The 67,026-nt window shown below is 45.0% G+C and overlaps 1 protein-coding gene across 1 annotated transcript; it reads right to left on the bottom strand.

Annotated features, from left to right (window-relative positions):
• Positions 1–6,946: 6,946 nt before the first annotated feature.
• FBXO32 (F-box protein 32) lies at positions 6,947–40,702 on the bottom strand. The gene is made up of 9 exons (XM_007943413.1): positions 40,587–40,702; positions 33,656–33,768; positions 32,753–32,802; positions 31,358–31,450; positions 16,131–16,224; positions 15,211–15,395; positions 9,691–9,873; positions 8,330–8,473; positions 6,947–7,036 (listed from the first exon to the last, which is right to left on the bottom strand). Exons 1-9 carry the CDS (start codon positions 40,700–40,702, stop codon positions 6,947–6,949), a joined length of 1,068 nt encoding a protein of 355 aa, XP_007941604.1.
• Between the last annotated feature and the right edge of the window lie 26,324 nt (positions 40,703–67,026).

The raw sequence follows: 67,026 nt of genomic DNA, 5'->3' as shown, positions 1-67,026 counted from the left end.
CTTAGCCACTATGCCACCAGAGCTCCTTGTATATGAGATAGATACTCCTTATGCCCACTTTAGGATCCAGGAGATTGAGACAGAGGAGATTAAGTAAGGTGACAGGTAAGTGGCCTGACAACGATTTGAACCCTGCACAGTCCGTTTCCCCTTCCTGGAATGCTCGCTCCCTCCCCCTTCAAAGGCTGTTTCCTCTCACCTTTCAGGTTTCAGCTTAAAGGTCACTTTCTCAGAGAGGCCCCACTCCCAGACTATCGTAAGCACGTCCCCTTGTTATTCTGCACCTCAGCTCTTTTAATCCTTTTATAGCACTTATTACAAATTAAATTTTTTTTCCTAGTTAGGTTTTGGTCCTCCACAGTAGGAGGTAAATTCCGTTAAGGCAGGGACCATGTCTGTTTTGTTCACCACTCTATTTCCAGTGTCCTGCCAAATCAAACCAGTCGCCATCCAATTGATTCCGTCTCATGGCGACCCGTGTGTGCAGAGTAGAACTGCTCCACAGGGTTTTCAAGGTTGTGATCTCTCTGAAGCAGATTGCCAGGCCTTTCTTCTGAGGTGCCTCTGAGTGGGTTTGAACTGTGAATCTTTCCTAGTAGTTAAGCAGTTAACTGTTCATGCCACGCAGGGACTGCTGCACCTTGCATAGGGCCTGGCACATAGTAGCTGCTCAATTAGTGTATGTTGAATGAATAAATGGATAAACTAAACCAAACACACTGCCATGGAGTCCACTGCGACTCCTAGCGACCCCTCCTTAGGTTTCTGAGGCGGTATCTCTATGGAAGTAGATTGCTTAATCTTCCTTCTGAAGAGTGGCTGGTGGGTTTGCTGGTTAGCAATCAAATGCCTTAGGCAATGGATATTGACTTCAAAATTCATTATGATTTTTCCTAATCATTTTATCATACTAACAGTATATGGAGTGACTGTTACTGTGTTATTGGCTCAGGCGGGTACCCAGAAAGAATCTTATTTTGCTATGTATTCCTAGAAAATTTTAAACAATGATAATAGGTTTCTGGGAGAGGAAATATATATTCCAATATGCAAAAAGTAAACATATTCAGTATGATAAAAAGCCAACTTAAATTGGCACACACAAAAAATGCACCTGCATATATGTTGTTGGAAACACATTTATTGCAAGATTTCAGTGTCAAAAATTTTTTACAAAAATATGCCACCATCTGGTACAAACAACTATAAAAAGATCAGTTCATCATGCAAGAAAAGTGTGCAAATAATTTATACACAAGGACTCAGCTCACACAATATTAAATAAACATCTTTACATGTAATTGGTCTAGCTTTATACCTTCGGTTACAATGTTCAACCCCCTATCATATTTTTCATTATAAACATTACATTAAAGCTTCTAAGCTTAGGACATGGACTATAAAAGGTACCCCGTTTAGCCAGGGTGACAGGCACTTGGTAGAATAAAGATGGTGCCCAGGGTTCTCATGTGTACAGCACTTAGAGCCTTCTGCTTAACAGACTGGCGCATCATTAATTAAACAAACACTTCAACATTCAGAGACGGAAAAAGCCATATTCCAACCCCAGAAGTAATGCTGTAGCAGATGGAGTTTTGAGGGAGGTCATGGTTTTTGAGCAACCATCCATTTTTGGGAAAATGGAGCGAGGCAGAAGTTTTGAGAGATTTTTCGAGAAGCTTTGTTTGGTGAGTGAGCTCAAGGACACTGAAAAATGCCCAGCAGACAGTCATGAATACCGTAGCCTTCCGCTCCTTGCTGCCTCCCGGAGGATTCCTCTCTGTTTAGTGAAGGGGAGTGAAGTTCCACTGAAATGGAAGCACACGGGACCTCACAGCTGTTATGAGAGGGTGACGAGGTGGAGAGAGTGGATTCCATGTACCTCTTAGCCTGAAGGGAGGGGACATTCCTGGCTGGCTACCCTCAGAACTGCAGTTTCTACCAAGTAAGCTAGCTGCTCAGGCCTTATCTTTATTAGAATCATGTTTGTAGTGAAAAAGTAAGTACCCCGGGGAAAAATGAATCTGTCAATGGACACTGCTAACTTTATGGCAACAGGTTGTGCTCGATAAAATGTGTGCTCACAACAGCGTCAGATGAGTGTAAAAAAGTTAAGTATCTCCTTAGCTTTCCCAGTAAGAATGAGGGACTTCCAAGGTTTGGAGAAGTTAGCGGCCAGGCCCCCAAAGAGCAGTCACAAGTACCCTCAACAATGCAGGTCTCGAGAAGAGAGAACCCCACATCCAGGTCCTCCCCCTAAAAGCCTCATTATGTCAGTAATAAACCCTTGGTGTGGGGCTGGGGGGAGAAAAGAATTACATCCGGGCTTCACATGTCTCCAACCATGCCAAAGGGTGTGGGAGTGGGGGGCGTCAGGAGGCCCCAGGTTTACCTCTAGCCTCTGCATAAGGCGGCTAAGGCAAGTCCGCTAAACATTCTAGATGTTTTCTCAACTTGAGAGGCAGTGGGGGGCTCAGACTCTACCATCTGTAATATCCTTTTCTCAGGTGTGAAGTGTTCCCTTGGAAAACCACCCTGTTCTTACTCTCCTTAACAGAGAAGAAAGGATCCACAGAAAATGTAAGTTTCAGGGGACTGTGATCTTGCTAGTTAAAGACATCAGCAGCACATGATATATCAAAGAGCCACGTCTCTACATTTGCCTGGAGGTTCAGAGTGTTTCCGAGGTCTGTTTAAACACTAATAGAATTTTAGGCCAGCATCCAGTCAGGAGGGATGGTTCACAGACTCAGATACTTGGAAACAGATAAAAAACAACAGATGTCAACATATAAAACAATGATATAGTTTAGTTTAGAAAAAAAAAAAGTCACGCATAAAATTACAATTAGAAAAATTCACACATAAAAGATAGTATTTGCGTAGCTAGACATTATTGCCCTACAGCCTGGCAGAAAAATATAAACTCAGGTGCATATTTTATAATAAACATGGTATTGAACACTTAAGAATTTTATACTGCAGAACATCTCGTGGAGGGATTTATCTCCTTGTAAATCACACCACTTGCTTAGACAAATGAAATGAAATTCCAAACTCTTTCTTTCCTCCCATATAAAAACCCCAGAACAAGGAGCCTCTTCTCCTCAGGAGAAATGGTTTGGAGATCCACAAAGATGAGAGCGATGGCAGTAACACAATCCACACCCAAACCCTGACTTCACAACCACAGACGAAGCCCGCTCTTGGGTTCAGCTTTGCAGTGTAACCCCAATGCATCTAAGTATCTCCTCTGGTCACCAAGCCACGTCAGTATAAAATTGATCATCACGAAACAAATGTCATCTCAGAACTGACAGACTCGAGACTTTTTTTTTTTTTTTAAAAAAACCTTGTACTTCAGGTACCCTCTGCTACCCTCCTAGTCACAAGTAACGAGGTTGAATAATAATGCGATCTTTTAAAAATATCATTGGACTTTTTTTCTAGATGTTGCTATAAAGTGAGCACTCCTAAACCTCACATATTCTCCTTTCCCCAAAGGCTGGGCCTTCCTCTCAAGAGACTAGGCTCATTGCTCAGGACTGGGAGTTGGACCAAACCGTAAGGTCCCTGTAGATCCGCCCACCCTGCCCTGGACAGAACTCTTCCTTCTCTGGAAGTCTGAATTACTTCACATTTGACATCCATTTCAAATTCTGATTTCTCAGGTTTGGGATGGGGTTAGGTGGGGACAGTAAGGAGATCAGAACATTCTCTCTCTCCCAGCGATGTCCATCGTCATGATCCTTCTGGCTTTTAGTCCAGCAGTTTTCAGACAGGGAGTTTTGTTTTTGTGTTTTAGGTCAGATCACCCTAGGAAAGTTTGCCAGGAGAATTCTAGAGACTCTTAGTGCCCAGGGAGCAAGAGTTTTGCCTTTTTAATTCACTTACAGGCGAGGCTCTGGCCACACTTACAGGCACCACATGGTGCTGACACAGATACTGATACTCTGTGCTATTGTGACCTTCCCCATTGTCTCCACACAAACCACATCAGAGATATGTCATTTCTACTCCTTCCCCTCTCCCTCTCCACCTGCCATTTCCTTCTTTATTCTCCCCTTCAATGAAAAGGACCACAAAGGTTGGTTTCTTCTTATTTTTCCTTAAAATGTTTCTTTGTCTCTGTGCTATGCCACCTCTAGTGACCCTACAGCAGCTGGGGAGACCCCAAAGGCACCATCTTGGTAAATGTTTTGGGAACCGCCATCCCATCACTTGGGGGTGGGAGTCTCTGGGGGTGCAGTTAAGCATTCAGCTACTGACTGACTCCAAGGTTGGTGGTTTGAGTCCACTCAGAGGCACCTTGGGAAAAAGGCTAGTGTTGTACTCCTAAAGGGTTGCAGCTACGAAAACCTTATGGAGGGCAGTTCTACTCTGAAACACTTGGGGTCGCCAGGGTCGGAATCAGCTCTACCACAACTGCTATCCTTGGGCGTAGGGATCGGCTGCACAAACTTGCACTGTTGCCTGTACTGTGAGATCACCTGCATTGCTGACCACGCAAATGAGGCAGCTCCACTAGTTTAGTGGTGACTGTCCAAAGCAGGCAACGCTTGGGGGACTGCAGACCTGAAAGTGCCATGAATTCACATACCTGATCAGCAAGAAGGGGCAGAGGTCACAGATGGTGGAAAACGTGGAAGGAAGGCCAATGAACTCCTAAAACTAAAAGTGTCACTCAGAGTTGAATGTCCCCGAGCTCTGACACCAATGACAGAACTAGCTCTACCCCACACCCTTAAGGACGCTGAGACGTTTGAGAGAACATGGCTGAATTATGAAAGAGCTAGGTTTTTATTCAATATTCTAGGCCATGCATTCTTAATGTGAAATTGGTTCTTGAGGGGACAAAAACATCTTAGATATTATGATGGTCTGTGGCCCTCCAAAAGTCAGCCCTACTTGACAAAATCTTTTAATACTTAATGTATCCCATTGGAATTTAATTTCAGTTTACTTTTTCTTCTTTTGGCGCTAATAATGAAAAAAAGATTGAGAACACTGGTCTAGGTATAAAAGTTGCAAAGTGAGGAGACCTGAATTGGGATTCACTTCCTTTCTGAATGCTGGTACTTGGGTTATGTGTAATTGAGGGGGAAGGTATGAAAAGAGTACTGCACCCCCAGCTTGTCCCTGGCCTTGTTTCTGTACCTCCTTAATCATCTTCCCCCTCTTCCTGATCGCTCCAATTCAAGGTTCAACTCCTAAAGACACACTGTTCTGCAGCATGAATGTGAATCATGTTCCTACTTCTCCTTCATGTAGTTGCCAAGGGAATGTAGGGTGGCAACATTTTTTTTGTCCCCCTTCTCCCTGGCCTCCCAAATAAAAAAGAAAAAAAAAAAAAAAACAACAGCATAAAATATGTACATTGTTGTAAAAAAGCTATGTTCTATAAAAAGTAAAAAACAAAAACGTTTCCCACTCTCTCAGAAATACATGATAATTAACTCATCAAGTCCTGAGATGTTCATCCTTTACCTCCCAAGATCCCCTGGGGCAGATCTTAAGTACCCAACTCTCAAGCAAGTTGAGGATAAACTCATGTACCTTCTCTCCCTATTTGGCTGGACCTCCAGGCTTTATTTTATCCCTCCTATAAGAAGCCCTAGCTAAATTCTGATGTTGGACATAAACAAAAGAAAGCTGCTGAGCTCATCATCTCACCAAGGGCAACAGCAGCTGGTGAAAGGCTTAATTGGCTGATAGTAAAACCTGTCTCATCAGCCTTTATCAGCACCTGGGCTCCAACCAGTCGACTGAGACACGCTGACCCGTGAAGATGCCAAGGAAGCCCAGACAAACCAGGAAGTTAAACAGGGATAAGGACATCTTCACAGCTTCAGGGGTGACAAATTCTTTTCTGCAGCAAGATGTCCTTTGGGACTGTCTTTAATTGTCCTTAAGTTTCCCCAAATGAGCTATAAGAAATACGAAAGAGAAAAAGGCCTGGGCTTTGGGGTTTGCTCTAGGAAAGATGCAACTCCAAAGAGGGCCCTCTTCCCCTCAAAAAGTCTGAAACAAGATGAGGACTGCTTCCAACATCTCTTTCCACTTGCAATCACTTTTTAGAGTGGTGAAAAACTCACAAGCCAAACGGACACTTCCTACTAGACAAGGTACCTTGTCTGAAAAAGCACTGTATGTTTTCCGAGGTAGAGTATTGTGTGGGATCTTTGTAAGATAAGGCCCTATGTGCCAGGCAGGTTTACAATGGGTGGCACTTCCTCTGTCTTTTCAGAACAAACACAAAATCAAACCCAAAAGCCCAGGAACGTCTCGTGTGCTGTCATGGTTCGCCTTCTTTTATGTAAGTATTCACATCGTGAACAGTGTTCTACCTCGTGTTTGGGTCTTGCTTTTTCCTTCCACATCTTTAGGGAACTATAAAGGAGTTTCAGTGAACATACAGAGAATCTCAGTTTCACTGCTGAGATCAAATGCTTGCCCTTATCGTCTTGCTGGCAAATCATTAGGAAAGAAGTTTATTTACAGTATTTCTGCTTTTCCATACCAGTTCTACTGAGAAGTCCACATTCTTAAACTCCAATCAGCAACTGCATCTCTGTCCACCATCGTCCTCCTATTGACTTATCTCAGGAGTTTTGAGCCAATGTATAAATGTACAGAGAAGCCCTGGTGGTGCAATGGTTAAACACTTGGCAGCTGACCGAAAGGTCAGTGGTTTGAACCCACCAGCTGCTCCGTGGGAGAACAATGCAGCAGTCTGCTTGCATAAAGATTTACAGCCTTGGAAACCCTATGGGACAGTTCTACCCTGTCCTATAGGGTCGTTATGAGCTGGAATTCGACTCGACAGCAGTTTTTTTGATTTTGTTTTTGTATAAATGTACACTATTTACAAATGAAGCGTCCAAACTCTGTATTCCCAACTATCCAATCAGCAGGGATATTCTGAATGGCTGTCATGTGCTGGGAGTCAGAACTTGAACAAGTTGATAAAGTCCTGGGGTGAAAGTGAGATGGAGCAGCTCTCGGGGTTATTGGCCGTGCACGGGTGGTCAGTGCCCTGGAAAGGAACATTGTGGTTAGGTTTGCATTCTCAGGGGCACTTTGCTGGCTTTTAGCACCATAAGGCATTGCCCAGCCTCAAAACAACATGCCTTGGTCAAGAATGTCGCAGGGCATACAGTGGGAGGAAAAATGTGGAACAAAATTCAAAAACACAATAATGACAAGAATTACTGGTAGGATAGAGTCTGGTGGGACCCCCTAAGACTATGGCCCTGGGATTCCCTTCGGGCCTGAGATAAGGCTCACTCCCAAGGATTGGCTCTCAGCCCAACAGTAGAAAGACTTAATGCAGAGCACCCCAACCCAGGGCAATGCACCCACCTACTCTATGGAGATACACCCCTTGGAGCAATCGGCCATGGGGCACCAGAGGGGCAGAATTCACATGGAGGGAAAGCTGGACAGACAGGAGTGCATAACTAAGAAGGGCACGGGGGGGGGGTGGTTTACAAGGAATGGAGGGGAGGAGAGCAGGTTAGGATTGGGGATGGTAATGGGGGTGTGAAATCAAATGTACATGAACTGTTGAATGTAAAACAAATTTTGCTCTGTAAATTTGTATCTGAAGCATAATTTCAAAAAAATGAGAGAGAGAAAGAGAGAGAGAGAAAAAAAAGAATATACACAGACTCTTAAAAAAAACCAATAATGTTGCAGGGTTGGAAAAACTGAAGAGCTGTGTGCGTGTGAGTGTGTGTGTGCACACATCTGCCTGTCAGCACAGAAATAGGAGCACTGGGGAGTGGGTGTGGCATTGGTGGCTCAGGAGTAGAATTTTTGCCTTCCACGAGGGAGACCTGGGTTTGATTCCCAGCCAAGGCACCCCAAGTACGGCTCCCACCCGTCCGTCAGCGGAGGCTTGTGTGATGCTATGGTTCTGAGCAGGTTTCATCAGAGCTTCCAGACTAGGATGGACCAGCAAGAAAGGCCTGGTGACGTACTGCCACATATCAGCCAATGAAAACCCAGTAGCTCACGGTGGTCTGATCTGCAGCCTATCACAGGGCTGGGACAGGACCAGCAGGGTTTCTTTACACTTTGCATGGGGTCTCCAGGAGTTGGGCACCAACTCAAAGACAGCTAACAACAACAACAACGAGTTGTAGGAAGAAATAAACGTACAGGAATGAAATCCATTAAGGGGTTTGAGAGTCTCTCAGCAGAGTCTGAATCAGTTGGAGGCTATAATCAGGATTAATGGGAAAGGAGTTGGCAATGCAACCAGTGGCCCTGGCGGCTCTCAGGGTCTGAGCTAAGGGTCTGTGGCAGCCACCTCTGAGACACATACCTTCCAGGAAAGAATGTGGCAGTGTCTGCAAAGTTGAAGGGTGTCTCCATACTGCTCTTTCCTTGGGTAACATCGGACAAGTTTAAAATACATCTTCTTCCAATCCAGCTGCCCTTTGTCTGACAAAATTAATCGCTTGCGGATCTAAAAATCAAACAAATTAAAGTAGCTGCAGTAGAGTTCACCAACAAGATGGTTTGTGGTTTTCTGGTTCTGAAAATTTCGGCCCCTGACCTCTATTTTCTCCTCTATCTTGCAATAAGCCTGCTGCTGTCGAGTTAATGCTGACTCATAGTGACACTAGAGGACAGAGTAGAACTGTCCCATAGGGTTTCCAAGGCTGTCAATCTTTAAGGAGGCAAACTGCTTCATCTTTCTCCCACAGCACAGCTGGTGGGTTTGAACTCCCAACCTTTTGATTAGAAGCTGAATGCTTTAACCACTGCTCTACTAAAGGAAAAAACAGCCAAGCTATAAAGAAGTACCTTTATTTTCTTGGCTCTCCCCAGTTAATGAGTAGTTTCTAACCAGTCTTTAAAAGAAAGAGGTGCTGGTGACATCTTGTTAGTGTCCTCTACTAAATTGTATTTGGATGGGCCTTTAAAAAGTTTAGATGATCTCAGAAAACAACTTAAATTCTTCCTTTGCTATAGACGCGAGTGATTGTTTCCGGGGAGCTGTGGTAACTGCTTGGCACCGCGGCTCCATTTTATATCTAAATATTAGCAGCTCCACGAACAGAACTTGTTGAACTAACACGTCTATATAAAGAAGCTGGGGGAGAAAAAAAATCCCAAACCAAAACAACCTTTGAGGCAGCATGACAAATGGAAACAAGCCTAGAGTTGGTGTCACAAGGCCCAAGTTCAAATTCAAGGCCAGTTTCCTCACCCAGAGATTTACTCAACAATTTGGATATGTCACTTAGCGATTTGTGACCTTAGTCTCTTCGTCTGTTTAAAGTGGGCATGACAGCACCTACTTTTTAATTAAGTCCCCTCTCTGAGTTGTCAGAATAAAATGAAATAATGTCTGTAAAAGCCCTTTCACTGCAAAGTACCATACAAGTGTAAGTGATTTTGTTATAGGAAAAAAAGGACTGGTGCCAATTCATGAATTTTGTTTTGAGCAAGTTATGAAATGTGAATGTGCCTTTTCTTTATCAAGACCATCCAAACACACTACTCACACTCACACACACACACACACATTAGTTAGTATCTCCTTGGAATGTCATTTTCTCGTGAAACCTGGAGCCCAGCAGGGCAGGCACCCACACCTCATGTTCCAGAAGGGTACACGGGGAGCTTGGGGACAGGGGCCGACAGGGAGAGCAGGAGGAAGGGCCGCGGGCCGCTGACCTGCCGCTCGGAGAAGTGGTACTGGCAGAGCCTCTTCCACAGCAGCCGGTCCTCGCTGAGCGTGTGCAGGTCGGGCGCCGCCTGGCCCAGGCTGACCAGGTCGCGGCCGTCACTCAGCCTCTGCATGATGTTCAGTTGTAAACACAAGGGCAGGTCTGTGAAGGTGAGGCCTTTGAAGGCAGGCTGTGAGGAGAAGGAGGACTTTCAGCTGAGGGGGCGAGAGCAGTACCTCTCCGGGTGACACCCCCCCCACAGCTACCGCTGGAGAGAGCTTTGGGTGGGCGAGCAGCACGGGTATATTCCAGGCCCTCTGGGGAAGACCGGAGTCAGTTTCCCCACGTGCAAAACGAACAGTTTCAGAAGACTCTTAAGATCCCTTTCTGCTCTAACAGTCAGACTTGGAGCAGCTTCTGTGTGTTTCATCAGAAGTGTCCGACTTGACAATTTCTACTGCTCCTTCTACCTGCAGGGGCCCACGTGGTGCAACAGTTAAGCCCTCAGCTGCTAACCCACCCGCAGCTCCACGGAAGGCTCACAGGGCTTCCTGGTGATCCGCTGCAGTAAAGATGACAGCCAGGGAAGCCCTACGGAGCAGTTCCGCTGTCACACGGGGTCGCTGTGAGTGGGAATCCACTCTACAGCACTAACAGAAATGACGGCTCCGCCTCACACTGCTGGGCTGAACTCTGAATTGGAGATTTTCAGTTCAGGATTTTGCCAGACCGCCAAGGCCCTGAGACTTCTCTGTCATATATCATCTGCTGCTGATCATCTGAGCTAATAAAACTGCCATGAGGTTTTCTTTTTGTTTCCAGTACTTCAAAGCATCTACTTTTTTGGTTAAAAGTCCCAGGCCGATTATTCCATTAACTCCTATTAAAGGCAAGCCCACTTGGCGGAGTGCACGCTGTCAAATTTGCAAACCTGAACTTTTCCAAAATCCTTGCCCAGACCCCATGCTGAGCCCTGACTCCTGATAAATGGTTAACTGCCTGCATGCTTTCTCCTTTTTGAATATAAAATAAACATGTAAAAGACAAAGAAGTCACTCTTACTCCTCCAAGTAAGCATTTGGCTGACCTCCATTTATGTCCACTGCACACCCCTCAACGTGCTTCAAAACACTGCCTTCCACCTGGTGCCCAGGAAGTATATTGGATTTTCTTTTCCGCAAACCAATTCTCTTAATTTTTCCCTTCATCCTTTACTATGTTAACTATTTTTGCCAATAAAAATCGGTTCTATAGAATTAGATGTGAATATTTTGAAGGAAAACATGATTCTGTGTTGAAAGATACTGCTAGAACCTGGGCAAACAGAAAGCAATTACTATAAATGTCATTTTCACATTTTCATGCACTAACATAACTTTTTTAGTTTTGGTCCAAACTGCTACAAAGTAAGTTTTAAAATACGATCCACACTGAAGTAATTAAGTCCCCTCTCTGGTTCTTTCTTATCTCAGGAAGGTTGGCCTTTGTGCAAAAAGTTCTTCAAGGCTCTGAGGGTTCCTAGCACTGCTCTCAGAATAAGGGAGCTCAGAGCCAAGGAGGGTCATGAAGGAGAAGGATGGGAGGCAGCAGGGTGTCAGGGTCAAAGGCACAGTCCTGGAGACAGGCCTGGGTTCCAGCTCCAAGCTACACCTTGCAGTCTGTGAAGCTCAGGCCAAATTTTCTTGACTACTCAGTTTAATTTCTCTCATCCAGAAAATGGGGCCCCTCTGGGGAAGTGCTCCTCTGTCCTAAAGAGTTGCTATGAGTTGGAGTCAACTTGATGGCAGTGGGTTATAAAATGGGGAAAAACGTATCCTATAGTGTTGCTGGGCACAGTGGGTAAGATCGTGTATATAAGTCCTTGGCACCCACACTTGTTGCTGTTGAGTCGATTCCAAGTCATGGCAACCCTATTGGACAGAGAAGAAGTGCCTCATATGGGTTTCCTTGGCTGTAATTTTTGCAGAAGCAGATTGCCACATCTTTCTCCCATGGAGTGGCTGGTGGGTTCGAACCGCCAGCCTTTGGGTTAGCAGACAAGTGCTTCAACCACAGCGCTCCTAGGACTCTTTGGTACTTAGCACAGGTGCCTCCGAAATATAAGCTGTTGTCATGACTACCACTAACAATTATTCGCTCAAAAACCAAACCAAACTCGCTGCCGTTGAGTCAATCCCGATGCATTGCCACCCTCATCGGGTTTCCAAGGCTGTCAATCTTTACAGAAGCAGATGCCTCATCTTTCTTACGCAGAGTGGCTAGTGGGTTCAGACCACTGAACTTCTGCTTAGGAGCCAAATGCCTGTAACCACTACACCACCAGAGCTCCTTAACAATTTATTCATGAGGTGAGTTAATTAATACATGTAAAGCACTTAGAAGAATGTGTGCTACAGAGCAAGCCCTTAATAATAACAGCTGACATATTTAAAATACTTACTCAATGTCAGACATTGTTCTAAGTATTTTCTGTATATGTTGTTAGGTGCTGTGGAGTTGGTTCCAACTTATAGAGTCCCTATGCATAACAGAACGCAACACTGCCTAGTCCTTCACGATCTCATAACGCTGCCATGCCCAAGTCCACCATTGTAGTCACTGTGTTGATCCATCTCGTTAAGGGTCATATATATATGGTCATACATATATTTTTTTCTTTTCTATATATCCCTGTGCATGTACTAAGTCTCACACCAAGCCTATGAGGTAGGTGTTATTGTCTCATTTTCCAAATGAGGAAAGTGAGGCACAGAGAGGTTGAATAACTTGCCCCAAGTCCTATAGCTGGTAAATTACCATCATCATCCATAACAATCTGTTGCCATCAGGTTGGTTTCTGATTCATGGTGACTCCATGGTGTTAAAGAGTAGAACAGCTCTTGGCTGAAATCTTTGTGGAAGCAGATTACCAGGTCTGTTTTCTGTGAAGCTACTGGGTGGGTTCAAACCGTCAACCTTTCAGTTAGCAGCCAAGCCCTTAACCATTTGCACCACCAGAGCTCCTTAGCACTCACAATACAGGGTGATATTTACCAATTTTATTTCTTTGAACTTGAAACAAGTACTTCCAGGTGGGCAGTGAGAGGAGACTCCCCTTCAAACATTTATTCATTCAACTAAAATGTATTGATGCCTCATGCTGTGCAACAGGTACCAGGGACAGACCAGGGAATGAGATGGGTAGCATCCTTGTCCTCATGGAGTTTATAAGCAATCGATGGTAACAGAAAAGTGAATACGCCTATGAGGTAACTTCAGATCGCAGTAACTGCTCTGAAGGTGACTTGATAGTGGCTTCGTTAGACTGTATGGTTAGGGAAGGCTGCTGTGAGGGGTCATTTGAGCTGAGTCCCAGAAGTCAAGAAGAAGTCAACTGTGCAAAGCTAAGCGGAAAGAATATTCCAGGCAGAGCAGAGGGATCAGCGAGCGTAACAGCCCCCCGAGGCAGGAACAAGCTTGGAGTGTGCACAGAAAAGGGTGGCCTGGCTGGGTACAGGGAGAGAGGGGGAGTGCAATGGACTTCAGTGTTTGATCCATTCCACATGGGATTTTATTGGATTAAAAAGGTTTGGAAAAAGCTGGATCATTGGATAAAAAGTTGGAAGAAAGCTGGATTGCAAAAAAGTTTGGAAACCACTGCTGTTAAGAAAGCCTCACCATTTTAGGAATAAGGAGTCCGGGTTCTGGCCTTAGTTCCGGCCTCATTCCTGGGGGAGTCATTGGGCTTTTCTGACCCTTGCTCTCATCCCAATCCCACCCATTAAGGAGTAATAGCAACTATAATGCCCACTTCTGAAACATGTTTGTGGATCAGCTAATGCGGGTTCTATGGAAGTTCAAGGTATGGGGGCAGATGTGGCCAAGGGGGCCCCTGTCGGGGGAAACCCAGCCATCTAAGCAGATGGACCGAGAGCTGGAGGGAGGACGGCCTTGGGATAAATGGGACTTGCCCACTTCTATCACTGGCTGGATAATTTTCTCTTACGCTTAGAGACGGCAGTAACACGAAGCCCGGGCTACAGAGGGAATGCCAGAACTCTGGTGGAAGGTGTCAGGGGATTTTCCGTGAGAGATAAGCTGGGAATTTGGGTCTCAAATTCACATTGTCAAACTCTGCCCCCACTTGAGAGATAGGAATGGGGTCCAGTAAACATTCACCCTAAGTACTCGCATTCTCTTATAATAAATCAAATCATCAAGACGCTTTATGAAAGATCACCTGAACTTGTGTCCTGCTGTGTATGTGTGTGTGTGAGTGAGTAAGTAAATGTGAGAGAGAGACAGAGACAGAGAGAGAGAAAGAGGGAGAGAGAGAGAGAGGGAGAGAGAGAGCTGCAGCCTCTGCTACTCTAAGGAAATCACCTAACTCTGAGGCTTCTCTTTGTTCTTCTGTCTCAGGGTTTAAGAAACCAAGGCTCAGAGCAGTTATTAATATGAAACTCAAGGACACTGCATTAAAAACTTTATATAATCAAATAATGATTTAAAAGAGGTCAAAGGGGCTTCTTCATGCTATTCTTTCTCAAGATGGGGCAGCTCCAGCTTTTATCAGCTTCGGTCCCGGAAACCACTTAGGGCAGCAGCCGTGGTCCCTGATTAGATAGGTGAGCCGTTGAAGAGCGTTAGTCCATTAGTGAGCCTTCTGCGATTACGCCAGTGTTCCTTCTCACATTTTTGTGGGCCCGAGTCCCTCTGCTTACTAAGATGATGGCAAACACGAGGGCTTAGCTATGCTTTGAAAACCAAAAGAAACTACTGGTAGTGAGGCTCACTTACTGGGAATATAGGGTCTTTTTTAAAACTCTTGCTGTGAGTGAGATTTGCTCATCTCTTTTCCTACATACGTGTTCCGGTCTTTAATCAAAGGCTTCCTTCGTCACCACTACCGATATGTAAAACTAGAATCCGGAAAGGTTGATACCAGGTTCCCGAGTCACTGACATCACAGCTCTATTGTATTTGAGGCAGCCTACTAAAGCTATCAAGGGTCCCTGGTAGTGCAATGGGTAAGCACTCGGCCGCCAACCAACGGTCAGTGGTTCAGACTTACTAGCTGCTTTGTAGGGGGAAAAAAGACCAGGCAATCTGTGCCCACACAGTCTAGAAAACCCTGCGGGGCGTTCTATTCTGTCCTATAGGGTTGCTATGAGTCAGAATTGACTAGTTGGCACAAACAACAACACTGGAGGTATGAACAACAAGTTCTTCAAGAGGAAATGGGCAAAGAGGAGAGGTCTCCAAACCCCACTCAAGAATTCAGCATTTCCCAAAATGCCAAGTTTCCAATTTCCCCACGATGTTCCAATCCTTCACATACTTTGATGCTAATCTGCCAAGTTCTTCCCACCCTCCGTTTACCTGGAAGCCTCCCAGCCCACCCTTAGCACCCAGTAGAGAGCATCGAACCGGAACAGGCCAGGCTTTTCATCACCACAGGGATTGAAGGTCGCAGGGAAGCCGCCCAGCACCTTGCTGGGGCACCGCCAGGACCCTCTCTGCTAGGAGGAAGCTGCGTGCTCGCGCTTACCCGCGTGATCTGGATGTTGTTCAGCTGCTGCTGCCAGTGGAGAATCGTCTCCATCCGATACACCCACATGTTAATGTTCCCGACCAGCACAGACTTGCCGACTCTTTGGACCAGCGTGCACAAGGATGTGTAGAGAGTCTGCAGGAGTTCTCTTATGAGCCTGATGTTTTGCTGGTCCTCAAGGACTAGAGTGGGAAAGGAAAACAAACAGTCATAATACTGGAACGTGCTGTATTTGATAAGTGGACTTCTCTCCATCCTGCTGTTACCCTCTGGAGAAAGTGAATGGCTGGAGGGTCCATGATCTAGGGCCGTCTTTGTTCTCCTCCTTAGCTTTCTACAAAGCCTCGTTCGCATCTCATTGTTCCATCAGCACCCAAGGGTCACCTGATCTGAAAGCGTTTTTTTTTTTTTGCCCAGCTGTGGATATGGAAGGAGGGAGGAAGACCTCCTGGAGCCAGGAGCCTGGGCTCTCCTCCTGTCTGCCTAACTCTCTGCTCCTCTCGTGCCCACTTCCTCTCACGAGCCTCAGTTTCCCCATGTGTACAATGACTTGGTTGAACCAGAGACCTAAGGTTCCTTCTAGATCAAATAGTTCATGAATTGATGCTGCCTTCTGCACAGCTTGATTTCTATGAATTTGGAATCCTGAGGCTCAGAAGCCCAGGACATGTGCCTACAGTGAGAAGTGTGCAAGGGTCCCAGATGGATGATCATCCCAATGTAAGGACAGGAGGGTGACGGTCCCCCCGTGTTACGGGCATGAGTTGCACCCTTTCTGAATTAGAATCTGGCACCCCTGAAATGCCTTTCCATTCACTCACATTTCTTTAAATCGAATGCCATGTCCACTCTATCGGAAGGTCCGCGCCCCACCCCCATGTCTTTAAGAAGGGGTGAGAGAGTGTGAGAGAGTTCACCTTTCAGTACCACTTTTTCCAAAATGTTCATGAAGTTCTTCTGGGCAATGCCACTCAGGGATGTGAGCTGTGACTTCGCTATCAGTTCTAACAGCTGTGGATAAAAATAGAAGTTGCTAGACTTAGAATACAGAGATATTTTTCTCTTCTAATCTTTACTTTTGAGTCACATGACAGACTGGGGGGAGGCGGGGGAGAAAAAAAGCCCCAGTGCAATAAAAAGGAGACGCTGAGAGTGAAAGACAAATGGGTGTCATTCAAAACCTAGGAATCAGGCTGAACATTTAAGGCCTTTTTCTTTTTAAATATAGAGAGCTTTGGCTTTAGCCAAACATTCTATTTGTCCTACTTCAGCAACTGGAATGACAATACTCTGAAGGGAACCAAACCTCCCATGACCTGCGAGATGTTTGACTTTTGCATAAGCACCCCCAGTGGGAAGTCTTCTGCCCTCACATGAACTTCTCTCCCACTGGCACTACTGCCTGCAGAGCACCTAACAGCACAAGCTCAGCAGTGATGTGTATTGCCTGAAGAAGTGGCCATTCTTATCCAGGTAACACCCACTGATGCAGCATTCAGTAAAAATGTCTATTAATTAGAACCTCTCTTTGCACTTAACTTTCTGGAGAAAGAGGCCAATTACAAGAAGAGAGAGAACATTCAAGGAAGTATGGCGTATATGGAGTCCCTGGGTGTTGCAAATGTTTAAGCCCTTGGTTGCTAATGGAAAGGATGGAGGTTCAAGATGCCTTGGAAGACAGTCCTGGTGATTGACTTCCTGAAAATTCTATGGAGCACAGCTCCACTCTGACGCACGTGAGGTCACAAAGAGCTGTAGGTGGGCAACTTGACGGCAACTGGTTTGCTTTGTTTCATAGCATAAATATATGTTTCTACTTAGAGGTAGTGATACTATATTGGCTAAGAGCTTGGGTTCTTGGAGCTCTTAGCCTTAAGTTCAAATCTTGATTTGACCACTCAGCAGCTCTGTGGCTATGGGCAAGTTACTATATTTCTTGGTGCTCCGGTTTCTTCACCTGCACTAACAATACTTAGAGTCCTCAAGGTTGTCGTGAGCTTTAAATGAGGGAATGCACATCAGTCCTTGCCCTAGTGCCTGGACTGATTAGGTACTAAATGAAAGTTGGCTTGTTTGTTGAGAGAGTACATCCCATTCTTACCACTCTTCGCCATGCCCAAATGAAAAGAAATAAAGATAGTAAGTTAGTGCCTTCTTAGGCCAAGCTTTCTTCCCTTCTACAGCAAAATTCTTTACAGATGGGGCAAGATTTTCATAAAAATCAAAGATTCTGTGGTTGAAAAATAAAATGTCAGATGGGAAGGGGTTTTAGAGATCATCTAGTTCAGTTCACTCAACAGATGAGAAAATGAGGCTCCAAAGATGAAAATGTTACCAACCACCCCACACCAGCAAGACGACTCAACAGAGTCCTCAACCCAGGAAAATGAAGGACACATCTCATGCTTTCAAAGGGCTATCAAACAAAAGAGGTTTCTATAAAATGAATGCCATTAATTTCATCAGAAACTGCCAGCCCCCGACCATAGTTATAAAGTTACCTTGATGCAGAAAACGAAGGTTCCCTCTTTGACATTAAAATTTGAATCTCTGCTGCTCAAAACTTTGCAGGGGGGTTTACTCTCCTTGTCAGACCCCAGCCCAACTTCCACTTCAAGGAAAATAAACACTGAATATTAAATTATTCTGGGTGCTGGACCCAAGAGCAAGAGAGAACCAGCAAAGTGAAATGGTTAAACATTGGGCTACAGAAGAGACCAGAAAGTTTTGGATCAAAGCCCCAGTAATTTAGGGCACTTCTGCTTACAAGGAATGTGTCTAAAAAATTTGCCCCCATGGAGTCCTGTAGGAGGCTGGCAAGCCATGTATAGATTGTTAATTTTGGGGACATCATTTTTTTTTATTGTTGCTGAAAATAGGTGCAGCAAAATATAACCAATTGAACAATTTCTACATGTTCAATTCAGTGACTTTGGTTATATTCTTTAAGTTGTGCATCCATTTTCACCCTCCTTTTCCAAATTGTTCCTCCCCCATTAACATAAACTCACTGTCCCCTCAAGCTTCCTATCTAGCCCTTCAAGTGGCTGTTGTCAATTTGGTCCCATATAGACAGTTCTTGAAAAAAGCAGTGTTAAAGGCTGATATTCTTTACTACTTAAGCCATCTATTGCTTGGTAAATAAGATTTTTGGTTTAAGGGTTAAAGATTATCTCAGGGCAATAGTTTCAGAGGTTCCTCCAGCCTCAATGGCTCCAGAAAATTGGACATAAGTTTACTTTACATTAGAAAAAGAAAACAAAACCAAAACCAGGCTTATGTATCGTCCTCACATTCAAGGAGAGATGTGGTTGCCTGATCTGGAGAAGGTGAGAAAAGGCTGAGGCTCACTTGTTAAGATTAGTACTGGGGACCCAAAGTTGGGAGTCAGGGGCTGACTACAGGCCTGCTAAGACAGGCAAGAAGTCAAAACATCAGCAGAGGTCACATTCATGGGTAGTGACTACACAGAATGCCCTCTGCCTGTCTGGATCAACTCTGCCACCAACCAGCACATGACAGTCAGAAGAGGAAGGAGAAATGGCATAAAGGGATGGGCCAAACCTTCTCTCTATCTCTCTGACCAACAGTGAGATTCAGGAGGTGAGCCGAGGGTCTATTAATACCCTGAGCCTCCCATGACCAGTATAAAGCAAGAGGAAAGAAAACAAAGCCCAGAGTGGTTCCCTGCCCTGCACAGGGACTTATCATTGGGTGTGGGGGAGTCAGGGGATGGGAAGAGGGAGGGGTGAGGTTCAGACCAAAATCCAACCCAATCCCAGATTCCGTGTGACTACCATCACATGAGGGTGTCTGTTTCAATCTTGTCCAAAAATGCATCAATCACAAGGTCAAGAAAACTCTCAAGGGTGTCACCTTGCATTTGAGGGGACAAAAAAGTCCTTTGGTCTGAACTGAGGTGACAGTTTATGACTAAGAAGGAGGAAGAGGAAGAGGAAAATACAGCAAAAATGTGTCAATCCATAGTAGATCAACTACCCTGTGTTTAATTCTATCACACAGGTATCCCTCTATTCACTGCCAGGCAACTGTGGCATCAGGAGAAAGAACCCCAGAATCAGAGGAGACTTGAGTTCCCACCAGGGTGACCTTTACAACTCTTGTTCATTGAGTTCACTGAGTGCCCACTCTGACCCAGCTGGTCGTAGGTGATGGGGATGTGGTGAAAAGGACACCCAGTCCTTAGACTCATTCAGTTGACTGTCTAGTTTATGGTATGTGTTTAATTTCTTATGTGTTTAATCCCAGTTTCTTCATCTCTAAAACGGAAATAAAATAGGCCTTACATAATTCTCAGGGTTGTGATGAGAGTTAAATGACATGACTATGTAAAAACCTACTGTAAATGCTGAAAACCCCATTGAGCATGTATGTCTACTGTCTGCTGACATACATGGGGCTGGCATGAGTTGGAATCAACTTGATGGCAACTGGTGGTGTTACTATAACCATTATTTCTTCCTCTCCCAATGTCCAATATCTCTGTTGAGTTTAAAGTTGCTAACAGAGGTTGGCAAACTTTTTCTGTAAAAAGCCAGATAGTAAATATTTTAGGCTTTGTGGGCCATGTGATCTCTGTCACAACTATTCAATTTTGCCTTTGTAGTATAAAAGCAACCATAGACAACATGTAAACAAATGGGCATAGCTGTGTTATAATAAAACTTTATTTACAAAAACAAGTGGAGGGCCAGATTCGGCCTTTGGGCCATACTTCTCCAACCTCTGGCCTATATCACAGAGTTTAAGGGTGAGAGGCCCTCAGTTTTTCCATGTGTAAAATATGCATGATAGTACTTACTTTAGAATAGCTATGAACACTGTCTAGGAGCTCTGGTAGCATAGTGCCTAAGGCACTTGACTGCTAACCAGAAGGCTGGCGGTTCAAACTCACTAGCCACTCCTCGGAAGGAAGGTTGGGCAATCTACTTCCGTAGTAATATTGCCTCGGCAACCTAAGGAGGGGTCGCTATGAGTAGGGTCTGACTCGATGGCACATAACAACAACAACAACATGAACAGTGTCTGGTACAAAGAATATACTCAGTAAGTTATTATTATTAGTTTTTTTTTTTATAATAGAGCACTCTTAGGTAAACTGATTGCCATGCAGAGAATGGTGAATTAACACCTGGTTTAAAGATCTTTCCAAACCCCCCCAAAACCAGACCCATTGCCGTTGAGTTGATTACAACTCATAGTGACCCTGTAGAACACAGCAGAAGTGCCCCACAGGGTTTCTAAGGCTGTAATCTTACAGAAGCAGACTGCAACATCTTTCTCATATAGAGTGGCTGGTGGGTTCAAACTGCCAACCTTTTGGTCAGCAGCTGAGCACTTAACCATTGCACTGCCAGGGCTCCTTTTTAGAATCATTATATTTCAATTTTATGTACCCTTAACCAAATGCTTAAGTGACTTCAAATTTTAATATTCCTTTTCATCATTTTTATTATGTTTGTGATACAGCCAATAGCTCTCTATCTCTTGATAAAAGTTAATGTTGATATATTTTATCAGTGCCTAAGGCATTTGCTAACCAGAAGGTTGGCAGTTCAGACCCACCAGCCACTCCGTGGAAGGAAGATAGGGCAATCTACTTCTGTAAAGATTTACAGCCTTGGAAACCCAATGGGGGTCACTATGAGTTGGAATCGACTCGATGGCAGTTAAGTTTGGTTTTGGTTTGGTATAGCTGCATCGACCATGAGGTCTAACTTTGCTTTAAACAAATATAGCAAGACCATGTATTGTTAAGCTCTGGGGGAACAGAGTCTGGAAATTTTTATATGAACATTACATTGTGACTGGTAATCAGTTTTTAACATTATGGGACAAATGACACCCAGAAAGGGTTAGTAGCATGTTTGTGGTTGTGTGCCATGGAGTCAATTCTGACTCATAGCAACACTGTAGGACAAGGTACAACTCCCGCTTAGGGTTTCCCAGGCTGTAGTCTTTATGGGAGCAGATCGCTAGGTCTTTTCTTCCATGGAGCCACTAGCTGGATTCAAACTGCTGACCTTTTGGTTAGCAGCCAAGTGCTTAACCAGTGAACCACCTGGGCTCAATAGCATGTTAGGTATGAGGCAGTTGTTTTGGGTAAACCATTTAGGTCTACTTTCCACAGCACTGTAACCCTACAGGACCAGAACCAGGAGGTAGCACTGTTGGAACCAGTAGAAAAGACAAAAAAACCAAGCTCACTGCCATTGAGTGGATTCTGACTCATAGCGACCCTATAGGACAGAGTAGAACTGCCACGTAGGGTTCCTAAGGCTGCAAATCTTTACAGAAGAAGATTGCCTCATCTTTCTCCTGCAGAGTGGCTGGTAGGTTTGAACCACCAACCTTCTGGTTAGTAGGCAAATGCTTTAATTACTATGCCATCAGAGCTCCTTAGTAGAGAAGGCAGAATTTTTAAATTTTATTTCTGTGTTAAGAGAGCTGTGTGCCTGCAAGAGTAAGTTTGTATCTAGTAATTTGATTACCAAGATGACTTTGCCAATTGGATCCTTTGCCCCAACCACATGAGAAAAGGAGAACGGAGAAAAATGGCTTCTTTGGAAGTGGCTGTTTTCTGCTGGGCAAATTTTAGCTCAGGTGCCAGTAATTTGTGGTGGTGTTTAAGGAGAGGCAGGAGGTCACGGGGGAGAAGGAGGAGGGCGCGCAGCTCCTCCTGGATTCCATGGTACGGTTAGTGCGGGGGCAGCCTGGCTATCTGGCACAATCCCTGTGCCTACACTGTGCACTCACAGGGATGGTTCTGAGCGACTGGAGGAAGGAATGGTGGTCACTGCGGGCTGAAACCACATCCTGCCCTTCAGCTCCGCCTCGTGCTTTTTATGAGATTTTGAGGAGGAGAAAAATCTTGTTGCGAGCAATATAGAGCAAGTCTTGGAGAGACTATCAGCCAGAATTTGAGTACCTCCAGAAAAAGTGGGGTTCTTCTCTTCCCTCAGTTCATCCCAGCAGTCACATTTTCAAAGATGCATCCGTTCACATCACTTCTCCGCTTGTGGTTGTTGTTAGTTGCCATTGAGTGGATTCCGACTCATGGCGACCCCATGCGGGCAGGGAAGAAATGCCCCACAGGGTTTCCAAGGCTGTTACCTTACGGAGGTGGATTGCCAGGCCAGCGGCGCTGGGTAAGTTCGAACTGCCAACATTTCAGCTAGCAGTCAAGAGCTTGACCCTTTGTGTCCCCCAACGCCTCCTACTTCTCTGCTTAAACTGTTACAAGGCTTTTGTTTACACTTAGAAAAAACCAAACCCCAGCTCCTTGCCACGACTGACAACAATCTCCCTTATCTGGTTCTTGCTGCTTTCCCACACTGGGAAGCCACGCTTCTCAAACGCATTCCCCTCCCAGCCACACAGGCTGGATTTGTTCTTTAAACAGGCCAAGCTCATCCTACCTCCTGGCTTGTGCCCTTGGCCTTGCCCTTGCTGAGCTCCACATCTTCACCCACTCAGCTCCATCTCATCCCTTCAATCTCAGTTCAAATGTCACCTTCTCAGAATGGCCTTCCCCGACCACCCTATATGAATACCACCCAGTTGCCACCTTTATCTTATTATGGTTTCTTTGTTTTCATGGCACTTATGCATGTCTGCAAAGGTCTTGGTTATTTATTCACTTATTGACTAATTAGGATTTCAACTCCCAGGTGGCAAGAGCTTGTTTTGTTCCTACTCTGTCTCATGCTGGCATATAGTAGGCACTTGACAAATATTACTTTTTAAATATATTGGCTTTTGAGAATCACAGAGTGTTGTATCCTGCTAGGGATGAGGAAGGGGGCGGTGGTGGTTCAGTCATAGAACTCTTGCCTCATGTGAGGGAGACTTGAGTTCTATTCCTAGAGTTCTGTTCCCAGCCAATGCACCCCAAGAGCAGCCACCATCCATCAACAGAGGCTTCTGTGTTGCTACGATACTGAATAGATTTATAGAGTTTCCAGACTAAGAAGGACTAGAAACAAAGGTCCAGCAATATACTTCCAAAAATCCATCAATGAACGCCTTATGGGTCATTGAAAAAGACCAGGCTTACTGGTTGGATAAAGACTGGTGGAATTGCTGAGATGATGGCCTTTAGTCCCCCTTTAACCCTTTAATCCACCCCCGTGGCTCAAATTTCAGTCAAACAATGGACAGCCTAGGAAGACAAAACATAAGGAAGGAACTCACTTCCTAGAACAAGCAACCACACAAGATCAAAGGGAAGCATCTGTCCAGGCACAAAGCTCAGAAGGCAGGAAGGGATAGGAAAGAATGACGGATGGAAATGGTGAACAAAAGGAGAAAGCACTATACGTTGTGGAGATTACAATCAATGTCACGAATCACAATGTGTATGAGTTGTTAAATGGAAAACCAATTTGCTCTGTAAACTTTCACACAAATCACAAAAAAAAAGTTACCAAAAACCGCCTCCACAAAAACCATACTTATTCAATCTATAACTAACTAAAAAACAAAATCAAAAAAAAAAAAAAAAAAAAAAAATCCTACGGATCACAGTGGTGTGGTCTGTAACCAATTATGGGGGTGGCATAGGATGGGGCAGTTGTGTGGATGGAGTTACCATGAGTCAGGGGTGACTTGATGGCAGCCAACCTACAATGCAGAGGAGGCTTGTGATCATCAAGTGACATGGCCAAGGTCAACGGCAGATTGCACTGTCAGGGAAATGTAGATTGTCTGCTCGGTCAGTATTCATATGGGGTCCATAAGGTTAAATTCCCTATGTTGTTGTAAAGTGCCTTCAAGTCAATTCCAAATCACAGGACCCTATAGGACAAGTAGAACTGCCCCATAAGGTTTCCTAGGCTGTGATCTTTATGGGGAACAGCCCTGGTGGTGTGGTGGTTAAGTGCTCGGCTACTAACTGAAAGGTCAGCAGTTTGAACCCACCAGTCACTCCAAGGGAGAACGATGAGGCAGTCTACTTCCATAAAGATTACAGCCCTGGAAACCGTAGGAGGCAGTTCTACTCTGTCCTATGGGGTCGCTATAAATCAAAATCTATTTGATGGCAGTGGGTTTTATTTTATTGTTTTTTTTTTTTGGGCAATCTTTACAGGATCAGCTCACCAGGTCTCGTCTTCCATGGAGCTGAGGGTGGGTTCGAGCCACTGACCTTTTTGTTAGCAGCCTAGCATTTAACCATTGTGCCAACAGGGCTCCTTAAATTATTTATAATGCAAACAAATTGCAAACACTTTCAAGGATCACAAGCAGCTGAGGTCTAGAGGGACAATAAACAATTGGGGCTTCAGAAGACAACAAAAGGCAGCTTCCTTTGCCTGCTAGTTAAAGTGAGGCAAAAACCACTCCGGGGTGATCATGAAGCCCAAGCCCACTGTGCCACCAAGGCTCCCTGTCTCACAGAGAACACTGTTAAATCCTCTGTGTCCTACGACTGGGGGTCTGCAGCCTGGAGCATTCTTCTCACAGGAAACCATCTCTGCCATTTCTCACATGCTCAAGATCTAAGCTAGGTGCCCACAGGAAGACTGCATCTTTTGTAAAAAGAAAATCTTTGGTTACACTTAGCAGTGCCTCTGCCTGCGCTAGTGCTGTGTACTCCCAAGATCCTTATTTACTCAATGGGTAACACAGATTAAAAACCTGGAAAGTTTTAGCCTGACTTTGAGCTTGAACACTGACAAGCTGGACGAGGAAAATTTTCAACTACATTAGTAATCTTCAGGCATGTCAAGACTGGGTAAATATTATTTGCAAATGAAACATCTCTCCAACTCAGGGAGTGAAAATCCAAAGGATGGCCAAGTTTACATAAATTAATTGTATTCTCAGCTGAGAGAATCTGGCCCGCCTGTCTTTCATCTCCCGGATACTTCTGAACTCACAGTGGTAAGTTACAGGCAGAGCCTGCAAGAAGGGACCAGGCACCTCCTGACACATCAGCCTGAGCTGTCAGGTCCTCCTTTGTCCCAGCTCTCCCCATGGCTACTCTGCAACGCCAGGGGCCGGACGTCACGTCATCCTCAGCCTTGGCTCCCCATCAATCCCCTCCACTGCCCTCCTTTTCCTCCTTGAAAAGCCTTCCACCTGCCTCTCCACCAAGCTAAGACCCAGCCACCCTTCAAGGATGGAGAATCCTCTTCCCAGAAGCTGTGTCCAATGCCCCCTTATCCATTTTCCTAGCCAGTACCTGTTATGAGTTGATCTGTGCCCCCTCAAAAGATACCTTCAGGTCCAAGCCTCTGGTCCCTGTGAAGCTGACCTCATCTGAAAATAGTACCTTTGCAGATGGAATTGGTTATTTTAGCATAAGGTCCTAACCCATGCTAGGAAGTAGGAAGGGCCCCAACCCAATATGACCGGACATGCCTGTAAGTGTCCCCCACTTTTGTGGTCATGCCTCCAGGTCTCTGAGTGTGTCCCCTACTTCTGAGGCACCCTGATATCCACCCTACTTTCCTGAATGCTTATTATGACAGAGAATTCTAGACTCTCTCCTGTCAAATTATTGGCAGTCTAGTTGACATCCACCAAATGACCCGCCTGTGCTCTCAACATTCATACCCTGCAGACAATTCTCACAACTCACAATCATTTGAACAAGTCAGTTTCAAATGGGCTCACAGCTCTGCTCTTTCATTTGATTCCCCTGCTGCCGTGGTTGGCCTCCTTCTCTCCACTTCATTATCTCTATCCCAGTGGGAAAAGATAGCACTAATTTTAAGACCCAGGTGGCACAGGCTACCCTCCATCAGAGGAAGGCCACTGAGCATGTGCAGTGCCAAATTCATCCACAGTCCTTGTGGCAGAACCTGCAAGAAGGGACCAGGCAGCTTCCCCACATTCATGAGCCACCAGGGGCTTGGCAACAGCACACCCTTCATTTAAAGCATTGGGTTTAAATTTGACCCACTGCCGTCATTCAGCTTTTCGTTTGCCAAACCTCCAGTCAACTTAAACTAAAACAAGTCTTTGGAAAGCGCTTTCAGAGGTGGTAGGAATGCAGGAACTTGCTGGAAACATTCAAATGGATGAGGGTGGTAATGCAGGAAAAAAATAAGGATGTGCCTTGGTTTAGGTTGTGGTTCAACAGCACAAAACACTGCCACCACCACCACCACCACCACTCATCTTTGCTGCCGAGGGACAGAGAGAGTGAGGCTGGGAGTTTTTGCTTCTCCTTCCTGGTCCACTAGCACATGTGGGTTAGACTACTCCAGTCAGGAAGCAGGCTGTCAGGGTTGTCTATGACCTTTCTTGACCTGATGGCGGCAACCACGGCTACCATATATTGCTGTTGGTATGAGATGCTGTCAAGTTGGCCCCACCTCCAGGTGCCTCTATGCAGTACACAGTAGCGCTGCTCTATAGGGTGTTTCTTGTTTTGCTGTAATCTTTCTGGAAGCAGATTGCCAGGCCTTTCTTCTGAGGTACTGCTGGGTGGTTTCAAACAGCCAACACTGAGGTTAGCAGCTGACAGCAAATCATCTGGGCACCTGAGGACATGGCTACCACACAGCTGGTCTCATCCTCACCTCAGAGGGAGCTGGGAGTAACAAGATCAAAGGTCATCCAAGCATTAAGGCCTGCTCCTGCTAGGAGGGGTATGTGTGTGTGTGCGTGTGCGTGTGCGTATGTGTGTGCACGCATTTGTGTGTGGACACACAAGCATTTCTGTGATGATGTAAGAGGGCAGGCTTCACTCTGCATATAGTTCATCCAGGCAATGTCGTGGTGGGGAGAGAGCACAGGACCAGGGGTCAGAGAGCCAAGATTAAGCCCTGTCCCACTATCACCTTTGTTCATTCTTACAGAAATGCTTCAATCTAGGGATGATTATTCTAGTTTCAGAGATCACAGAGACAGAGTTATTTGCAGATAGTCCCACAGCTAGTGAGTTTTGAACTTTAAGTTGGAATCACTCAATTCAACTTTAAATCTTGGGGTGGGGGAGAAGGGGCTATCCCTTTTGCATCGCTGAATTCTGGGTACCTCATGCTACACTCCTCAGAAATCATATCTAAAATTTAATGCCTCACCATGTCTTATTTAAAAACCCACTAGGCAAAACATGTTACTCGAAATGTTTAAAAAGCCCCAGTGTCTGGGGCCACTCTGAATTAAGGAGACCAGAAGTTCCAGAGGGGGGGCCCTGGCTTTCTTATTCAAAACCTTTGCAGGTGACTGCAACATGCAGAGTCCCTGGGCTCCAGCAGCTCCTGGCAGAGAGACTCTGGTTGCTGGTCGGTGTGTGGTCTCTGAAACCCTCCCCCACTTTACCCTAGAGACCCCCTTTCTTCTCTGGCCTCTCCGTGCCCTGCATTAGTCACCACTTGCCTCCTTGTATTGCCAAGATCCAACCCCACGAACGGCCTAGCCCCTAAGGGGAATTTCCAAAATTAGTTGGTCTTGAGACATAAGGTAAACCACTTTTTTTTTATGGCCTTCCACCAATGAGTAAGCTGCTGTTTTTAAAGTTGTTAAGTCATCTTTAAAATCCAGTTTGAACTGTATTTAAGCCATTGTGGGCGTGTAGGAGAGGGGGCAGGAGCTCTGGTAGCACAGTGCTTAAGGCACTTGACTGCTAACCAGAAGGCCGGTGGTTCAAGCCCACCAGCCACTCCTTGGAAGGAAAGTTGGGCAATCTACTTCCATAGTGATACTGCCTTGGCAACCCAAGGAGGGGTCGCTATGAGTTGGGGTTGATTCGACAGCACATAACAACAACAACAACAACAGGAGAGGGGGCTGGGACAATGAATGTGGCCTGAAGCCTGTTATAGTACATGTGTGATATGAAACTTATTTTAATATAAATGAGTCCCCAATTTATATTAAAATAATTTTCTGATGCCTCAAATTCAAGAAAATGTTCACGCTAGCTAATAAAGATGATATTATTTTAACATAGCAGTGTTGCCCTTATCTCTGCACATGTGTTTTTTGAAGGTGACAGTCAGTGTGAACACAATACATTTTAAAAAAATGTACCTCGGCTTTAAAAAGATGAAACAAAAAATTTTTTTTTTTTGTTTTTTAAAATGGTTCCTTACTGGAACTGAAGAATCATTGTAGTATTAAAATACCATTAGGTCAAAGTAGTAAAATGAGGATAACATATTGGCAAGCTACTTTGCAGAGTTGGTTTAAGGATAAGAATATACGAGAAGTGTATTGAGTTCCTTAGAAGAAAAACCTCAAAACACAGTGCCTATCATTAAAATGTTTTAAGCTGTTTGTAAAAATAACCTATTATTTCTCCAATGACAGAGGACTGTAACAGTAAGAGAGAAAAAGGTGGTTCTTTCCATAACAGGAATATTCTTCTACTATTGCTGGACCCAAAAACTTTGAAAGCATTTGGCAGTTTCTTTAATTTTAAGATTATTTAAGGGCACATGCCTGTGATGTACTTTACAATTCGATACTATCAGGCACAAGTTCTCTGGGTGGAGCCTCAATCAAGTGCAAGACTCCTTAGTTAATCATTATTTTGTTAAGTAATAAAGCATCTATTTTATCAATTAAATTGAAAAGGCACATCATTTTTGGAGGAATCAGCAATAATTATGTTGTTATGTGCCATCGAGTTGATTCCAACTCATAGTGACCCAATAGGACAGAGTAAAAATGCCCCATAGAGATTCCAAGGTTGTAATCTTTATGGGAGCAGACAGTCATATCTTTCTCCTGAAATAATTATGAGAAATGAATAATAATAAACATTAGTAGCTACCTTTGCTTTGAAGATTCTAGTCTGCAGAGGACTTGCTGATTTCACGGCAACGTACAAAGCAGAGCTTGTTCTGAGTCCTTACAGAACGGGAAACTGCCTTTTAGAGAGGCTGAAACTGCTTGGAAGTAGCAGAGCTGGCAGCTGACCTCAGGCCATATTACTTGAAGTTTTTTGCTTACATACAGCTTCTTGTAGCAGATAAAAGTGTGACTCTGAGGCGCTCCTAAATTCCAATGCTGACTTCTTCACTTGGGTAGCTTTGTGACCTTGGACAAATCAGTTTACCTTGCTGAGCTTCCATTTCTTTAAATAGGGATAATAAAAGTAGCTACACGTCATAGGATTATTGAAAGGATAAGATGAGATAATGCACATGAAATGCGTGAAATCAACTTTAGTTATTATGATCCTAGTTCCTTTCCATTATTTTATTTCTTGTGAAAGGAAAAATAGGTAGAAAGGAGAACCATCTAAACAGGCCATTTTGATGAAAAGTTTCTAAGAAAAACACCAGATCCAGGCATGTTCTTGTAACACTTAGAAGGTGGAGCTCTTCCTATTCTTAGCCAGAGACTGGGTTTCCAAATCTGGGGCTGCTGCAAACCAGCCTGGACTGAGCTGTGAGTGTTGGTGACCTTCCTGAAGTGGGAGTTGTTGCTCACTTCCATGGAGTGATCCTGACTCATAGTGATCCCATGTGACAGAGTGGAACTGCCCCCTAAGTTTTAATATTTACAGAAACAGATTGCCATGTCTTTCTCCCACAGAGCCACGGGTGGGTCCGAACCACTAGCCTGTCAGTTAGTAGCCAAGTGCTTCACCGTTGTGTCACCAGGGGTCCTTGGTGACAGTCATACTGAATAACACAAGCATGTCGCCCAAGAAGGTCTCTTAGGTTCATCCCTTTCACTGGACCAAGGGCTCAGCTGGAGAGCAAACAGATCTGCTCAGGTGGTCACGGGCTCAGCTTAAGCTTCTAACTGACAAGGCCGGGGTGTTTACCAGGTCAGTTCAGATGGGCAGGCTGCATCTGCCCAGATGACAGGTGAGAGATCCAGGCCACAAGGGGGTTTGAATGTCACTGCCCTGGCTCAGCTCCCAGAATCATCTGACTTGGTGACACAGTGCTTAGAAGCACAAGCACCTAGGAAAACGCAAATCAAAACCCACCCAACCAACACCGACAGGGGGAGAATTTCTCTCTGACTTCAGAACCCAAGACCCAAACAGCTGCTACCTCCCAGGCTGACCCACTGACAAAAATGCACAAAGCAGCTTAGGGGGAAAAAACAATAATACACCAGTTAAAAAAAATCGCCAACTTGAAAGTTATGCTTGCAATGATTGGCTTTACTACCTTCATCCTTCATATTTTGCTAAAGCTCATTTAAATTTTTTTTTCAAAATAAGGTTTAAAATGGAAAGCAGCTGACCCCAGAGGTAGCTCAAGTTTTAGGTACACACAGGACTGGGTGTGGTTATGATACAGGGTTGTGGTGGAAGGGGCTGGGGAGGGAAGGGGGAGGGAAGGGATGCTTTGAACTCATACAGTTTTGTGGCCCACTCCAAGAATGCTTTGGGGTCGACCCTGAGTCAGCTGAAGCAGGACAGAGGGAGGGCAGTGAGAACAATCCAAGGTGCAGAGGTTTCTGAAACAAGCCAGCGTGCTTTATGGCGTGCTGACTGCTGGCTTCTCTCTTGCTAAAGTTGCTGCCACAGCCTGTGTTGCCTGTAACATGTTCCAATTCATCCATGGGCCGGCTCCAAAAGGGCCCGGAAAACGAAACGAAACAAAAAAGCCCGTTGCTGTTGATTCCGACTCATAGCGACCTTATAGCACATGGTAGAAACACCCTGTGGAGTTTCCAAGGCTATAATCTTTTTTTTTTTTTTTTTTTTTTTTAATTTTTATTGTGATTTGGGTGAAAGTTTACAGAGCAAATTCACTTTCCATATGGCAACTCACATACACTTTGTCTCATGACATTGACTGCAATTTCCCACCAAGGCTATAATTTTTACAGAAGCAAATCAACACATCTTTTTCCTCAGTGTTTTTACTGGGTTTGAACCACCAAGCTTTCAGTTAGCAGACCAGAGTTAAACACTGTGCCATCAGGGCCCCTTACCAAAAGGGGCGGAGAGTGAAATTTTCACCTAAGAAGACCGAAGAGGCATTATGGCCGCCTCTGCCTATTGAAGCCAATCTCAGAGACATCCTACAGGATCCACACAAGAATTAAAGTATGTGTGCACCAAGGAGTCCATAGTTTTCCTTTCCTCAAAATTTTCAGGGTCCTAAACAGGTTGTTTTGGGGGAAACTACTTCAGGACAACACAAAGAGACAATTCACCTTGAGAATTTGGATAAGTCTTTGGGTCCTTGAGACTTACCCGCACTACATAGTTAAATCTTCTGGAATCTAGGATAGCAGTCGAGAAATCCAGTCTGTTGAAAGCTTCCCCCAAAGTGCAATATCCATGGCGCTGGATGTGAAAACAGAGGGTCACTGTTAATGGGTTAATTTTTGACTCTTAGGGACTCCATGGGACAGAGTAGAACTGCCCCATTGAGTTTTCTTGGCTGTAATCTTTACAGAAGCAAGATTGCTAGGTCTTTCTCTTGGTGCTCCTGGGTGGGTATGAACCATCAGCCTTTTTTTTGGTTAGCAGCTGAGTGCTTAACTGTTCTAACTGGACTGTACTGAACAAGCTTAATGCCTGTCTCAGTCAACCTATGGCCATCTGTTCCCACCATGGTACGTTCTTTCTGGGAACCCCCGTGAGCTGCAACAATGGTAATGCAGTTGGCAGCTGCTTTAGCCAGTGACACACTCTTTTCATGACTTGTACCATCTGGGGCCTTGCTCTCTGCACACATTCGTCTGGAAAAATGATGACAACCAAGGAAAGGTTGGGTGTTGGGTCTAAAGAAGGCTCCTGGGAGGGGAATTAGATCCACCTGCTCTGACTCTATGCCTCCACATCACATTGCATCTCTAGACTTTTTCTCATTGTGATCATAATACTCATGAGACTTCATGAAGAAGCAGGATGTTCCGACCTCTTCTCTATGGATGCACAGGGGACAGGGAGCAGAGAGGCCACACAGTGTGAGCTCTGCTCCGAGTGTCTGGGGGATCTTGGGTGTAACACTGACCCTCCCTGAGCTTCCAGTCACAGAGGGAACTAGCTGCTCCCTAAGGTCCGTGACAGTGATAGGAATTCTATCACCCTATCATACTGCCTTGTGTCATAGTTACCCGAGCAAACGCCTGTGCCGAGAGGAAATAAAGGGCAACAGAAGAGTTTTACAAAGTGCTGTACAAATGTAGTCATTATACTCTCTTGTCCCCTCCTAAATCTACCTCAGGTCCTCACCCTGAACAGACAACTGAAACCTTCTGCTGTCTTTAGAGATTAGACCTTCTAGGGTTAAAGCTGAATTGAGTTGAAGTTTGAGATGATCTTGGCAAAAAAGGAAGGCAATGTCTCGTGACAAAGAATATATTTATAAGAATACATTCGAGGAGGGCACGATCATCTTTATAAAGAACTCTACATATGTATCTTACTGAATGGTTAGAGACTTTTGCTTCTCTCTGTATCTCTCTCTTTAAATTCTGATAGCTGGCTAGGTGGTGGGCTGCTAGCCATTGTCACCCACACCCAAGAAGACAGTCATGGGCACATGCTCTGAGTAACACCGTTGCTCAATTCTCCCCCTGCCTTACCCCATGAGAAGGCACCACTTAAGCCTAACTGTTCAATGCATGGGCAGAGGCTTACCTCTTTAGTACTTCCTTTGTGAACATAGATCCATTTTTCTTGGTGGAAATCTACAGAGATGGGGGAAAAAAAAACAATAACCACACACAAAGTTTTATAAATTGGAACATGCCCAAGATTTTAAACATGGTTCTTCTTCATTTATTCCAAAGTTTTGACAGAAAATACAAAGACTCTACCGATAATTGAAGAGGATGCAAATACGTAACTGGTGCAGTGTGATACAACTGAAGCTGTATTTACTCTGTCTGGAGCATGCCAAATCTTTGATAGCCAGAGCTCTGAATTTATTTGTACTGGAGTTTGGAATTAAAAAATCTAAATACCTAAAGAATCTAAAACCTAAGTTAAAGAGTTTGTTTCAAATGCCAAACCTAACATGTATCCAAGGCCATAAAAAAGTAGAAAGAAAATAGATGATAACATGAAGAGAGGCTGCAGTGTGGATAGATTAACCAAAGATCTGTAATTCATGCTTATTAAGAGAACTTCATACTTTGTTAATACTTAAATACAGCATCTAGAAATGGTCATCCTCTTTATACAAGGGAAGAGGAGAAAGAAAACATTCTGTCAGAGCCTCAAAGCACAGTTCAAACGAAAAGCACACTGAAGTGGGAAGATCCAGCTAACAATGTCCCTGGAAAAGGAACTATATCACTGCCTACGGCAAATACAAGAGACAAGCAGAAAAAGAGAACAGAAAGACCAGCAAATGACATAAGAAAGACTGTAAAAAACACATAAACCTCCCTTGGAAAATACACAGGCAGGTTTCTGAGCCGAAGACCCCGGTCCCCTCTGTCAGTGACCCTAAAATAAAGGCAGGCATGGTTCTTTTCCCCCAGAACCAATCCTGACTATCTGCAAACAGCTTCCTTAAGTTGAAAACAAAGGGCTTACACTGAGTTTTGGTTTTGCTGTTCAGCATGTCCTTCTTCCTCTTCTTGGCTGCAACATCATAGTTGAGGCTGTTGAAGAGATTCTCCTTGTTGTACACCTCCTTGCTGCAGTAACTAGGAATGACGGAAGAGATGATGAGCAGAACTATACTTTAATATGAACTGTTTCCATAAACAAGGAGCCCTGGTGATGCAGTGTTAAGCACTTGGCTGCTTACTGAAAGGTTAGTGGTTCGAACCCGCCAGCCTCTCCGTGGGAGAAAGATAGGGCAGTCTGCTTCTGTAGAGCTTACAGCCTTGGAAACCCTAGGCGGCAGTTCTACTCTGTCCTGTGGGGTCACTATAGGTTGAAATCCACTGAGGGCAGGGAGGATTTCTATAAATAACTCACTGGCGTAAAAAGCACACACACACACACTCCTCAAACAAAATAAAACAATAAAATAATCCCTCAGAAGGAGTCGACACATGCAGACTTTTCTGTTTTAGGGTGAAGTATGACCACATCTGTGTGGAAGGCAGGGATGGGGCTTTAACTTCTTTTGAATTCCTCCACAGAGCCTGCCATTGTATTCCCCATACAGCACTGCTCTCTTTAACCAGGGGCAAGGCAGCTACTACAATGTCACTTTAAGAAAAATGATGATGGGGGAGGGGCAAGTGGACCCGAGCTGCTCTTAACTAACATGTTCCCATGTCTTTAGACCATGATCATGTTTTCAGAAGTCTGACTTGTGAACTCCATTGCTAGGAGCTGGTTAGTGGGTAGTGCTAGTTGCCAGGAGCTGGTTAGTGGGTAGTGCTGCTAGTTGTTCCAGAGTCATGCAGGTCCTTGACTAACACTAGGTATCATGCTGGGAGGTGAAGAACCTGGATCCTACAGAAGCAAGCTAAATTCATACTTCATAAATTTATAAGACAGCAAATGCACTCATGCAGTTCCCAGTCATTGAAGGATGGGAAAGTTCAACCTGTGTCACGTGCAAGTTTCCCTTAGTAGGCTCAGCTCTCATTTGGGAGGGGGGCGACTGGGCGTTATTCTACTGGACTACGTAACTTCAAGGTGGACATCTGCATAGCTTGCAGAGAAAGGATGCAGAAAAAATACTGAGGTATAAAGAGAAGACAGGTTCCCCCTTCCCCAGCCCCATGGGGTATCTATGTTCAAGTAAGGATTTGGAATGCCAATTAGTAAAGCATATATTAGGGTTGTTGTTGGTGGTGATGTTGTTATACACCGGCATAGTAGAGTCCTATAATGCTCTGAGCCCCTCTGCTGAATTTCAATGTAATTTATGAGTATCCTTTTTGGCCATGCATCTGTTGGGAAAAACGAGCTACACCAGCATATCTCCCTTCCATTGGCATTGTGTAAACGGTACAAGAGTTTTCTCGAACTCTCTTTTGAGAGTTTGAAAACAGTTTTCAGTAATCTCCCAAGCACAGTTTTCAGTAATCTCCCAAGCAGCATGCCAGTTAGTCCAATAAGCATCTTGCTAAAATGCTTGCACATGATACCACCTATTAGTGCCCGCAGGGTTGCTTTTCTGTACCCATCGAGATCAGCTTGATGGATAATCGATCGTTAGTTAATTGTTAATCTTCTTTTGTAAGGCCCTGCCTGATAACCATTTATTGTGTTTCCTAGTCCTACTTCTGTAGTGATGCTGCCTCAGAAACCCAAGGAGGGGTCGCTATGAGTTGGGGCCGACTCGACGGCACATAACAACAAACAAGAACAAGTATCTCTAGCCTTCTCTTTTTCATTCAGTGGAACAGGATATTTTTAGGTTTCACATGGATTACAGCGGACATGTCCTTCTCTTCGCAGCACTTTCTTAAACAAGTCTGGGGTGTCTGAGGCCAGGCTTTGTGTAACACGTGAATGTATGCTTGTCTACTTGTATGATGCTATGGTACAGAACTACTGACCAGTCCATGTCTGCTCCAAGGTCAGCAGGAAAATAAGGGCAGGACAAAGAGAGAAGAGAACTCTTAATCCTAGAGGCTGACTTCAGAAATTTCAATCAAAATTGAGGAAAAGAGAAAGAGAGGGAAGGTCCCTTGACTGGGCCATGATGTACCAAAGCCGAGAACAGCTTTAGAAAGCAACACTAGAGCAGTCTGTATGCAAAACTACCACCCGAGGCTTATTTCAAAAGAAGCAACAACAACACACACACACACCACTTACAACAAAGACCTTCATTATTGTTTCCACAGACAGAGAATCATGAAACGGAGCTGTCTCACTCTGAAGCACACTCTTAAAGTTCAGCAGAAGAGTTTTGAAGTCTGCACCATACATGGTGACCATCCCTTAGACGTCTGAAATATTTATATTTCATCGTATTCTTTTCTAATTGAAAACATTCCTCCAAGGAATGTGAACACTTGCTTTCCTGACAATAACCTGCCTGAAGCCCAAGTGACTCATTGCAAAATAACTTTATGTAACTGAGGATGCTCTCCCACTGTAGGATAGAAAGCTTTTCACCCAAGAGCAGCCCTGCGCTTTGAGCTTGGTGTTAGGTCTTAGACTCCACAGGAGGGGCCTGGAAGGAAGGGCCATGGGTTTATTTGTGTTGCCTGCTTATACATTTTCTTTCAAGCACAAGTAGACTCAGTTAGAGGCTCTTTTGAAAGTTCCATGGTGCCCATGTCAAGAAAATGCAAAGCCCATGGAAAATTATAACTGAAATTTTAACAAGAAAAGCCACTGCCATTTAGAAACCACAGCATTTCATTTTTTTAAAAAATAAGAAGCATAACCATCTTAAAGAGGCTGCTTTCTTCAGTATATTCATAATAGCCAGCAAGTTGCTATGCTGTAGCATTTCTTACTAATCCTGGTCTTTATAGGCACAGGCGTGGAATATGAAAAAGACCTCCTTCACCCTATCCTACCATCACACATACCAAGCTACTTAGAAAAAAAAAAAGGTGGAAAGATTTAAAAATAAGACTGCCTTGGCAGCAGAGATAAAGGGAAGGAAGGGTAAAACCTCCTATTTATTATTTCATTTGCCATAGCAATGAGCCATTTGAGAAGACCGTGGTCTGCCCCAATGGGCTCACTTGCTTTTGTCGTTGATAGGTGCCAACAAGTCGGTTTCTACTCAGTGACCCCATGTGACAGAGTAGAACTGCCCCACAGGGTGTTCCAGGCTGTAATCTTTATGGAAGCAGATCTCCAGGGCTGTCTCCTATGGAGCTATTGGATGGGTTTGAACCACCAACTTTTTGGTTCGCAGCCAAGTGCTTAACTGTTGTACCACCAGAGCTACTTATACAGCCTCAATTAAGGGCAGTGAGATTTCTGTGTTCATTTGCTCCAATACTTACCCAGATTGCCAAACTCACATGGCTAAACCTTGGATTGTGCTGGTGACACAAACAACCCAGTGTATAAAGCTCTCAGAACAGTGCCTTGCATACAGTAAGCACTCAATAAAACCTCAACTATTATTTCTATTGAATATGCACTACTCATCCAGGGCACCAAGGAAAACTTCTTACTTCCTGGGTCAGCCTTAGCTCTACAGTAAATCAACATCGAATTTTCAACGGCAGAAGTGTAGGCTGGGGGAAGAATGGCTGAGGCTCAGATATCTTACATTACTCTTCCTGAGGGTGGGGTAGGCATAGGGTTGAGGGTGTGTGAGGAGGGCTGGGGAGGGGGCTCACCTATCACTTCCTTGAAGTATTCTCGGACCCTCTCCCTCATGCAATTTCTCTGACTTTGGAATCTGCCCCACCAAATTTAGCACTTATTATTCTCCTTTTGGGGTCCCTGGGTGGTGCAAACAGTTAGTGTGCTTGGCTGCTAACCAAAAGGTTGGACGTTTGAGTCCACCTCGGGATTCCTTGAAGACAGCCTGGTGATTTACTGAAAAATCAGCCGCTGTAAACCCTAGGGAGCACAGCTCGAGTCTGTGCTCTCTGCATGGGGTCACCATGAGTTGGGGTCGCCATGAATTGGGATCGACTTAACAAGCAACTAGTAAAAAAAAAAAAAAAATCCCCTTCTTTTTTATGTAGGTTTAACTTTTTGAGAGAAGAAGCCCTGCTTTAGGCTTATCTTAAATCCTCACACTATCTCAGTTCTGGGCACTTAGCTGTAATGGGGTTTGTAACATTCTGCCGTTGAAGGAGGACAGGGCTCTGGCCCATCCAGAGAATGAACACAGAGTTCAGAAAAGACATGCTGTGCAGACAAGCTGTGGGCAACGCTAAACAACAGCTCAGACCCAAGGCACCGAATGCACCCTTCATCCCTGCCTCGGGTTTGGCCAGCTTACAAAACTGGCCAGGGAAGGAGAGAAGCAGACCATGCCTGGCAGGCCTCTTTTTACGTAACAGCCCCCCTCCCTCGCTTTTTCAGGGCCTGCCTTTTGTTTTCTCACAACAGGAGAGGTATTTAAGTATCACCTGTGTAGCCAGGCACTCAGCCCAAACCTGACATCACAAGGAAACGTCACCTCACCCGAAAACAGTGGGGATATTTGAGATTACAAACCCAGGCCTCAGAAGGCCAAGTGTTTGAAAGAAGTTGGCAGACTTCTCATGCTAAGTAGGGAAGGGATTGTTTACAAATGCTGGAAACAAAACAAAACCAAAACCAATACTATGCAAACGGCCAGCAGCTTTGCTAAGAGGCTACCAATGACTCCTATACTGACTCATCAAATGACCCCAGGTGTGACTATCTGTCACCATTTGCCATACAGTGCAGGTAACAGCTCTAGCTCTCAGGGCATGAAATGGGAGGGTGAAAAATAGGTTTGTGTTGGGAACAAAGGGGTGTGAAGCTACTTGATCCTGGCCTAGTCGAAACTTTGAAGATAAGTGAAACCGATCTTCAGGTCTCCCCTGGTGGTGGTGGGGGGGGGAGGCACTGGCTGTTTATTTCTAAAGGAGAGTGATAGCAGCTTATCTCCTGGGGCCAGGACTCTGTGAGTACAGCATTCACACCAACCAGAGCTCTGCCTTTTAAATCCTTTCCCGCTGAACCCAACAGTCCGCTCTGCTCTGAGGAGCACCCAACAATTACATTTAGGTGAGCCACTGGGTTGCAGCTCACAGTGGCAGGCTATTGCTCCACCTTGCTAAATGAATCTCAAGTTTTATACAGAAATAAGTGTCAAAGAGTCCCTGGGCACAGATGGTCAAGTGCTTGATTACTAGTTGGAAGGTTGGGGGTTCGATCCCACCCAGGGCTGCCTAGGAAGACAGGCCCGGTGACCTGCTTCTGAAAGGTCACAGCCTTGAAAACGCCGGGGAGCAGTTCTATTCTGTACACACAGGGTCACCACGAATGGGGATCAACTCAATGGCAACCAACAACAACAACAAAGGTACCCAAATCCCAGGTCACCAGCTAATCCGCAAAGAGGTGCCCCCTTCCCGTTTATTTGAGGGGGAGTAATTTAGGCTTAATTGGTAACCTGAGTCCTTATGGGAGATACTGTGGTCTGGTGACACCAATTGGTCTTTTTTTTCTTTTTCTTTTTCTTACTGTAAATAAATAATCTGATTTTCCAGAAATAGATTTCCTTACAGTGCTCCCCAAACTCCATGGGCCTCCCTCAAAGTATCACTAACAGAAAGGTCAATAAGCTCATGTCTCTGCTGACAAGGTTAAATCATTTGCTGCTTTTTACAGGGAGACAAAGGGGTCTGATGCGTTACAAATCACAAACAGGGGAGGCCCTGAAGGTCAAGCTATCAAAATAACCACATTTTCTTAAAATTTAGAGCCAAGGGGTCATCCAAACAACTGTTGCTAAATCTCAATAACTGGGAACCTGGCCCACTTATAGAACCCTCCACTGAAGCTAGCCAAATGGGGTGGGGGTGAGACGCACCCAAGGGTGACCTCAAGGGGTGCACCTGTCCTAGTTGGACCTACTCTACACCACCTCTTTATATGGGCCAAATGTCAGGAATCTGCCAGACAGCCTTAGCAAGGTCTGGGGATAACAGATTCCAAACTAAATAATATTATTAGGAGGCACTTGTGTTATTGACCTTCCCAGGCCAAGCGCCAGGCTCAGAGGACTGACAGCTCAGGTGAGACCTGAGTCCGGAGGCTCACCGGAGCCAGGTCCGTGGACTGTCTGCTGCTCACAGGCACTACCTGAAATGAGCATGCACTCTCAAATACAGAAGGAAGACACACCTTACGGGCCACCGAGGAAACAGGTGCAAACGCTCTGTCCCCAGGGAAGCCTAGGGCTGGCGGGCTCCGTGGAGCCCTCCCAAGGGGCTTTCCCTCCGCCGCATCTCTGCATCCGTCCCTGGTGGGGTTGCCATCTTTCTGCCGCTGCCCCCGAGACCAGCTGGCCAGTGCCCTCGCCGCCGTTTCCCGGTTACTCATCATCCTGCCCACCCTGCGGTAGCTTGTGCGTGGGAAGAGCCTGGCCGCGCTCCAGGCAGAATGCGCGTCCCCTCGCATCTCCAGATTGCGCGCCTCGGGGAGCCAGCCTTTCCTGCGGTGAAAGGCGCGCCCCCCACGCGCCCGCGCCCCACACACGCGAACTGCGCGATGATGCCAGTGCCCCTTACTCTGGGGACTTAACCTGGCAGGGGACCTAATCTGGGTTCAGAACTCCCTAAGGTTGTGGGTTTACGTTTGAGCGTTTAGGAAGAAGAATCGCGGTTGTTACTACATTCTCAGAGCCGTCCGGGGCTCTGTAAGGAGTCTTGGCCGTTTGCGGACGCTGACCTTGAACAATACAAGTATCCAAGCGCCCAGTCTCCTGTGCTCCGGCGACCTCGGCCACAGTCCAGGCAATTCGCCCCCAACCTCTAGTCAGCGCCCCCTGCCCACCCGGTCCCAGCCCTCCTGGCGGCTTTGCTTAGCTGTTCCGAGCCCCCAGACCCTCAGGGTCGGTTTCGCCGGGCTGGACGTTGGTGGCGGGTCCCCTCACCTGCTAAGGTCATTCACGAAGCTGCCACTCTTTTCGTCCAGGAAGCGCTTCCAGCCGTCGGCCGTCTTCACCCAGCTCTGCCCGGGGGACCGCCAGTCCTGGCCGAGGAATGGCATGGCACCCGTGAGCGGACGCGTCGGACGCACGGACCGGACCGACTGAGGGACGAGATCGGCCGGGCGGCCTCGGAGACGCGCTGCGCTGGGCGGGAGCTCCGAGTGCTGGGGACCGGCGAGGGGGTGCGTGCCGGGAACCGGTGCGGGGGCTGCGGTTTGCGGGGGCGAAGCCGGGTGTCCGGCGCTCGCGGAGGGCGACGGCGCGGTGCAGGGGCTCAAGGCTGCCGGCTCGCTGAGTGCTGCGTCCCAGCCGCCGCCACACTATTTATGCGGCGCCCCCGGCCGGGCTCTTTGTTGCCGGAAGAGCCGCCTGCACTTGGCCCGGCCCCCCGGCCCGGGGCCACGTGGCTTTGTTTATGGGCTTGTTTTCCAAGCTGCCCGCGGCTCTCTCGCCTCGCTGTTGCACAACCGCGCGCTGTGGAAACTTGAAGCCGCGCTGCCAGGCCGTCTCCCACCGCCCCGCGCCCTTGGCACCTCCGCGCGCCCTCCCAGCCCCAGAGCGCAGCTGCCGCGGCCCTACGGCCAGGCCTGGGGCTCGAGCAAGGGCTGGAGCGGAGGGAAGAGGAGGCCGGAGCTGCGTCTGGGTGACTGGGGGCGGGGGTGGGGGAGAAAGGACAGCCCGCCTCTGGTCCCTGAGCTGTCAGCATCGAGCTCCGCGCAGTGAGCTCAGCCTTCGGGGGCGTCGGCGAGCGGGACTGGGCACCGTGCGACCCAGACCCGCTCCCACGCCCCCATCCCACGTCCCACCCGAGTTGTCATTAGCGAGTCCGCAGTCTGCCTGCTTTCCCCGGAGGCGAAGGGAAGGGAAGGAGGAGGCCCGAGTGGCGTCTGTCCCCGCGGGGTGGGACGCAGGACCGGGACAGGCCCCCCTCTCCCACCCGAGCTCCAAAATCGCGTCCAGGCCGCCAAGGAGCAGACAAGCGTTCTCCTAACTCCTCTCAGCGTCGAAACCCCGCTCTTGGCCCGGCTGGGCTTTGGTTCTGAGGACCTACTCCTCTGGGCTTGCTAGAGGCCTCTCCCGGGAAGGGCAGGAGTTTTCCTTTCGGTGAAGGAGAGGAGAATGGCCCTGGAATGTCCTCCCTCCATCAGCACCCCAACCCCCCACCGATGGGAACTAAAGAAACTGCAGTGAGTGTTTCAGGCCCTCACATGCCTAACTTCATTAACCTAATCCTCCTAAGGCCACAGGCGGGCTGTGTGCAAGCGACTGCTCTGCCTTCCAGATGAAGGGACCCAGGGCCTCAGAGACGCTGAACAGTGAAGTCACCCACACAACCTAGTTCTTCACAACACTTACTATACTCTGAAATCACTGCCTTTTTTTTTTTTTTCTTCTTCTCTTTTTTCAGCAACCATCCACTGCTCCCTACAGAATAAAAGCTCTGTGGGAGCTGGTCTGTGCTGTTTGGGGGCATCGGTCTACTACTCACCAAAGGCTGGCAGCTGGACCACCCCCCCACCCCTAGCTAGAGCTTTGCAGAAGGACAGCCTAGCCATACATATGCTTCCATAAAACTCAGGGTCACAACAGAACAGAACACCCGCCAGGGCCGGCACCATCTTCACAATCATTGCTATGTTTGAGCCCATGATTGCAGCCACCGTGTAGGTCTATCTTGTTGAGGGGCTTCTATTTCCATTGACCCTCTACTTTACCAAGCATGCTGTCCTTCTCCAGGGACTGGTGGCTCCAGATAACATGTTCAAAGTATGTGAGGCAACGGCTTGCCACCCTTGCTTCCAAGAAGCATTCTGGCTGTACTTCTTCCAAGAAAGATTTGTTCATTCTTCTGGCAGTCTGTGATATATTCAATATTCTTCACCAACAGTATAATTCAAACGCATCATATTTTCTCTGTTCTTCCTTATTCATTGTCCGGTATGCATATGAGTCAACTAAACAGACCGTGGCTTGGTTCGGGGTTACTTTAGTCCTCAAAGTGACATATTTGCATTTTAACACTTTACAGAGGTCTTTTGCAGCAGATTTGCCCAGGGCAATACAGTAAGTTGTTTGATTTTTTGACTGCTGCTTCCATGGGTGTTGATTGTGCATTCATTAAAATGAAATCTTTGACAACTTCAATCTTTTCTCCATTTATCATGGTTTTGCTTATTGGCCCAGTTGTGAGGATTTTTTTTTTTTTTTTCTCTTTATATTGAGGTGTAATCCATAATAAAGTCTGTAGTCTTTGATCTTCATCAATAAATGTGTCAAGTCCTCTTGGATGTCAGCAAGCAAGGTTGTGTCATGTGCATATCTCAGGTTGGCAGTGAGCCTTCCTTCAGGCCTGGTGCTGTGCTCTTCTTCATATAGGCCAGCTTCTTGGATTATATGCTCAGCATACAGATTCCAACCAACCAAACATTGCTGTTGAGTTGGATCCAACTCATAGTGACCCCTCCTTGGGTTTCCGAGGTGCTATGTCTATGGAAGTAGATTGGCCAACCTGCCTTCCGACGAGTGGCTGGTGGGTTTGAACCACCAGTCTTCGATTAGCAGTCAAATGCCTTAGGCACTATGCCACCAGAATAAGTACGGTGAAAAGATACAATCCTGCTGCATACCCTTCCAGATTTCAAATCATGAAGTATTCCTTTGTTCTCTTTGAGCGACAGGCTCTCGGTCTACATATAGTTTTCTCATGAGCACAATTAAATGTTCTAGAATTCCCATTCTTCACAATGTTATCCATAATTTATTATGATCTGCACAGTCAAATGCCTTTTTATTGTCAATGAAATACAGGTAAACATCTTTCTGGAATCCTTGGCTTTCAGCCAATAGTCATCTGACATCAGCAATGATGTCCCTCATTCCACATCCTCTCCTAAATACAGATTGAGTTTCTGACAGCTCTCTGTCGATGTATTGCTGCACCCATTTTTGAATTATTTTCTGCAAAATTGTACTTGTGTGTGATAGTAATGATATTGCTCAATAATTCCTGCATTCTGTTCTATCACCTTTCTTTGCAATGGGCACAGATTTGAATCTTTTCCAGTCAATCGGCCAGTAGCTGTCTTCCAGATTTCTTGGCATAGATTTGTGAGCACTTACATCATTGCATTCATTTGTTGTAACATCTCAATGGATATCCTATCAATCCTAGAGCCTTATTTTACACCAATTCCTTCAGGGCAGCTTGGACTTCTTGCTTTAGTCCCATTGGTTCTTAATCATATGCTATCTTCTGAAATGGTTGAACATTGACCAATTCTTTTTGGTACAGTGACTCTGTGTATTCCTTCCATCTTCTTTTGATGCTTCCTGGATCATTTAACATTTTGCCCATAAATCCACCACCATAAAGTTAATTCTCATTCACAGCAATCCTATAGGACAGAGTAGAACTGCCCCATTAGTTTCTAAGGCTGTAAATCTTTATAGAAGCCTCATCTTTCTCCTGCAGAGTGGCAGTGGGTTTGGACTGCTGGCCTTTTGGTTAGTAACTAAGTGCTTTAACCACTGCACCACCAGAGCTCCTTATTTTGCCCAGAGAATCTTTCAATATTGCAACTCAAGGCTTGATTTTTTTCTTCAGGGCTTTCAGCTCAAGAAATGCTGAGTGTGTCCCTCCCTTTTGGTTTTCTAACTCCAGATCTTTTCACATTTCATAATACTTTACTTTATCTTCTCAAGCTGCCCTTTGAAATCTTCTATTCAGCTCTTTTACGTCATCATTTCTTCCATTTGCTTTTGCTGCTCTCCGTTAAAGAGCAAGTTTCAGAATCTCTTCTGAGATCAATTTTTGTCTTTTCTTTCCCATCTTTTTAAGTGACTTTTTGCTTTCTTCATATATGATGTCCTTGATGTCATCCCATGATTTACCTGATCTTTGGTCATCACTGTTCACTGTTAAATCTTCTTGAGATGGTCTCCAAATTCAGGTGGGATATACTCAAGGTTGTACTTTGGCGCTTGTGGACTTGTTTTAATTTTCTTCAGCTTCAACTTCAACTTGCATATGAGCAATTGATAGTCTTTTCCTCAGTTGGTCTTGTTCTAACTGATGATATTGAGCTTCTCCATAGTCTCTTTCCACAGATGTAGTCGACTTGATTCCTATGTGTTCCGTTTGTTGAGGTCCACGTGCAAACTCACCATTTATGTTGTTGAAAAAAAGTATTTTCAATGAATAAGTTGTTGGTCTTACAAAATCATATCATGCAGTCTTTGGTGTTGTTTCTATCACCAAAGCCATATTTTCCAACTGCAGAAGCTTCTTTGTTTCCAACTTCTGCATTCCAATCATCAGTAATTATCAATGCATCTTGATTGCATATTTGATCAATTTCAGACTGCAGAAATTGTTAAAAGTCTTCAATTTCTTCATCTTTGGCTTAGTGTTTGGTTTGTAAATTTGAATAATAGTCATATTAACTAGTCTTCCTTGTAGGCATATGAAAAGTCCTATCACTGACAGTGTTGTACTTTAGGACAGATTTTGAAATGTTCTTTCTTATGATGAAAGTGATACCATCCCTCTTCGATTTGTCATTCCTGGCGAAGTAGACCATATGATTGTCCCAGTCAAAATGGCTAATACCAGTCCATTTCAGCTAATTAATGCCTAGGATAGAAATCTTTATGAATTCCATTTCAGTTTTGATAAATTCCAATTTTTCTAGATTTATACTTCATATATTCTTTGTTCTAATCATTAATGGGTATTTACAGCTGTTTGGTCTCATTTTGAGTTAGGCCTTATCAGCAAAAGGAAGTCCTGAAAGCTTTACTCCATTTATGGATAAAATTTACTTTTTTTTTTTTTTTTTTTTATGGAGGTTGACTTCACTTTGAGTTGTGTTTTGAGTGCCTTCTTCCAACCTGAGGGCCTCATCTTCGTTATATGAGACAGTGTTCTGCTGCTATTCCTAAGATTTTCATTGGCTTTTTAGGTTTTTAGCAGTTGACCACCACACCCTCCTTCTCAGTCTGTCTTAGTCCGGAAGCTCGGCTGCAACCAGTCTACCAAGGGTGACTCCACTGGTATTTGGAATCCCAGTAGCATAGCTCTTGCATCCCAGCAACTTTCAAGCCACCACACAACAACATACTGACAGATGAGTGTTGGGCATAATGGCTACAGCCAAGAAAATCCTATGGGGCTGCTCTACCCTGTAACAAATGAGGTTGCCGTGAATCAGAATCCATTGCACACAAGATTTTTTTTTTTCTTTTAGTCTTCATTCCTGCACTCCGCCAAACTCAGAGCAGACCTTCAATAGCTACCTGTTGTAGGAATGAATGAATGGATTTGGGTGGCAGATTGCATAGGGCAGTAGCAGCAAACATTCCTACCCCTTCAAGAATTAGTTTCAAACTTGATCCTTCCACAGTCTTTTCTCTGAAGCCGTCAGTATCTTCTGTTCCACTGGCTCTTATAGAGTAGGTAATGTGCCTGTGATGGTACTCATTGGAGAGGAAAAGGGATGGTTTAAATAAAGTCTGTTTTCAAGTAGCCAGGGTTTTCTAATTCCAGTTTCCCAGCATAAATGATTTATTAGTGTACTACTAGCAGTAGTAGTAAAATAGCTTGTAAAAACACTGCAGAAAAGCCTATATGACTTTGAGACCAGAAGAACTAGATGGTGCCCGGCTACCACTATCATCCACGTGGAAGGGGATCTATCTAGGAAATCCTTGACTGAGAGGGAGAACAATGTGGAACAAAACTCAAAATCATTTGGAGAGAAAAAAAAAAGGGGGAGACCAGGTTTGCTGGTCCGATAGAGTCTGGTGGAACTGCTAAGACTATGGCCCCTAGTTGCCCTTCAGGTCTGGAATTGAACCCATACCTGTGGTTTCCAGCCAAACAAAAGACAGGCATATGAGTTGAACATTTACCTGAGGTAGATACACTCCTTGGAGAGAACAATCATGGGAGAAAGAAGGGCTGCTTATGCACAGGGAGATAGCTCAGGGGGCAGGAGTGCATGGAGGGATGGACATTGGGAAGAGGTAACTATGGGGAGGAAGTGGGAGGGGAGCTGTTGCATTGTGGTAAACTGTGGTCAATGTCATGAGACAAAGTATATGTGAACTGCTGTATGGAAAGTGAATTTGCTCTGTAAATCTTCACCCAAATCACAATAAAAAACAAACAAAACAAAACAAAAAACAGAAACACTGCAGAAAGTCTTAAATAATGGGAAACACTGTAATAGTACTAAGGGATGAGACGTGTTGGGTCTGGTCTTTGTTGGAGAGAATTGTTATCTCCAAGGAAGCATAATTAAGGGATGGGGTTATTATTAGAGATGCATGTTAGGTGCATATCAATAAATTAAATCCCTGTAAAGCCACAGAGGGCCAAAGGTTTCAGTTCTAATTCCGCTAGAGCTACCTACTACATGCCTGGCCTTGGATGGATGACTTTAATTTCTGAGGCTCAATTTTCTCAGTTTTCAAGGTGGTGTTGTGGTTAAAACATTGGGCTACTAACCAAAAGATTGGTGGTTTGAATGCACCAGCTGCTTTGTGGGAGAAAGATGAGGCCTTGGAAACTCTATTGGGCAGTTCTACTCTGTCTATAGGGTTGCTATGAGTCAGAATTGACTTGATGGCTATTGGTTTTTTTGGATAAGTTAAGAAAAAACTAGAGCCAGTAGTGCCTGCCACTCAGGGTTGGTAGAAGGTGTGGTAGATTGGATAATTAGTATCAATTTTTCATTCCTCTTTATTAGTGTTATATACCCACTCCTTTGCCATGGCCTCATGGTGGGTAATGCATACCTTCCCCAGTCCTTGACATTGGACTTGGCTATGTGACTTGCTGTGGCCAACGGGATGCTAGTGACAGTGATGTGTGCAGAGGATATGATGTGTGTGCTTGCCTGGGTGGGCTCGCCCTCTGTGTTTCTACCAAAACCATGAAAAGAACATACAGTGAGTAGCCACTGCCCCCCCAGCCTCCATTCCAGGGACATATGGATGGGACATATGCAGCAGACACTATACTTGGTTCACAGATGTGTTAGCAAGAAATAAATATTTACTGATGAATGCCACTGAGCTTTTAATGGTCATTTGTTAAACATCATTATTGTGTCAACTGCTGACTGCCACAAATTGCTGAGTGTCTAAACGCTTATGAAAGTTCTTTATAATCTGTAAATTCAAGCACAAGTAGGGAATAAAAATTTTTGGTTCTTGTCTTTTGGCTGAGAGCTAATCGTCAGTGTTTGCCTTTAGTCCTCCACCTTCCTCCTCTTTCTAAAAAAAAAAAAAGGATGACTCTCCTCTCCTAATTCAATCTTGTGAAGTGTGAGTGGCTGCTTTAGATTTCCCACCCATTAATAATCTAACTTGACACTTTCAAGCACCTGGTTTCTACTAGGAAATCTTGTATTGCTGAGCCCCTCAAGCTATGCTAGGCTGTTTCCAGAACAGGTATCCTCATATCAGAGGTTGGCTTGACTTTGCAAAGACTCTGATGGAGAGCCTTATCATGGCCGTGCAATCACCAAAGCAAAGTATCAGTGTTCCAGCTTTGGCCTGAAGACACAAGGGTAGATGGACACGCCAACAGTTTTCCAAGGCTCAGACTGGTTTGTATCTAGTGTGGCCTGATGGTTTGAACATTGCATCCAGGGTGAGCATCATGGTTGGGAGCTCCACTGCCTGGACACTTCGCTGCTGCCTCTTCCAACAGCTTCTGCACAGTAGTAGATTGTGTAGTTTGTATGGTGGGTGCTTGATGTTTTCACATGTACATTTCTCCTCTGGGGCCATGGGCTCCTTGATGGTAGAGGCAGGCATTTAGCTTTTCTGAGCCTCGGTCTCTGCATCTAAGAAAGGGGACTAACAATTCCTAGCTCACAGATTTATGTGGAGTATTAAATGCAATTATGTTTGCAAAGTGCTTGCCACAGTATCTTGGGTTATTCGTACCAAGAATCTACTCTTTGATCAGTTTAGTCAGCACAGTGCCTAACCCAGTGCTGAGTCCATGACAGGAGATGAATAAACAACTCAACAAATGTCTGTTGAACTGACCTGGAATGTTGTTATCTCTGCATCCTCACCTACTAACATCTTAATTACTTCTAGGGACACAGCGGGGAACAGGTTGGCACCCCTAATTCCACTCCCCATAGCTACATCTCTAGTAGTGGTGACTTAACAGTCAGTGAGGCAAATAGGGAAGGTGGCTGACATCTTAGAAAAAAAGATTTTAATGTGTTTGTTGCCCTGATGGCAAACATGATCATCTGTCACTTGCTGAAGAGGCTGTGTCAAGCACTTTGCACACAGAGTTCTGTTTAATACTCCACATAAACCTGTGAGCTAGGAATTGCTATTCCATTCAGATGAGGAAACTGAGCCTCAGCAAAGCTAAATACCCTGCCTAAGATCACCCAGTAAGCATATGATAAACTCTGGCTTGGTACCCAGGTCTATTCCTAGCCCTGGAGACATACTGCTGGGCTCAATTTTTGGTTCTCCACTTAACTAGCTCTTTGACCATGGGCAAGTTACTTAACTTCTCTGTGCCACACTTTCTTCATTTGTAAAATAGAGTAAAGATAGTATCTCCCTCAAAGGGTGTTGTAAAGATTTAGTACTATCATATGTATGAAGTACTTAATGCTGATGTCAGTGGCAGTTATTGTTGTTACTGTCTTTATGCAAAATTGGCACTTCCATCTTTTACTTGGTTAAGTCTATGTGACTCTTCCCCATCAAACTGTAAATTTTGGCAGCAAGGATCATGGCTCACTCAGAAAATTTCCAGATGTGGCAAAATGTGTCGGCAGAAAGTACAATGAAGTGATAGCTTACATACTGTTAGTTACCATTTATTGAAAGATTAAACCCACTGCCGTTGAGTCGTCGAGTCGGATCTGACTCATAACGATCCCTCCTAGGGTTTCTGAGGCACTATGATACTATATAGGTATACTCTATAGGTATATATACTATATGTTGTTGTTGTTGTTATGTGCCATCGAGTCAGACCTGACTCATAGCGACCCCTCCTTGGGTTTTCGAGGCAGTATCACTATGTAAGTAGATTGCCCCATCTTCCTTGGCTACGGCACTTGACTGCTAACCAGAAGGCTGGAGGTTCAAATCCACCAGCCACTCCTCGGAAGGAAGATGATACTATATAGGTATACTATATAGGTATATATACTATATACCTATACTATATAGGTATCACTATGGAAGTAGACTGCCCAACCTTCCCTCTGAGGAGAGGCTGGTGGGTTTGACCCGCTAGCCTTCTGGTTAGCAGTCAGATGCCTTAGGCACTATGCCACCAGCCTGCAAAACCCTATGGGGCTGTTCTGCTCTGTCACGTGGAGTTACTGTGAGTCAAAATTGACTGGAAAGCACACGGCAACAATAACAACAGTGCAGTTGTACTGTGGACACGGTCCTTGGTCTGTTCCACAAAGACTACATTTTCAAGGGTAGACCTGGCGTAAATTTAGCCCACCCACTGCCTCCTCAGGCTGTTTAGGGAAACTGTCTGTAGAAAGGACTGTGGAAAACCTGTACTCCAGTGCTTCTAAACCCAAATGACATTCTTTTACAGCTTTGGCCGAGGGACTGAGGACTTCTCACTGAAATGCAATGCTATTTTGTGTTTTCATTGTTCCTGTTTCTGAAAGCATATTTTCTAAAGCACTTATCAGTGGTAGTTGTAAGCTAAAAATAGCTTGTGGGGGGAGGCAGGGGTTGGAATCAACCCAAGCTTTCATCTTACCCTGCGTAAGCTTATTTTTACAAAGAAGGAGCTCCAGGAACTCAGCGGATTAAGTTCAACCTGTCACGGTTGTCACCGGGAGAGCATGTTTAATGTCACAACAATTTGCATATGACCTTACACCCTGTTTGTCTAGGGTGGGGCATCCATGAAGCAGTGTGAAATTCGTCTGTTAGGTGTGTTTGAGCAGGAACTGCCAGCTGTGGGTTATTTTTGGGTCTCTGGCTGCCACGAGTCCTGCCAACTAAATTAAAGTTGGTCAGACACATGTCACTGAAAATATGCTCATTCCTTTAATGAGAATCATTTGGCATTCCTCAAATGTGGGCCTGGTCCTGTTTTTGAAAGAGAGGGTCAAGGGTATGTTGCTATAATGCTCTGTCTTTCACAGCTCGATAGCTCAGTTTTAGTGAAAACTCTCTCCTCTTAAGAGCAACAAGGTTTTGGACACAAGACTACTAACTTTCTATAATATAGAGAAATGAATGAAACCATAGTACTTACATTAATGACCCAAACTTCTAATGTCTTTAAAAACCCATAGATTTAAAGTGAGAATGTTAATGCTCAAGGAACAGATACTTTACTAGATAAATCTCAAGGAAGACTTCAGGGAATGTTTTTGTTTAAGTTTTAAAGATGATCAGTAGTCAAGAATAACAATAGTTTCAGGGGTCCATCTAGCTTCATTGTTCCAGAAAGTCTGGCTTCCACAAGACTTTGAAATTAGATTCTGAATTTTCCCCCTTTTGATCAAGATTCTTCTATTGACTCTTGGATCAAAAAGTAATGGTACCTAGGCACCTTCCAGTTCTTCTGAACTCATGGCAGAGGAAGTAGTTCTTCACAAAGGTATTTAGTCACACATTCCATAGCCTCCTCCTATTCTTGACTCTCCTGCTTCCTGTGTTGCTCCAGGCAAAGAGACACCAATTATTGTGCCTTGGATGGCTGCTTGCAAGCTTTGAAGATCCCAGGAACTATGTGATGAACTAGGTAGAACTGAAGCACTAAACATGTCTACATGAGTTCAAATTGACAATAGCAACTTGAAAGATTAGATAAAAACATTAGTGGGGCAGTGAGTTTATATTAATGAGGAGGGAACAACTCAGAAAAAGAGGGTGAGAATGGCTGCACAGCTCATGGAATGTAGTCAGAGTCGCTGAATTGTACATTAGAAACAGTTGAATTGATGTATGTTTATGTATGTTTTGCTGTATATATTCTTGACAACGATAAATAATTTTTTTTAAAAAATGAGAATGTTTAATGTGTTATGGTAAATTCCTGTTATGTTTGCTAAGCATGCAAAACTTTAAGTGTAATATTGTTGTTGTTGTTATGTGCCATCACATTGGACCTGACTCATAGCAACCCCACCTTGGGTTTCTGAGGTGGTATCACTACGAAGTAGATTGTCCAAACTTCCTTCTGAGAAGTGGCTGGTGGGTTTGAACCACCAGCCTTCTGGTTAGCAGTCAAGTGCCTTAGGAACTATGCTACCAGAGTTCCTTAAATGTAATACTAGTGCCTAAAATTGGTTGAGATTGCCTTGTGTATAATCCTTCAGATGGGATCTCGAACATTTGAGTAGTGAATTGTTGGACTGAGATTCTCATATGCAAAAATAGCCTGGAATGAAATGCATCTCGACCTTGTGTCTGGAGGTTTACTTACTGATTATCACTAGGCTAATACAACCTTGCAAAACAGGGATTCCCCCTACCCTCCATTTCACCTATGACGAGGCTGACGCTCAACTAGGTTAACAACTTACTGAAAAGTCTACTTCAAAATCAGAACACACCTTACAGATTACCTAGTTCAGTCCCTCATTTTACACAGGGGGAGGCTAAGGTCCAGTCCCGCATTTCACACAGGGAAAGGCTAAGGCCCAGTCCCGCATTTTACACAGGGGAAGGCTAAGGCCCAAAGAAGAGAGATTTACTGAGGGATATAGAACTGGTACTCGGAATGGATATTCTTGCTTCTGTACTGAGAGAGCAAAGCAATATGCTGTAAGAATCTGGCTAATCTTGCTGTAATGACCAATGTCCCTGAGAAATGTAAATTTGGAAATAATGTTCAAGTCCTCTGACTTACACATCCCAGTGATGGAATTTATCAGGCTTTCTTATCATATGAGCTTGGTCTACAGAGTACAAGAAAAGCAGTAACAAGTATTTGAGCTACAAAAGAGGCCTCCTTCAAAGTCAACCAAGATCGTAGAGAAGCAGCAGATTTGAAAAATCCTGTGGCCTGTAAGTCCTTAAGGAGCCCAAGTGGCACAGTGCTTAAAGCACTTAACTGTTAACAGAAAAGTTCAGGTGTTCGAATCTTCCAGCTGGTACGTGGGAGAAAGATGAGGCAGTCTGCGTCCATAAAGATTTACAGCCTTGGAAACCCTATGGGGCAGTTCTACTCTGTCCTATAGGGTCACTGTCCTATATAGAGAGAGTTGACTCGATGGCAGTGGGTTTTGGTGGATCTGTAAGTCCTTACCTGACCATTAGATGAAGTATGAATCTACTGGGTGTTGTGTTTTCATCATCACAGCATGTCTTGACTTGTCAGCCCTCCCCTGGCCCAGTGATTGGAGAAGTGTTCCGTGGGTCAGGTGAAGTGTGTTTCCTTGTATGAGTCAGCTACGGATCAGCCACAGATTTGTTCAGTTCTGGAGAAGCCACTTTACCTGTTCCTTGCTCAGTTTCCGCATCTGCATGCACATCATTTGTTGAAGGATGGTCATTTACAATAATTACAAACATTCATCAGAAAATAGAAAAAAACCACAACTTTATGTTTTTGGGTGATCTGCATTATTTCCGTCATCTTACCCATTAATTTCCACAGAAAACAAAAGATGATGGAAGAATTCTACTCATTGCGTTACATGTCATGGAAGTCACTGTGTGGCGTGAAATGTTAAGGACTCAGCCACTAACCGAAAAGTTGTCATTTTGAGCCCACTCAGAGGTGCATTGGAAGAAAAGGCCTGGCTTTCTGCTTCCAAAAGTTCACAGCCTTGAAAACCCAGTGGAGGAGTTCTATTCTGCACACGTGAGGTCACCATGAGTTGGAATCCACCGTGAGTAGTAATTAGCTTGATGACAAATGTTTTATTTATTTATTATTTTAAATATATCTAACGCTTGCCACAGGAGCCCTGGTGGTGCAGTGGTTAAAGCACTCGGCCGCAAACTAAAAGATTGGCGGTTCAAACTCACCAGTTGTTCTGCGGGAGAAAGATGAGTCAGTCTGCTTTTGTAAAGATTTACAGCCTTGTAAACCCTATGGGGCAGTTCTACTCTGTCCTGTAGGGTCACTATGAGTCGGGATTGATTCAATGGCAGTGGGTTTAGTTTTGGTTTTTGGTGCTTGGCACACATTAGGTCTCAGTGTATGTGGAATTGAATTTTATGTTGTAGCCTAGAAACTGTGGGCCGTGAGCTACAAACCATGTTATGGCTTCTTGTAGAAAACTCAACACGAAGAAAAAGAAAACAAATTTCTGATTTCTTTTAAACAGCAGTACAGTCACTTCAGGATGAAGAAAGTACTTTGATAAAGAAGTACAGAATGTTCACCTTCTCCCCTATTCTGACTACAGCCTGAGAAATTCAGTGACAGGGACATAATATTTTCAACCAGGATTTACTGTTGATAGTAATTTCAGAAATAATTTAGTCTTTTAAACATCTGTTTTGCTAAAAAGGGTATTCCACAAATCCTTTGCTAAATGTCTCCAAATTGTGTATTATTGAATGAGTGGTGCAAAAGTTAGAATTTTTTCCCCCTCTTCTATCACTTAAGCAAAATGAGTAATTATCTTTAGTGCTATTTTTAATTATGTTGTGGGAATATCATTCATTCACTCATTGTTTCAAAGGGGGACATAGCAATCGCACCCTTGCTGTGTTCCTGGTCCTCTCCTGGAGGCCTTATGTATTAACAGAAGGGAACAACACCCGGTCCTGCACCGTCCTCATGGTCGCTGGGGTGTCTGAGCCCATTGTCATGGCCATTGGGCTAATCCATTTCACTGAGGCCTTCCCTTGACCCCTTATTTTCTAAACATGATGTCCTTTTCTAGCAACTGGTCTTTCCTCATGACATCTCCAAAGAAAGCTAGTTGAAGTGTCTCCATCCTTGCTTCTAAGGAGGATCCAGGTTGTATTTTTTCTAAGACTGATTTGTTTAGTCTTTTGGCAGTCTGTGTGCATCCAATATTCTTCACCACCACTGTGTATCCAATGCATCAATTCTTCTGTCTTCCTTTCTCATTATTTGCCTTTTGCATGCACATGAGCCAATTGAAAAGATCATGGCTTGGGCCAGGTGTACCCTAGTCACCAAAGTGACATCTTTGCTTTTTAAAACTTAAAAGAGGTCTTTTGTAGCCTATTTTCCAATGCAAATACATCATTTGTGTTCTTAAAAGCTCTATGTATCACAACAGATTTATAAATATGTATTTCTGAAGTCATGTGAGAGGTACAATGATAGAGACATCCACAGGGTGTTATTGGGACACCCATGAGGATAAAACACCTAACTCAGCCTGGAATAGTCTGGGGAGGCTTCCTGGAGTTGGTCTTGACCTTGGCCTTTAACGATGGGTAGGAACTGATCCAACAGACAGAAGTAAGGGTGGGAGTGAAGTCAGCATTCCAGATGCAGGAGACAGCAGGGACAATGGAGTAGAGGGCGGACAGCATGGACATGGTGGTGTTGATGAACAGAGAGGCAGGGAGGGAGGAGGGCTGGGCCTGCAGAGGCAGCCTGCAGAGGGCTCAGCTTGCCTCCTTAGAACACTTGGGCTTGTTCTGAAGTCGTGGAAGCCACCGGAGAGCTGTTAGCAGGGGAGTGATGTGGTGATATTGTGCTGTAGTGTAGATATCTCTTGGGGAAGGGGATGGGTGGAAGAGTACATGGCAGGAGGCAGAAGAAGTTTTCAGGCAGGAGGTGATGAACACCAGACCTGGAGAGTGAGAGCTGGATGGTGAGAAAGGAATGGGTTTGAGGCCTGTTTGGGAAGAAAACACTGCAGGACGTGGTGAGTGAGGGTCAGATGGATACAGGAGATAAGCAAAGGGAAGCCCCAGGAGGACTTTTCCGATCCTGGTCTAGGTGAATGAAGCAATGAATATCTGATCGAATGGTGGAAGTTTAGAGTGTCATTGTTCTGAAGAAGGCTTTGTTTCACCGGTTTTAGGGCCAAGACAGAACAAACTCCGTGTTTCCTCTGCCCCTGGGAAGATTGCCCGTATTGCTGGAAGGACTTCTTCACAGTTGCCCAGGCCTGCCCAGCGGAAGAGGCAGGAACTTGAACGGCAAGAACATTCAGAAGGGCTTTTCCACTCTTGCCCTCACCTATTCAATCTGTCTTGAATGAGATGGTCTTTCTCTGCCAGTAGTTACAGCCCTCTGAAACCCAGTCCTACGCATGTTCATTTCACCTGCCTTAGCAAAGCTGTAATACCTCGTATATTATTAAGTTACATATATTTATGGGCAGTATACCTCACTATGAATAAGTTATAACAAACTTAGTTTTTGAGCAAATAACAAAAAAGAATGAATAAATAGCAATTATCTGAAACCAACAAGTGAATGAACATATATTGAACATTGGTCGTTATATATATAATAATACAAATATTATTATTATTATTTTTTACCATCCAGTTAGTACCCCCTTCCTGCTAGTCCCCTGATTGGTGCATAGCCTTAGTAGAAGGTAGGACTGGGCAATCTACTTGTGTAAAGATTTACCGCCTTGGAAACCCAAAGGGGATCACTATGAGTCAGAATTGACTCAGTGGCAGTGAGTTCCTTTTTTTTTTTTTTTAAGTAGAAGTTAGTGCTCACTTCCCAATATAGGTCCTAAAAAGACCAGATCTTCTCACCTGCTGCCTGGTCCATCCAGGGACAGGTGTGTGACTTCAGGTGCACTTATCACACACTCTCCCGGGAGCAAGGGAAGGAGGTGGTGTTGAGTGTGGGACGGCCGGAGTCAGTGGGGAAGCTGAGCCAATGGTTCCTGCTGGGACAGCTTTGCTAGGGTCCTTCCACCTGGTCCACTGGGGCTCTCTCAATTCCTCCCTGTTTTCTAATCTTGTTTCTTCAACCTCTTGTTGCTGGTACAGACCTTGGTATAAACAAAACCAAACAAAACCTCTTGTTGTTGAGTTGATTCTGATTCCTGGTGGCCCCATGTGTTAGGGAGTAGAACTGCATAGGGTTTTCTGGGCAGTAATCTTTATGGAAGCAGGTTACCAGGCCTTTCTTCTGTGGCACCACTGGGAGAGTTCAAACCACTAACCTTTAGGGGAGTAGTTGAGCACAATCTGATTGTACCACCCAGGGACCCTGACAGTCTTCCAATAGAGTCTTTGTGCTTAAGATAGCCATGGTTGACTTCTGTTGCTTGTGAACAGAAGTTCTATACTATGCTGACAGCATAGAACTTCCACTCAGGAGAGGTTTTTAGGGATGGGGTCACACACAAAAGCACACCCTCTGCTCTTCCATTGCTCCTCCCACCCCCCTCTAGTCTTAGGTGCTTATGTGTGTACCTGAGCCAAGGGTCAAATTAGATCAGAGAAGCCATCTATAAATATGAGGACTTGTCAGAAGAAATCATCTGAGAAAACTGGGCTCAAGCCCAGAGAAGAGACTGTGGCTTGAGTAAAACTGGTAGATTTAGAAATACTGGAAAAGAGAAGAAGAATGTCAAGCTGTCCAAGGAATTGAAAAATGTAGGGCTGGAGATTTTTCTTATAAATTTGCAGCATGAATACCATCAGAGCAGCAAAGCTGAACGTAGAGAAAGTTCATCTGGAGAAACTTTATAAATTTCCCTAAGCTCTGTGTTTTGTTACAGTTTCTAAAATTGATGCTTCAGGTGGGGAATTTTGCTCGAAGGCAGGAGGAAGGGTCACATTTATTGTGCGCCTGACTCTTTACCTACTAATGCTGACACTGGGTTATTTAATTCGCCCGAAGCCTCTACAAGGTAGACATTATTATTCCCATTTTATTCATAAGGAGACTGTGTGATTAGGTGACTCGCTCAGAATCATGTAGCAGAATATGCAAGCGGCAGGGCTGGGGTCTGAATGCAGGACTTTCTGACTCCAAAGCTCGTGCTCTTCCTACACCATTCACCCTCTGGGAGTTGCATGAGGGCAGTCGGGAGAACAGGGCCGAGAGTGAAAAGCAAGACTGGACACATGGCTGACTGGTTTTTACCACTGACTGCTGTTGTGTTAGAGTCCCTGTTTGGTTGTGTACTGCCAATGGGGAGCATGGTTGGCCACTAATCACAAAGTTAGAGGTTCAAGTCTACCCAGAGAAGCCTTGGAAGAAAGGCCTGGCAACTTACTTGTGAAAAATTGGCCATTGAAAACCCTGCAGTACACAGTTCTACTCAGACCCATGTGGAGTCACCATGAGTGCATCAATGTGACGGCAACTGTACTGGCGACTGTTGCATTATGTGGCGGAACCTTTATTGTGTTTGTATCCTGCACAATATCCTGTCTAGATGATCAAGGCAAAATAAGTGAGACGCTGGGCTTTTGCTGACAAAATTGACCCAGAAGCTTGACAGGACCATGGAATGGCCCCCTGAAGACCAGCTGGGAAATAAGACCCTAAAAGTTTGGGAGTACTGTCCTATAGGGTGTAGTTTGTGTGTGTGTGTGTGTGTGTGTGTTATGTGCCGTCTAGTCGGCCCCGACTCATAGCGACCCCTCTTTGGGTTTCCGAGGCAGTATCACTATGGAAGTAGATTGCCCAACTTTTCTTCTGAGGAGCGGCTGGTGAGTTTGAACCTCCAGCCTTCTGGTTAGCACTCAAGTGCCTTAGGCACTACACTACCAGAGCTCCCTCATAGGGTGTAGAAGATACAACTTTTTCTCTGTATATAGAATACATGGTCTGAGAGCCAGGGCGGGGAGGTGGGAGTAAACCCATCTCAGTTTCAGACTATTACACCTAGTAACCCAGATACAGAATTTTGACTTCCTATTTCCACAACCTTTGATTGGTGGGTTTAGAAGTCCTGGTTTCCTCCAGGGAACACAGACATAGTTCCTTTAAATTGGAAGCTAACTCCCACCCAGTCATTGGAGTCTCTTTATGCTACTAAATCAACTGGCAAAGAAAAGCAATACCGTATTGACTGGAGTAATTGATCCTAATTATCAAGGGAAATTAGGTTACTGCTACCCAATAAAGACAAGAAAAACCTTATTCAGAGCCTAGAAGATTCACTGGGTTACACCTCAGTGTTCCCACATACAATAATAATATTTTTAGGAAAACTGTCACAACCTAATAAATACTGGATCAGTCAGGCCACTGACCCTATGGAAACTAAGGTTGGACTTTTTACTGGTTTCTGTCCTTTGTAACCAATGGATCCTGACTGACCAGAAATGAGTAGTTTAGGAGACAGGAGCATTTGTGTGGTTTGGACGGAATCACTAAAGCCTACCAGTCCTCCTTGATTTTCCCATGTTTAAAATGAGGTCTTGGAACCAGGAGGGGGAGGTAGGAAAAACCATTTCACTTTTTTTTTTTCTTTTTTTTCATAGCAGGATTATTTATTAGAATCATCAAAATGTGGAAATAGCCCAAATGCCCATCAACTTTTGGGATAAATGTATACCCTGTGTGAATGGATAAGAAATGTGGTTTATCCACACAGTGGAATATTATTCAGCCATAAAAAAGAATGAAATAGCAATACGTGCTACAACATGGACGAACTGAAAACATTATGCTGAGTGAAAGAAGCCAGTCATAAAAGGGTGCATATTGTATGATTCCATTGATATGAAATATCCACAGGAGGCAAATCCGTAGAGAAGGATGAGTGGTTATGAGGGGCTGGGAGGCAGGGAGAAATGGGGAGTGGCTGCTAATGGATACTGGTTTCTCTTTTGGGTGTGAGAAAGTGTTCTGGAATTAGACAGTGATGATGGTTGCGCAACTTTGTGTATACACTGGAAACCCCTGAGCTGAGCTGTACACTTTATTTGATGATTGAGAAAAGGATGTTTATTATAGGCATCTTAAACTTCCCAAGTGATTTGACACATTTATTGATGACTATTGACATGGTAAAGTTGCCTCTGAGGAGATTTACACATTTAAAACATTCTTTTTTTTTTTTTTTTTGAATTGCGGTTTGGGTGAAAGTTTACAGAGCAAATTCATTTTCCATACAGCAGCTCACATATACGTTGTCTCATGACATTGACTGCAATTTTCCACAGTGTAAAAGCTCTCTTTCCTGTGTCCTTCCCTCCCATGCACTCCTGCCCCCTTAGCAAACCATCTCATTTTTTAAGACCATTACACCTATTCACATGATTTTCATGTTTCCTTCTAGCCCCACAGAGTGTACTAGTATGTATCAGCCCAGTCTTGCAACTGTCCCTTCTCCCTTTCTGCCATTTTTTTTTTTTTTTTAAAGCAGAAGCCTGCTGCACAGAGCATCCCAAGCTGCAAGACCTGTGCTTGAGCTGATGTTACCATCCTTAGCAGTTTTACCAAGATGGAAGCAGGGCCTAGGAACATAGCTGCGTTGCAACTTTTATGTGAGGAGAGAGCTGGAACACGAGGCATAGCATGGTAGTTATTGTGCTTGTGATACTAACCAGCCAGGGAGTCTTCAAGAATCAGGTGTGTTAGTCCACCGACAGTGACGGCTCTTGGGGTTCAGCTTCCGCAGGGCAACCAGAGGCAGGATGTTTTAGACGCAGCTCTTCAGAGCAGGAAGGAGCTAGTCTGGTAGTCAGGATCCCTGAGTGGTTGGGTAACAGCATGTTTACTTAGTTCTTTAGAGTCGAGGATGCATTTTAACACATATTATCTCCTCTGAAGAACACCCTTTACGTGTAGCATTCTTCCTCAGGTGCTGATGGTGTGTTGGCTGCTTTGAGTCAGCCCTGGCTCATGGCGGACCCTGTATAACTGATTGGCTGCGGATCAAACCATTACGACCCACAGGATTTTCCTTGGCTGATTTTCAGTAGATTGCCAGGACTTTCTTCCGAGTTCATCTTAGCTTTGAAGCTCTTCTGAAACCACAGCATCACAGCAACGTGCACGCCTCCACTGACAGACAGTTGGTGGTCGTGATGAGGTGCAGTGCTCAGCAATCGAACCCAGGTCTCCTACAGGGAAGGTGAGAATTCGACACGGAACCACCAATGCCTCTTCTTCCTCAGGTACTAGGCTTTATTTCACTAGTTTCTACTTATTCTGTAAGTCTTATCTCAAATAAGGAGCTCTGGTGGCATAGTGGGTAAGGCATTTGGCTGCTAGCCCGAAAGTTGCGGTTCAAACCTACCAGCTGCTGCATGGCAGGAAAAGGAGGCAATCTACTTCTGTAAAGGTTCACAGCCTTATGGAAAGAACAGAACAGAACAGAACCAAAAAGGGTCCCAGGTTTGCTGCTCTGATGGAGCCTGGTGGAACCACTGAGACTATGGCCCCTCGCTGCCCCTCAGGTCTGGAATTGAACTCACACCTGTGGCTTCCAGCCAAACAAAAGACAGGCCTATGAGCTGAACATTTACACTAGGTAGATACACTCCTTGGAGAGGTCAATCATGGGAGAAAGAAGGGCTGTGTATGCACAGGGAGACAGCTTGGGGGGCAAAAGTGCATAGGAGGGAAGGACACGGGAAAGAGGTAACCATGGGGAGGAAGTGGGAGGGGAGCTGTTGCAGTGGGGTAAATTGTAGTCAATGTCATGAGACAATGTGTGTGTGAACTGCTGTATGGAAAGTGAATTTGCTTCATAAACTTTCACCCAAATCACAGTTAAAAAAAAAAATGGTTTACAGCCTTGGAAATCCAATGGGGATCACTATGAGTTGGAATCAACTCAATGGCAGAGTTTTTCTTACCTTTTTATGTTAAATGACCTTGGAGAGGTTTTTCTGCTGCCCCTACAAAGGACTTGGTTTCCATAGCAACCTTGGTGAATTGAGATAGACATTGGCTGCCCAACACACTTGTTCACCCTTCCCTTTTTTGGTAACAGCGTTCTGCCTTTCTTTGGGGAGATTTCCTCTCTCCATGGGGCTCTGGTGAGGCTGTGCATCCCAGCATCCTCCTCTCTCCCCAGAGGGGTTGCCAGGTAACCAATCAGCCAATCAGCCTTCCTCCAGTGCCAGGCAACCACCTATCAGTTTTCTGTCTCTCTGGAGTTGCTTATTCTGGACTCCCCAAAAACAAACCAACCACACTGCTGCTGAGTCGATTCTAACTCATAGCAACACTGTCAGAGGTGGTAGAACTGTCCCATAGAATTTCCAAGTCTGTAAATCTTTATGGAAGCAGATCGTCACATCTTTATCCTGTGGAGAAGCTGGTGGGTTCAAACCACTGATCTTCTGGTTTGTAACCAAGCATTTAACCATTGCGCCACCAGGGATCCTCTATTCTGAACATTTCATACAGAAGCATGCAGGATGTGACCTTTTATGTCTGGCTTCCCACTTAACATAGTGCTTTCAAGGTTCACCCATATTGCAGCCTGTATCAGTACTTTATTCCTTTTTATGACTGAATAATATTCCATTGTATGGATGTACACCATCTGCCTTATCCATTCATTAGTTGTTAGACATTTTGTTTGCTTTTGGCTAGACAGTGTCTAGCACCTAGCAGCTATTCAGTGATACCTATTTGCTAAACAAATAAATGAAAGACATAGTGTACAATCTCCATTTTACAGACAAGTGGGGTGATGTCAGAGAGATTAAGTACTTTGCCTTTGTTACATCTTCAGTACATCCATCACATTCACAGATTATAAGCTATAGAAACCAACTCTGCCCAACATAAGAAGAGAAAGAATTTATTGAGTCTCTGGGAGGGAGCTTACATTATCACCAGGAAGAACCTGGCTTGGAAAATGACCTGGAACAAGAGAGGTGAGATGGCAGCCAAGACCAAAGCCAAAATAGTGTCTGAGAAGCAGTCTAGCAAGGACACCCCCCAAACACTGGACATTATAGAGTGTACCACTGTTGCCATCACTGCCCCGGCAGCCCCCAGCTGCCCTGGATATCAGACATGGCCCCTGCTTCTACTGATTTCACCAGAATGCCTTTTCCATTGACCCTACTTCTTTGCATCACTGGCTTCTGATGAAAAGTCAGGGATGAATGCTGTATGACCCAATTTACACAAAACATCTAGACTAGACATCCGTCTGTCCTATTGCCATACTGTGGTGCTTGCACGTCACTCTGATCCTGGAAGCTATGCCAACAGTATTTCAAACACCAGTAGGGTCACCTGCAGTGGACAGGTCTCACCAGAGCTTCCAGACTAAGACAGACTAGGAAGAAAGGTCTGGTAATCTATTTCTAAATTATTGTTGTTGTTGTTATGTGCCGTTGAGTCAGACCCAACTCATAGCGACCCCTCCTTGAGTTTCTGAGGTGGTATGACTATGGAAGTAGATTGCCCAACCTTCTTTCCAAGGAGTGGCTGGTGGATTTGAACCACCAGCTTTCTGGTTAGCAGTCAAGTGTCTTAGGCATATATTAGGCAATACAAACCCTATGGACACAACAGAATATTGTCCAACAGAGTGCTAGAGAATGAGCCCCTAAGGTTGAACGGCAATGGTGGACTCCATGGTCATGAAGATGGGGCAGGACGGGGCAGCATTTCCTTCTGTTGTACACGGGGGTTGCCTCAAGGTGGAGGTGACTAGATGACAAATAGCAATGACCACAGAATGGGCAAAGGTACAGAGAGCAAAGTTTTTTAGTGGTTACCACAGGCGCAAGGGAGGGATGGAAAGTCATTCTTTAGGGGGTGCTGAGCTTCTGTGAAGGGTGATGGAAACATTTGGAAGTGGGTAGAGGTGACAGGTACACTACACGAAGAAAGCAATTAGTGCCAATGAATTGTACATGTAAGAAATGTTGAAAAGCCAAGTGTTTTGTTACAGATACTTTGGTAGTTAAGGTTATGTGTCAACTTGGCTGGGCAGCTGGATGTGTTTATTCCCCAGGATGAGACTGGTAATCAACTCCATGGTGGAATCTACTGGAGCAGCTGAGTGGCTGCCTTAGGGACGTGGGCTGCTTCCTGTATGTAAGAAGCAGCACTGAGAAGGGTTTCGAGCTTTGGGGCACACTTGGACCCTGCCTGTAGCCAAGTCTTCATTCAGCAAGCAGCCTGCCATGTTTCCTGCTGACTTGGGACTATCTCTGGACTAGAACCAGTGGCCTACTATGTTGTTTGGTAATCTCAGGACTGTGCCATTTTATTTGTTGACCTTGGGTTTGTCAGCCTCAGTAGCCAGCAGCCGCGTGAGTGAGGAGACGTCTCCAGCTCCAGTGGCCTGGGAGCAGGAGGCAGAGTTGAGGGTCTAGGGGCTTCCACCCAGCCCCTAGAGCTGGCACTTTGAGCTTGGACTTCTAGCCTCCTAAACTGTAAGAGAATAAACTGTTTGTTGAAGCTATCCACCCATTTGTGCTATTTTGTGTTAGAGCAGCACTAGAGAACCAGTACAGATATATTTTTTACCACAATTAAAAGAAGAGGCAGGGACGGGTCCATCTGATTGACTTTAGCTGCAAGGGAAGCTGGGGAAGTTTGTACCTGGCCTTGGAGGCTGCTGTAGTAGAGACAGAAAACAAACAAACAAACCAAACTCAGTGCCATTGAGTTGATCCTGACTCACAATGACCCCCACTGGGTTTCCAAGGCTGTAAATCTTTACAGAAGTAGATTGCCTCTTCCTTCTGTGGAGCAGCCAGTGGGTTTGAACCATTGACCTTTTAGTTGACAGCCAGGACTCAGAGTGGAGAATTCTCTAACACAGAAAGGTTTAGTGCTGGGAAGAAAAATAATGTTCATTCAACTAGTGGGTGGAAAAGCCAGGGTTCTGACCTGGGTCTTCTGGCTCCAACATTGTAGTTGTTTGATAGCTTCTGATGAAATGCCCAGTTTTCTGCACATTTTGAGTACCATCTTATTTTTAATCTACTCCCTACTCTCCACCATGTACTCAACAGGCCTAATAATTTCTTATCTATCTCCTACCTTTTAGTTAAAAACAAAATCCTGCCAGAACATTGTGCCCTTTTAAATGTGAGCAAAATTGATAGCCTTAAAAAAAAAAAAAAAAAAAAAAAGCTCCTACAAAACAAAAAAGCAGAATAAAAACTAGACCTGCAGCCTGTGATGTCCATGCATGTACAACTGGGAAACCTCCCTGCTGCTTTCAGCCTGGAGCGGAGAGGGTGACTGATGGCTGTGCTCACCTCCCCTGCTCTGTGTCGTTAGTGCCATTGAGTTGACACAGCGAACCTTTGTGCAACAGGAGGAAGAAACAGTGCCAGACCTAAGCCAGCTACACAACAGTAGGTATATTTGAGCTCATTGTTACAGTCACGGCGTCAGCCCAGCTCATTGAGAGTCTTCCTCTTTTTTGCTGACCTTCTGCTTCACCAGCATCAGGTCCTTCTCCAGGGACTGGTCCTTCCTGACATGTCCAAAGTATGTAAGATGAAGTCTCATCAGCCTTGCTCATAAGCAGCATTCTGGCTGTATGTCCTCCAAGATAGATTTGTCCACTCTTTTGGCAGTCCACGGTATATTCAGTATTCTTTGCCAACACCATAATTCAAATGCATTAATTCTTCTCCGGTCTTCCTTATTCATTGTCCAGCTTGCATGTGCCTATGTGATGTTGAAAAAGACCATCCATGCTCTGTGCTAAAGAGGGATGTGGTAGTTAAGTTTGTGTGTCAACTTGGTTGGGCCCGGTTGAGTGGCTGGGCAGCTGGATATAGCCAAGTCGTTGTTCCACAGCCTGACATGCTCTGGTGACCTTGGGACTTTTAATGGATTTGAATCAATGGCCGGTCATATGGTTTGGTAATATTGGGACTGTGCTTTTTCACCTGTTGACCTTGCATTTGTCAGCCTCAGCAGCCAGCAGCTGCCTGAGTGAGGAGATACCTTTAGCTTCAGTGGGCCGGGAGCAAAAGGCAGAGTTGAAGCCCAAGGTCGAGGGGCTTTCACCCAGCCCCTAGAGCCTGGCACTTTGAGCTCGCACTTCTAGCCTCCAAAGCTGTAAGAGAATAAACTCCTGTTTGTTAAAGCCATCCCATTTGTGGTATTTCTGTTAGGGCAGCACTAGGTAACCCAAACAGGGGATATATTGAGAAATCCTGGCCTTTTTCTTTGTGCCCCCAGAGCTTTTCATGAGTGAACTCCCTGTGTCATTTCCTCAACATCACCTGAAGGGAAGCTTTCTGGGCCAATCCACCCAATGTTGCTGGAAACAGAGACTGTACCATTGCAAGGCCCCATCCTGAACTGAGAAGTCTTTGATTAGATAGATGTAAAACTGCGCCCACTCTCTCTGCCCTGAGGCACGTGGATAATTAAGTTGCAAAATCATTCGCAACCAGCAAGGAGATGCTACAAGCCCTGTATTGAAGCGAGGAGACCTCAGGTTTGCCAGGCCAGAGAGGAAGGATAGTCCAGAAAAGAGGGCATTGCTCCTCATTCTCTGAGGCATTTGGGCTGGAGCGAGCGATCTGAGAGGGCATCTAGCTGCAACCTTCCCTTTTGCAGATTTGCAAATGAGGACCTGCTCAGTGAAGCACCTACTCAAGGTTAACCAGTCGCTGTTGGGTTAACTGACTCATGGCAACCCCATGTGTGTCAGAGTGGAACTGTGCGCCATAGGGTTTCCAGGGACTGAGTTTTCTTTCACAGGCAGATCACCACGCCTTTCTTCCAAGGCACCTCTGGGCAGGCTTGAACCCCCAACCTTTCGAGTGCACTAACCCATTTGAACCACCCAGACACCTCTCAGGGCTCCATAGTTCAGTAGTGGCAGAGCCAAGGCAACCCTTTGGTTGTCCATCACTGAAGTGGAGTTGATGAAATAATGAAATACTCCCCTGTGAAGCACAAGCTGCTTTGACATCAAATATGAACATAAGCACGCAAGCATTATCTAAATATTAGGAAAAGTCAGCAGAGCTCGGGCCAGTGCTGACTTTCTCTGCGTCTCAATTTCATCACCTATGAAATGGGCAAAGCAGTCCTCCTTCCTCAGATTGTGTGGGGATCAAATCAGTTATGTGTCAATTTCTTGGGCCAGAATTTGGCATATTGTATGCGATCAATGAATATGAACCATTATGTTGGTTAATTGAATGTAACACTCAAAGGAAACTTCAGTTAGGTCCTGCTACTTAAACAATTAATTAAAAAGTTAATTAAGGAATGAACTTGTTGTTGTTGTTATGTGCTGTCGAGTCGGACCCGACTCATAGCGACCCCTCCTTGGGTTGCCGAGGCAGTATCACTATGGAAGTAGATTGCCCCATCTTCCTTCCGAGGAGTGGCTGGTGGGTTTGAACCGTCAGCCTTCTGGTTACAGTCAAGTACCTTAGGCACTACGCTACCAGAGCTCCCAGGAATGAACTTACTCCCCTCCAAATTGTCTTGCTGGAACTCTGTCCAAAATATAAGGAATCACCATCTGCCCTTAATAAACCCTGGGACAGCAGGGAAGGCTGTCACAGAGACTAA

The sequence above is a fragment of the Orycteropus afer genome, unplaced genomic scaffold (genome assembly GCF_000298275.1).
Source record: "Orycteropus afer afer isolate SDZICR_OR568_19922 unplaced genomic scaffold, OryAfe1.0 scaffold00106, whole genome shotgun sequence".
NCBI classification, from domain to species: Eukaryota; Metazoa; Chordata; class Mammalia; order Tubulidentata; family Orycteropodidae; genus Orycteropus; species Orycteropus afer.
Note: the sequence above shows the minus strand (reverse complement) of the source record. Positions and strands in the feature narration are given on the sequence as shown.

Excerpts from the sequence above, each read along its gene's own strand:
- FBXO32 (XM_007943413.1), bottom strand. The coding sequence starts at position 40,702 with ATGCCATTCCTCGGCCAGGACTGGCGGTCCCCCGGGCAGAGCTGGGTG. Across the intron at positions 32,803-33,655 it reads CAGCAAAACCAAAACTCAGT|ATTTCCACCAAGAAAAATGG; the intron begins GTAAGCCCTTTG and ends CCATCTCTGTAG. Across the intron at positions 31,451-32,752 it reads ACAAAGGAAGTACTAAAGAG|CGCCATGGATATTGCACTTT; the intron begins GTAAGCCTCTGC and ends TTTCACATCCAG.